Source organism: Pistacia vera, unplaced genomic scaffold, assembly GCF_008641045.1.
Source record: "Pistacia vera cultivar Batoury unplaced genomic scaffold, PisVer_v2 Contig171, whole genome shotgun sequence".
Lineage (NCBI taxonomy): Eukaryota > Viridiplantae > Streptophyta > Magnoliopsida > Sapindales > Anacardiaceae > Pistacia > Pistacia vera.
In genome coordinates this window covers 604,019-659,578 of record NW_022195801.1, presented here as the reverse complement: position 1 = coordinate 659,578, position 55,560 = coordinate 604,019, and the positions used below count along the sequence as shown (strand labels likewise).

Here is a 55,560-nt window from a genome sequence, read left to right as displayed (position 1 = left end):
GTAAATAAAAAACACACACAAAATGGACAAACCGAGTACAATGCGGGCCGGATCTGAATCCAAATGCCAGAGTTTCTTTATCTTTAACGGCGATGCAACCGCCGTCAAGCTTCCGCAACACGGACAACCAGTGTCACAGAAGACAGTTTTCTGTGATTGGATTCTTTTTTGAAAGTGGTGAAGTGATAGGAGAGGAGTTTTGGCCTTTGGGAGAGGTGAGGAAAAGTGATTCGATGTTTATAGCAGTATCAGAGGTGGGGGGATCTGGACCGTTGATTTTAAATGGAATAAGAGAATCAGGCCAGCAGATTTTCATGTTGGATTCTAACGGTTGCCAGTCTGGCACTTTTGAGAGACAGCTAGGCATCGATTTTATTTTGGGAAAAACAGGACAGGGTGAATGCAAGGTAGAGGTATTAGTGAGTTTTGAGGCTGACGTGGCGGGAATTTATTGGAAGCAAGGGGTTGTGTTTCCTGTGTGTTGAGGACTACGATGTCTACTGTGTAGACGATTCCTTGTAACGAACAGTCAGCAGTCAACGCTACGCCTTTTTCTCTTAGAAGTTAGAAGTAGTTATAACCTAACGTGCCAGTACGGTATATTGGGTCTCTAAGTTTGGATACAACTGTTATTTTAGTCCAGTAAATTCTGAAAGTGAATTTCCATTACTTTTTTTTTTTTTTTTTTTTTTTAGTAATACTACACCCACAGCCCATTCTTACAATCTCAATATGACAGTTAAGTTGGTAATTATCACGTCAACTCTCACCATAACCAAACACTAAATAACTTTGACTAGACACGAATGGTCTTTTCTTGGGGACGGATGATCGTTCTTTCATAAGAAATTGATGTTTCTTATGAAGGAATGATCGTTCATTAATAAGGAATAGAATGAATGATTTTTCTTTCATTAGGAACATTCATTCCTTCAAGGAATAGTTGTCCTTTCATAAGGAATTTCCTTATGAATGAACGAATCAATTCTTTATGAATGAATGATCATCCCTTCATAAGGAATATTTGAACCTTGTAAATGAAATAGCTATTTTAAAAATGATCGTTCATCTATAAGGAATAGCCGTTCATGTTTAATCAAAGTTGTCAGTTGATGTGATAGTGTCAACTCTGTTGCTATGTTAAGGTTGTAAGAAAATATTGTGGAATTAGGTTGTAAACGTGGTATTATTTTTGTTGTTGTATTGTTAGAATTTAATATATTAGTGATGGTGAAGGTTTGAAACAAAGGCTTTTCAATGTAAAGTTTATTTTGTCCTCTTGGTCTTAACCAAATTGATAAAAATAAAATTAAACTTATTCAAAATATAAAAGTTCAAAGACCTTAGAAAATAATAATAATTTATTTTAACATTAAAAAATGTGATGATATTTTTTTATATTTTATAAATATATAAAAACAGAAAAATTTATTTCCTCTTCTTTTATCTTCATCACCAAATTTTTTAAAATTATAATCCTCTTCACATTGGTAATGAAACATGAATATATTCATACTCTTTTGATTAATATATATTAGCAACCTATCACAGCTCGGCACTACCAACAATTGTGAGAGTCAATGGAGAAATAAGGATACACGAGATTCTTGGAGAAAAAAGGGTGAAGACTCTCACAATCTAGCCTCAATTAGTGGAGAGAAGTTGAGTGATCTTGGAGCTCTAACAGTAACATGTTCAGACCAAGATGGCAATCCAATCGAGCCTATAAATTCAGAAAGTTCAAATTCATGGTAGTTCAGCAAACTCCCAAATAAAGAGGGATTCTCTGTTGTCAAATTCCACTGTTATCAAGCTATCAACGTAACAACTTCCCCTGTTATCAAGCTGTCATCGCAACAAATGGAAGGCACACTAGATTGTCAAATGTCTCAAACCAGAACCAGATTTCATGGGATTTCTCTTTTATTTGATTTACAACTGGATCATTGTAATTTTATTTAAATACTTCACTTGTATTGCCTAAGTGTTCATGTTGCCATTGAATAAAATTTGAGTTTCATTTTCTTTCAGAACAAATACTCAACTGGCTTAGTTTTTTCTTTATGATATCAGAGCCATTGTGATCACTAGGTGCAACCTATCACAGCTCCTGCATTTTTTCTCTTCAACTTCCATCTTACCTTCCGCTCATTTCTTTCACCATGACTACCTTGTCACTCAATGTTTGCAACTTTATCACCTTCCGACTCATCCCAAACAATTACCCCTTGTGGTGTGAGCAAGCACTGGCTCTTTCTGAGAGTCAAGAAATGGTCGAGCATCTCACAAATGAAGATCCTGCTCCAACCAAATACACAAATGCATAAAATTCAACACCACAATTAACATTTGCTTTTATAGCATGGCAAAAGTCAGATCGTCTCCTTGGAGGGTGGATCATTGGAACACTCTCTGAGGAAACTCTCAGACTCGTTTTTGGTCTCGACACAGCTCATGCTATTTGGGAGGGTCTCAAAAATGCATATGCACAAGACTCACAAGAACATGAGTTCACACTATGACAAAAAGTGACCTATCTTTGAAAGGAAGACAACACAACAATCACAAAACATATTCACACCTTCAAAGGTTTCTGTGACAATTTATTAGCCATTGGAAAGCCCGTACCAAACTAAGAAAAAGTCTTCTGCCTTCTCATCAGCCTTGGTCCTTATAATGAAACATTCACAACAACCATGTTGAAGCCCCCCAGGCCATCATACTCTGAGTTGGTCTCTCAACTCCAAAACTTTTATCAAAGGCGCAACTGGTTCTCTAACCACACAGACATCCCAGCTTTTTCCCTCACTCATCAAATGGCTTTTTAATGGACAGTAGCAGCAATGCCCATAGCCAAACTCTTTAGGCTATCGTGCACCTTCACAAAAATTCACCTCCAATGGTCATGGATTCCAGGCTCAACAGCAAAGGGACTCTTCTTCAGCAAAGTAACAACGTTGACCTCCACCACCTGGTGAGCGTCGCATGACACCTGTAGAGAGGGACGAATATCGTGAACAATAATGCCAATATTGTGGGATGATGGGCCATGTTGCTAAGATATGCTGGTGTGTGCCAAAGAAACTCGTTCAACAAGATGAGATTCCACAAGCACTTGCAGCACTCACTTTGGACACCACCATTGCTAAAATTGAATGGACAACAAACACTGGGGCTTCCAACCATATGACAGGTATGCCAGGTATGTTAACTAACCTTCGTAAATACTCTGGTGCTGACTCTGTGCTAATTGGAGATGGGTCTTCCATGCCAATTCTTGCAATTTGGCGATTCTTATATAAAACAAAAGGCATCTACCTTACCTCTCTATGATGTTCTATTGGTTCCAAACTCAACAAAAAATTTACTTTCAGTAAGCCAGTTAACTGAACAATTTCCTATTAATTGTGAATTTTCTAATGTTGATTTTTGTTTTAAGGAACGGGAAACAAGACAGGCAATGATAATAGGGAAATGCAAGGGTGATCTCTATGTCCTACCCACTTCACCAGAATTGTATTTCTCCCATCAGTTCAAATCATGTACTACAGAAGTTTGGCATCAACGCCTAGGCCACCCATAGTCTCCAGCTTTACAAATGCTAAAAAATAAAGGCCTTATTGATGTCGTAGGGACAACAAACTTTCACCTTCTTTGTGATAGTTGTCAACTAGGGAAACTTAGTCATTTACCTTTTTCTTGTTCGAAACATTCAAGTACTAGTGTCTTTGAAAAAATTCATTGTGATTTGTGGGGACCTGCACCCGTTTTATCAATTGCAAAATTTAAATATTATGCTTGTTTGGTTGATGATTTTTCTAAGTATATGTGGATTATTCCCTTGCGCAACAAATCTGATTTTTTTAATGCATACTTAGCTTTTGAGAAATATGTTGCAAGGCCGTTTAACAAGCAAATTAAAAGTTTTCATTCAGATGGAGGTGGTGAGTTCATCAATTCAAAACTGTCGACTCATTTTCTTTCTACAGGCATTGTTCATCAGGTATCATCCCCATATACCCCTAAGCAAACTGGTATAGTTGAGAGGCACCATAGGACTATAAGAGAATAAGGAATGACTATGTTATTTCACTGTGGTGCACCCTTATTCTTATGGATAGAGGCCTTCACCACAGTTGTGTATCTTATGAATCGCTTACCTTAATCTGCTCTCAACTTTGAAACACCATATTTTGCACTTCATGGGACACATCCAGATTATTCTTCACTCCGAGCATTTGGGTCTAAGTGTTTTCCCGACACTTAGGATATACGAAAACACAAATTTGATCCAAAAACACTTCCGTGTATTTTTGTAGGCTACAGTGAAAAACATAAGGCTTATAAGTGTTATCATCCATCAAGTAAAAAATTTTCATCTCTCGTCATATTGTCTTTGATGAGTTAATTTTTCCATAGAAGCCTATCAATAAATCCTACATGACAGCAAATCAACCACAGGTAATTAGTAGTTTTGATTCTTGGTTACCACATTCTAACATTTCTTCTTCTACAGGTACAATATCGGACTCTCCCTCATCCTCATGTCAAAGTCCCTTGCTGCCAATTGACACTTGTACTCCACTAAGTTTTTCCCAAAATTCTAGTCCCATTGAGTCATCACGGCAATCCCTCTCTATCGAGTCACAGACCAGTGTAGAAATTAATGAATTTCATGAGTCCTCCCATCATAGTCTTGGTCCTTCAGCACCATTTGTCCACTCCATGGTCACTAGGTCTAAAGTAGGTGTGGTAAAACCAAATCCTAAGTATGTCTTAACCACCATCACCTCAACTAATATACCTCGTGAGCCTCACAATATTAAGATTGCATTGGCACAACCTGGTTGGAAAGTAGACATGGACGAGGAGTTGGCTGTACTACATCAGAATGAGACCTGGAAACTGGTTCCTCGAACACCAAGCATGCATGTCATTGGTTCAAAATGGGTGTTTAAATCAAAACTTAAACCCGATGGTTCTTTAGATCAATTCAAAGCACGTTTAGTTGCAAAAGGGTATCATCAAATTGATGGAGTAGACTACATAGAAACTTTTTCTTCAGTTATCAAACCAGGGACAATACGCATGATAATTACAATAGCTCTTGTTCAAAAGTGGTCCATTAATTCGTCAATTGGATGTAAAAAATGCCTTCTGGTACGGTTTAATTTCTAAAGGTCTATACATGCAACAACCACTAGGAATGGGAGACTCTCAACATCCAACACACGTTTGCAAACTACAAAGAGCTCTTTATGGCCTAAAACAAGCAGCACGTGCTTGGTTTGATCGTTTTAGTGCATTTCTTCTTAAATATGGTTTCTTTTGTAGTCTAGCTGACCCTTCATTGTTTGTTTTCCATTCGGACTATGGCTCATTGATTTTACTTCTTTATGTAGATGACATGCTACTCACAGGATCAACTCCAACACTTGTTTCATATTTTATTATGTTGCTAAGCAGTGAGTTCTCAATGAAAGACTTAGGACCTATTCACCACTTTCTTGGGATGGAAATAACGTCAACAACAAGTGGCCTTCATCTATCTTAGTCACATTATGGATTGACGATACTTGAACGCTCAAATATGGTTGACTGTAAGCCAATGAGTACACCTCTTGAAGCTCAAACAAAAATATCTGCCAATGATATTCTCATGGAAGACCCAAGTTACTATCGAGGACTTGCTGGATCCCTACAGTACCTTACACTCACTCGTCTGGATCTTTCATTTAGTGTTAATTATATATCTTAATTCATGCATGCTCCCACAATGACACATTTAAAAATGGTTCGATGTATTTTACGATATGTCAAAGGAACAATTGAAATGGGACTAAATTTTTCTTCACACACTGCACTTGATCTATTTGCTTTCTCATATGCAGATTGGGCGGGGTGCACTATAACGAGACAATCCACTACTGGCTATTGTACATTCCTTGGAGGAAACCTTATCTCTTGGTGTGCAAAGAAACAACATACAATTTCCCAGTCAAGCACAGAAGCAGGATATCGCGCAATGACTAACACAGCGGCTGAACTCACTTGGATGACCTTCATTCTCAAAGATCTTCGCATTACATTGTCATCTCCTCCCATACTTTATTGCGACAACCTTAGTGCACTTCATATGACAGTAAATCTGGTATTCCACGCCCGAACATGTTGTCCATGAACTGCTTGTCACACAACATATCTCCTCTGATAATCAAGTTGCCGACCTCTTCACCAAACCAATGTCGAAAATAACTCTTCAATATTTCTGCAACAAACTTTGCCTCCAACCCTGACAAAGTTTGCGAGAGGGTATTAGCAACCTATCACAGCTCGACACTACCAACAATTGTGAGAGTCAATGGAGAAATAAGGATACATGAGATTCTTGGAGAAAAAAGGGTGAAGACTCTCACAATCTAGCCTCAATTAGTGAAAAGAAGTTGTGTGATATTGGCGCTCTAACGGTAAAATGTTCAGACTAAGATGACAATCCAATCGAGCCTATAAATTCGGAAAGTTCAAATTTGCATTTAAATCAGCTTGGTAGTTCAGCAAACTCCCAAATAAAGAGGGATTCTCTATTGTCAAATTCCCGTGTTATCAAGCTATCAACGTAACAACTTTCCCTGTTATCAAGCTGTCATTGCAATAAATGGAGGGCACACCAGATTGTCAAACGGCTCAAACTAGAACCAGATTTCATGGAATTTCTCTTTTATTTGATTTGCAATTGGATCATTGTAATTTTATTTAAATACTTCACTTGTATTGCTTAAGTGTTCACGTTGCCATTGAATAAAATTTGAGTTTCATTTTCTTTTGGAAAAAATACTCAATCGCCCTAGTTTTTTCTTTAATAAATACAAAATAGTCTAGGGTATGTCCATTTTATGAATTTGCTTTGTATTTTAGAAAAGAATAAAAAGAGGTAACAGTGAATTTAAATTTATATGTTTTCAAAGTTTGAAAACAAGTTAGGCACGTTTATCTAGAAACAGTATTTGAAATTTAAAAAAGGTTAAACCCGTTTTGTTCATTTGTCTAGATAACATTCTAAAAGTGAAAACAGTAGATATATGTTTCAACCTCGTATTACTGAAAATAATTGTTTGACAATTTAAAAAAAAAAACCAAAAAAAGTAGAGTTTGAATTTATAGCCATCATAAGTTGGATCAAGAAATAAAGTAGATTAGACATGAAAATTCAATGAGAAAACGGTTTTGGATTTTTCTTTTGATGTATTATTTCTTTTAGAAAAAAAGAAAAAGAAAAGAATAAAGGCAGAATAAAATTTATTAGAAAAGACAATTATATATATATATATACCCATTTCCTGGCTTTCTCTCCCTTCTTGAACAAAAACAAAATTTTAATCTTAAATTGGTATTTCTCTCATAGTATTAAGTTTGAGAATTAAATAATGATACGGCCAAGATAAGCTCTTTAAGATGAACAATTTAAGTACTAATTACATATATGTTTATAGCTGTATCAATACAAAAAAGATTAAAAAAAAAAAAAAAAAACATTACTCAAAAAATTATTTTTAGAAAAATATGATGAACACGTTTAAATTTTTCGCATTTTCTAGTCATTTTTAATATTTTCAAAAATCAAACATGACTTCCCAAAAATATAAAACATTTGTTGATTTATGTACAAAAATGTTACTTTTATATTGTAGTGGATCGAAGTGTTGTTTCTCTAAAATTCAAGACCCAAATGGATTTTTCTCTATTTTAGTTCACTCTAATAATATTTAATTTAGGGGGAGACATAAATAAATACGAGTATTTTATGGAGTCACATGATATAAATAAATAAACAAATAAATTTTTAAATTTTATATATAGAAAATAACAATTTGGCAATATCTTTAACCATGATTCCTTTTAGACTACTTTATACGTTGTAGTTGTCTAACACTCTACACGTAAAAATCTAACGCCATATTAACATGTGTCTATGTGTCCTTAAAATAAACCCTTAAATTATTGAGCGAATTTAGCATATATTAATGGTGATTTGGCGGTTTTACATAAATAAATTCTAAAAATAAAATCTTTTTTATGGTCTTTTTTTCTATGGTCTCACTCTATTTCTACTTATAAAAAAAGACAAATAGAAAACATTTATTTATCTTTTTATAATTTGTATACATATTTTAACAAAATGAGACGGCGAGAAACATAGTGTAGCAAAGATTTTTTTTTTTTTTTTTTTCTGACAAATATTTGTATGGTTTAACCAATCACCTCCCTTCTAGTTTTTGAAATTGACAATTAGTCCCTTGGTTATGTGATTATCCAATCACCTCTCTTGCTATTAGTTTTTGCATTAAATATAACTGTTGACCCATCCACAACTGATACAATAACCCTTAATATATATATATTATATATATTTTTTTTTTTTTAAATTAAAGAAAAGCCTAAATAAAAAAATTCTTAAAATACCAAAAAATCTTAAAATTAATTTTTAAATTAATGAAAATTAAACTGTAATTTTTTTTTGGAAAAATAATGAAAAGACTTCCAAGCTAAATTTTTTTCTTAAAATTTATATTAATATTTTTATGTTTTTCAATTGTTTAAAAAAAAAAATTATATTTTAGGTAATTTTAATGAATTTTCAATGTTAAATTAATTTTTTTGGAAAAGAACTTTCGATATTTTTCTTAATTTTGTAAAAAATATTTTTAGATTTAATTTGGTCAATAGTTAGATTTAACCACAGAAATTGACGGCAAGGAGGTGGTTTGATAATTCGCATAATCAAGGGACCACTCATTTGAAAACTACAAGGGTGGTAATAGTTAAACCCATATCTTTTATACAAGATATCTCACATTTAGAGTAATACTACAGTCACCGGGAGTAATGCATCAAATTTGTGCATTCAATAATGTGATGAAATCCTGACTGTCGATTAATATTAATTTATAATTAATTGACGGTCAAGATTATGCTACGTTATTCGGTGCACAACTTTCTGTGCTCTATTATTTTCCCTCACATTTTAGTTCAACATCAACTCATTCAAATGGAAGTATCGTGGTGAAAGTGAAATATCCACCACAAATCCACGACTAGCTTCAGTCATTGGAGGAATACCGTAACTACTCATGAAAACACCACTAACCAAGTCTTGAAGCTTCACAATGAGCGTCCTAAGGACGTGAAGCGAGAACAAGTACGGAAAAGCTAAATAAAGGAGGACTTGGAAAGGTTGATGGAAGATTTGCAGGAGGACATTGATTGAATCGAAAAATCACCAAGGAAAGAATGCTATCTAGGACTAGTAGATAAAACTCAAAACTCCTTTTGCCAAGGAAATCATGCAAGCCCATTCCTATCGAAGTTCCAGATTCGTAAACCAACAGTCAGCTGAAACTTCTCGAAGGTAGGAGCTAAGATTCCAAGTAACCACCGAAGTGAATGATAACCTTCACATCCAGGAGTTTCATTGTTTTAAGGAAACTCAAACCGAGCAAATACTGTATAAAATATTCTATGAAAAGACACTAAGGATGTGATGTTAGTAACAAGCCAAGAAACTTTACTAGAAACCTCATCATGAGATGCCAACAATTTATAAGATAAACCTAACCAACAAGTTGGAACTGAAGAATACATGAGAGCATCTCTATAAATATCATAGTAATGTCTTAAGCCTAGATGAAGCCCAACCTGAAAGCAAGTTCATATATTTCTTTGTACTAACTATAGTTTTGAGTTAGTTTAATTTATTATTATGAGATTTGCTAGCTTCTACTTACGAGAATAACATCAACTCTTATACATGAGAATTAAAATCTCGACATGAGCTCTTATTTGATCCTTACGTGAGGTATAGTGCAACATATAACACAAGAGGCGAATTCACCTAAATTGGATGGTTGTTAAAGTTAGAACCTAAAATAAAGAGGGAAGCCAAAAACAAACAAACTTAACAAAAGTCACCTCTTATATACATCAAGCTTAGATCTACAAGACGTAAAAAGAGTATGTGAAGCAAAAAAATTTTAAGAAGAAATACGCAAAGCTGATGGTGACAAAAAATAGATAAGATGCTGAAACCTCAAAATAACAAAGAAGCAAAGACCTGATCCAAGATAAGTATGAACCTGATCAACATCTCATATATGTAGGAATCTCAACATCCAGACAAGCAGAAACCTTAGCTTCTTAGGGAGCAGGAACCTTACATCCCAGACAAGCTAATTAGTTGAACAACCTTTCCCTTTTGTAAATTTTTGATAAAACATAAAATAATACCAACACAATCAAGCTAACATAGCAAAAGAGGGAGACGAACTTTGCGTCCACGTTATTTCTTCTCACCAATAAACTAATAAATAACAAATCTTTATATAGAAATTATAAAACTTTAATTCATCAATTCAATCAAACCTAATCTAATAGATAACGCACTAACAAAACTTTTAGTAAAACTGATATGTTTGATTTATTTTCCAACACAGTTTCCATTTTCTTCTTCATTCAATGCAACCATTAATATACCTCTCTGTCTTTCTATATGAACTCCTCACAGAATTCTCTTTTCATCATTCAGTCTCTCTTCTTCTTCAAAAATATCAGCCATGGCTTTGGGATATTCACTAGGAAAAATGTGTTTGGGTTTTTTCGAATTTGTTTTTTCAACTTATCCTGACGGTTAAAAATTGTCAAGAATTGAGACTACGATGCCAAGAAAAAAATAATACAATTTATTTTTTACCAAATCTTGACGTTAATAACTATTGAATCATCCAAAATAGTTAAGATTATTTCAAATCTTGATAGTTCTAAACTGTCAAATTACAATTCTTGACATGTTTCTAGAACGGTCAAGAAATCTTTTAACTCATTCTGTCAAGAAAGAAGATTTTTTAGTAGTAGATTCCACGTGGCAAGTGGACATATCTCTCATACAAAAAGTAAACAATTATAAATCTTGTTTGTTGTGTGGTTATTTGTTTGCCTTTTTTCACATTATTTTCGTTTTCATAGGATTTAGGATTTGCTAGCATCTAATTAATCCCCATAACAGATTGAAACTAACACTCATGTCCTTAGTGAGAGTTAGACACTTCTTTATGTGATCACAATGACCTTTCACATGTAACATCGCATTGATGGACAAATGTAAAAATTTTGTAGTCTCAAAGGAACCCAAGGACGTTATTTTAACATAATATGTAGATTATATCACATATACCATTCTCGAAACAATTAGGTCACACACTTATAAATGCCTCCCCATATCAGATGATATCTGCAAAACATGAATTATTACGAAGATACCTCGGTGATCTTCATAATGTTAATATAACACAATACAGTTCAAATCCTTAATTTTTGCATTTCATGACATGATCACACTTATTCTCCTTGCAACAAGAACATTCGGAAAAAAACATGTTATTTAATTTTTGGCAATGGATGGGTTGAAAGAGTGATGAAAACATAACATCCTTAATCTCTTGACCTCCACCACCATGCCCATCTCCGCGACATAAATGTAATGGGAAGTTCTCACAAGATTTATGATCATTTAACAATAGGTTGAGGTAAGGGACAATTCGTTGCAGCTCTGTATACATTTATCTTCTTCCATATCTTCCTTGTTAGATCCTTAATGTATTCACGGGCAACTTCCTCGGAACAACCAGTCATTCATGTAACATTATTGCTTTAGTACATCACCTCTTTTCATCTCATCCTGATTTATTATTGAAAGAAACACAACCAATTAATTCATAGAGAATTCAAATTAAAGTATATAAAGACAATTGTAATAAATTAATGCTAGATTTTATACGGTGAAGTTCCAAATCATCTTGAAGTCGGAAAGCCGTGGATGACCATTTTATAATATCGGATTGCTTTCTAGAAATTCTAAGTCCTTCTCTAATTCGGATTTGCGACGATATATATAGAGTTGCTATAATAGGACCTGTAATTGATTATAGCATTATTCAAATATTCATCGCGTTGGCTTAACTGATAGTGGTACCACTTGCCTCTGTTATTTGGGCTTGCGCCACTTTTCCACTGATGTAAATGACATAGCGACGAGTAGTGAGATATTTAAACAACAAAACATTATAAAATAGAGGAAGAAACGAATATATAATATTACCATTTTGATTAGAGTCATTGAACATCTGAATTCTTTTCTTTGAGAATGTGATAAGCCACTTCTTACAAAGTTGAACAGCGAGAGAAAACTTGTTTTCATGTAACTGGGAAGCTGTTTCATTGCTTTAATGTCCCATCTGAATACATGTGTAATATAAAGCATCATATAATTTTTTCTTAGAACTGCTAGGTTTGTATAACAAGAAATTTTTCCCAACAATTACCTCGAATAGCATCAGTCAAGAGCTCTAGTTCAGGCAAGGTACCATAAACATCATAAATATCGTCAATTACTGTAATTAGAGCAATGGCCTTTGCAACGAACTTTCGGCAGTAGAGTACCGAGTGTGAAAAGCTATACCCAAACCCCATAAATGCTGTTATCAAGCTGTTCCTAGCAAAAGTTAACTCTCAGACCAGTATTCTCCCACCACCTTCACAAGCAAAAGAGAAACATATCAACTTGACTCCCTTAAAATAATTACAAGTTGTTGACATAGAATCTAAACAATATAGAGATTAAATTTTTTGTTCAACTTGTTGTCAAATCTCGTTACTCTTATTTACAAATAGCAACATTACTCATACAAAATTGGAATCCCAATTTATATGTTAACTTATGTATTGTTTACGTGTCACCACCATTTATTATAATTATAAGTTAGTTACTCACTTATTTGAGTTATTTTATAATCATGTGTAATGAAACATAAACAATTGCATTAGTTAGGATGCAAAAGGTAACTTCAATAAGTATTTCATTAATAAAGGCTATGCATCACGAGACAAAGTTGAGGAAGGGTTACTGACCTCAGTGTTGTCTTAAGATCTTCCTGGTGATCCCTGTAATATTAAAGTCCACCTTTGCAAGCTCGAGTAAAAGGCGATTCTTGTCTTCCCTTCTCTCATATGACTATGAACCATTTGGTCTCTATCGTGGCGCCCACCAATGAAGAGGAAGCTCCAGGCATGCTCAACAACGGTACAAGATTCTGGTCGACATCCTTATCGTCAAGATCTTTAGATGTTTAGAACTGAATTCCCTGCTTCCTGCATCATACTTTCTCCTTCTAACCCATAAGATGAGCTTCATAAAACTCAGTATTGCCTTCACATCATCACAGACCACCCGAGAAACGCCCGTCTTGTCCCTGAAACTCTCAAAAACTTCTGCACTCAACAAGAAAGTAGAACAAACATATTAGTTTTATCTAATGATGACTACTTTTTTCGAACTTTAATTCTTCAGTACCTTCAGTAACATAATAGCCGTGTTGCTCAGGAGTCTAAACTCTAGAAGGTTGCATATAGATTTCTTTTCTTCCATTTATGATCGCTGATATTGTGACACGGTCCAATATGTTCTTTATTTCACGTTCAAAATGGTAAGCCACTCCAAGTCTTTGTAAGTTGTCAATCAGCTCAAGCTGATCCAATGGGTTGTCCATCTATTGATTATCATCCTCACTTCTTCTGTCAGCTTTTCTGCTTTTTTTCTGTTGCTTCTCCCTGAAGAAAATTAAGTTTTTGGTAAGTTCCTGAACCGAACTAATGAAATTCAGCAAAGAACAAATTAAGACCATAAAAAGGAAAAAAACACCATGACTACCGTGTACTCATTAGTCAATTTTGGCAGATAATCTTCGTTAAAATGCAAGGTTTGAGTTTCCTGATCGCCTACAACAGTTGAAGTACTAGGTTCTGGGTTAGCGATGCACTGGAGTTGCTTCTTCACACTGATTCTGCTGGTTGGTGTTTTAGAAACAGTAGTTGACGGTGTTGAAAAATACCACCAGAAGGAATATTACAGGTTGATGCAATACAAAAACCATTAGTAATTGTGTAGTTCACTCTGTCAAACTTAGAGATGCAAGCTGATATTTAAGACTAGTTAAGAGGTCACCAGGAGTTTTTTCGCGCAAAAATTTTATAAAATTGCAATTTTAGCCCAAAAACTTTATACAATTGCAATTTGTGAAACTCTCAAAAAGGAGTTGATACTGCTCAATAATTTTTGAAAATTCTCCCCATAATTGCTTCTTATAAAAACATTTATCAGTCTTCTCATTTCAGTCTTCTCTGTCTAATAGTTTTTTTTTTTTTCTAAAGGACTTTCAATCACATACACAGTTATATTGTGTTTAACTACAAACATGTTGATTGTGTTATAATACAAACTTGTTATTGGTTATAACTACAAACATAAAGCAAACAAAATGTTTAGGCCCCAAAATGATCACATTTTGTTCTCTTCCCAAATGTTCAACACGTTTTGTTCTCTTTCAACAAACTACAAGTGGATTAAAGACCATTATGCAAGTTGACAAGTTGCAGATAGGTTGTTATGCAAGTTGACAAGTTGCAATGCAACTACATTAGGAAAACAAATCAAATGCAAATAGTCCTGAGGAAAATACAATAATTCAGCTCAATTTTTTTTTGCTTTTCTTTACTCTTTGTTCTGTTCAGAGTTGCCATAAACTTTTCATGGTATCAAAGCTTGTTTGACAAATGTCAAATGCTTATCCTAAGTCTTCTGCTTCACTTACATCAATACTAATGGGAAGTTTTCAAGCTCAGTCTCATCTTTTCCTCTGGCCAATTCACTTCCAAATGTTACCGTAAATTGGGAAGAAGAACTATGCTTTGGAAATCACAAGTGCTTCCGTGTTAAAAGCCTATGAACTTGAAGGCTTTGTTATAGGTGATAAACCGTGTCCTCTAGCTCTTATATCTCTTCGGAGATGATTCTAGGAAATCATAAATGCATAACATACCTGTGGAAGAAATTAGATCAATTTTTGTTTGGTTGTAGCTAATATCTTATATTTCAAAGCAATGTTTGACATTTGCTAATAGTGAACACACTTTTGATATTTGAAAACCTTAGAGATGCATTTTCTCATTGATTCAAAGCAAAATTGTTGCATCTACGAACCCTCCTACAAACCACTAAAAAGACAATCTAAGCAGTAATGACATGTACTAAAATGAAAGAAGTTGCTAGATCTTTGATGCTAGTGGAGTGGTTGTAAATGATAAGAACTGCTCATGTATCTCTTGATGGCCTGAGAACAGAATATGACGCAGTAGTAGCCAATTTAACCTCTTGAAGTGGAGAAGTTTCACTACAAGAAGCACAATTCTTGTTGCACAAACATGAGATGAGATTGGAAAAACAACATTCAACTTATATAGGATTCCATGTTGTAACCCTTCCTGCAACACAGCCTGTTAATCCTCAACCACAACGACCAAATTTCAACACACCAGTCCAACAATCCAATCATCCCAGCACTATCCCAAGGACAAACTGAGTCATGAAACTTCTATACAAATAGTTAGGACTTACACTTGATCAATATAGGTTTTGAAAGAGGTGCAGTAAAGGTCAAAATTTCTACAACCAAGAATGATGTCAACTGTGTGGGAAAACATGACACATGACACTTCAATGCTATCATGAATTTGACCCAAATTTTCAAGGAGCTCAAAATCATAGATACAAACCTGCACCAAACTACAATAATTGTCCATCAAACATAAATTTTGCACAAGCTTACCTTGCAAATACACACTCTGCATATCCACCTTTCCATGCAAACCAGTCCCTTGTGGTTCCCACAAGCATGATAAGTGATCAAACTTCACTAATAAAGTACTAGTCAAGCACAACAAATTCAAAGCAGCAGTACTCTCCAAGACCAGTCACATATGGTTTTGAAAGAACTTTTGAGAATCACCAAAAAGAAAATTCTACAACAACTCATCCTTCACAAATAGCTTCACCTCTCATTGTCACGGATCCAAATTGTTCATTGACTTTGGAGCAACTCATCACATCACTCTGACAACAAAATTTGTCCTTGAAAAATTAATAATAATGTCCATAAACTTTACAAGTTGGAAATGGACAGTGCCTTGGTATCTCTCATACAGGTTTGACACTTTTCCCTCAAATTGTCTCAATAGATCTCTTTACCTTCAAAATATACGTTGTGTTCCTCATGTAACAAAGAATTTGCTTAGTATTTCAAAAATTACAAAAGATATAATGTTGTTGTGGATTCTCTACTGATGGTATTATTAAGGACAAGATCTCTCAGAAGTTCTGCTTCAAGGATTTCTAATAATGGACTGTACCAGCTTGCCTAACCTATCGCTGGATGTGTTACAACCAAACAAGATAAAATATCTCTAAAAATTCTCTTGGAACAATCCTTTCAGCCTATAACTTATGAAGGTTATGAACAGTAGGAGAAATAACTAAAAAATACTTGGATGTTCTCTCTGCCATCTTTGCATGTTACCTCTAGTACTTTAGCTATGAATAACTCTGAAAATAATGCCACTAAGCTAGCAAACAGCTTTCCAACTACAATGGTTGATGTTTTTTTTTTACTTTTGTATAGAAGATTAGGACACCCTCACTTTTATGTTCTTAAATCAGTTGTGAAAGACATGAATGTAAAACATCATGCCGAAATCAATAAAGTCCATTTCTGTGAAGCTTGTTAATATGGGAAACTTCATATTAACATTCAACCATCTTCTTCTTCTCAATCTCTTAAACCTTTTGAGTTGGTGTTTGCTGATGTTTGGGGACTAGCTCCCATTGCATATGCCTTTGGTTTTAGATATTACTTGCTGTTTGTGGATGATTACACCAGATATACTTGGATCCACCCTCTCAAATTCAAATCTGAAGTCAGTTCCACTGTCATTCATTTTACCAAATTAGTAGACCAACAATTTGACAGGAAAATTTGATCCTTTCAATCAGACTGGGGTGGTGAGTTCAGACCCGTGGCAGCTTACTTTACACAACAAGGTATCCATTTCCGGCATCCATGTCCTCATATTCATCATCAAAATGGCAAGGTAGAATGCAAGCATCGACATGTTAATGAAATTGGACTTACACTGTTGGCTCAAGCCTCTTCGTTACTGGTGGTTTGCCTTCCATACAACCGTATACCTGATAAATCAACTTCTTTCATCCATTTTGATGCCTAATGAGAAGTTCTTGAAAATACACTTATACTTAGTGGTTTATTGGTATCATTTGTTGGAAATTAGGATTAATTGGTATGAATTAAGTTAATTGTTTCATAAACGCACTTTTCAGGATCACAAGTATTTTTGTTGTGTTTTCAGGGAATAAGGCTCAAAAATAATATTCGGATGAGAGATGATGTTGGTGAGAGAATTTGTGATGACTGAAAACAAACGGATCGAGAATCGGAGTTGAATTGAAGAAGTCATGGAAGTTGAAGTAAAGAGAAAATTCTAGATTACATTCCAGCTTGAGCATACCTCAGTATTTTGAGAATATCTTGAGCTGTAGAACTTGTGTTAAGACAATTCTTGAATGTTTGGAAATATGATTCGAAGGGCTACATTTCATATGTTTACCACTTTTCCAAATTTCATCGTTATCGAGTTCAAAAATCACCATCTCTGAAGAACAGTGGAATGGTGCGGGAAGAAGGCCAGTAGCTACTGTGCCGCGACATACTTTTTCTAGTAGCTATTGTGCTACAGCACAGTGCTGAGGCACAGTCATGATAGCTGGGAACTTTTCTTTCGTTTTTGACTAAGAAAATAGGGTTTAGGAGTCCTAAACTAAGTAGAATTGAGGAAAACAAAACTCTAACCCTTGTGGGATGTAAATATAAGTCTTTTAGCATTATTTTAAGAATTCTTTTGGAGATAAAGAAAGAGAGAACAAAGATTATTCAAGAACTGAAGAAAAAGGGAGATTAAAGAAGGCTTGGAGAAGAAGAATTGGAGGAGTGCAACAAGAACATGTCGGAAAAAAAAACATGTTATTTAATTTTTGGCAATGGAATGGGTTGAAAGAGTGATGAAACATAACATCCTTAATCTCTTGACCTCCACCACCATGCCCATCTCGCGACGATAAATGTAATGGGAAGTTTCACAAGATTTATGATCATTCAACAATAGGTTGAGGTAAGGCAATTCGTTGCAGCTCTGTATACATTTATCTTCTTCCATATCTTCCTTGTTAGATCCTTAATGTATTCACGGGCAACTTCCTCGGAACAACCAGTATCATTCATGTAACATTGGATTGCTTTAGGTACATCACCTCTTTCATCTCATCCTGATTTATTATTGAAAGAAACACAACCAATTAATTCATAGAGAATTCAAATTAAAGTATATAAGACAATTGTAAATAAATAACTAGATTTTATACCGGTGAAGTTCCCAAATCATCTTGAAGTCGGAAAGCCGTGGATGGACCATTTTATAATATCCGGATTGCTTTCTAGAAATTCTAAGTCCTTCTCTAATATCGGATTTGCTGACGATATATATGATAGAGTTGCATAATAGGAAGTAATTGATATATAAGCATTATTCAAATATTCATCGAGCGTTGGCTTATACTGATAGTGGTACCATCTTGCCTCTGTTATTTGGGCTTGCGCCATACTTTTCCACTGATGTAAATGAATAGCGACGAGTAGTGAGATATTAAACAACAAAACATTATAAAAATAGAGGAAGAAACGATATAATATTACCATTTTGATTAGTCATTGAGCATCTTAATCTTTTTTGAGAATGTGATAAGCCACTTCATTAACAAAGTTGAACAGCGAGAGAAAACTGTTTTCATGTATGGGAAGCTGTTTCATTGCTTTAATGTCCCATCTGAAATACATGTGTAATATAAAAGCATCATATAATTTTTTCTTAGAACTGCTAGGTTTGTATAACAAGAAAATTTTCCAACAATTACCTCGTAATAGCATCAGTCAGAGCTCTAGTTCAGGCAAGTACCATAAACATCATAAATATGTCAATTACTGTAATTAGAGCAAGGCCTTTGCAACGAACTTCGGCAGTAAGAGTACCGAGGTTGAAAAGCTATACCCAAACCCCATAATATGCTGTTATCAAGCTGTTCCTAGCAAAAGTAACTCTCGAAGACCAGTTTCCCCACCACCTTCACAAGCAAAAGAGAAACATATCAATTGACTCCCTTAAAATAGATTACAAGTGTTGACATAGAGATCTAAAAAAATAAGAGATTAAATTTTTTGTTCAACTTGTTTGTCAAATCTCGTTATCTTATTTACAATAGCAACATTACTCATACAAAAATGGAATCCAATTTATATGTTAACTTATGTAATTGTTTACGTGTCAACCATTATAATTAATTATAAGTTAGTTACTACTATGAGTTATTTATAATCAATGTTGTAATGAAACATAAACAATTGCATTAGTTAGGATGCAAAAGGTACAATTTCAATAAGTATTTCATTAATAAAGGCATTGCAATCACGAGGACAAAGTTGAGGAAGGGTTACTGCATCAGTGTGTCTTTAAGATCTCCTGGTGAATTCCCTGAAAATATTAAGTCCACCTTTGCAAGCTCGAGTAAAAGGCGATTCTTGTCTTCCTCTTTTCATATGAATCTATGAACCATTTGGTCTCTAATCGTGGCGCCCCATGAAGAGGAAGCTCCAAGGCATGCTCAACAAGCGGTACAAGATTCTGGTCGACATCCTTATCGTCAAGATCTTAAGATGTTAGAACTGAATCCCATGCTTCCTGCATCATACTCTCCTTAACCCATAGAATGAGGCTTCATAAAAGCTCAGTATTGCCTTCACATCATCACAGACACACGCCGAGAAACTGCCCGTCTTGTCCTGAAACTCTCAAAAAATCTGCACTCAACAAGGAAAGTAGAAAAAACATATTAGTTATCTAATGATGACTACTTTTTTCGAACTTAATTCTTCAGTATTCAGTAACATAATAGCCGTGTTGTCTCAGGAGTCTAAACCTAGAGAGGTTGCATATAGATTTCTTTTCTTCCATTTATGATCGGAGTATTGTGGACACGGTCCAATATGTTCTTTATTTCACGTTCAAAATGGTAAGCCACTCCAAGTCTTTGTAAGTTGTCAATCAGCTCAAGCTGATCCAATGGGTTGTCCATACTATTGATTATCATCCTCACTTCTCTGTCAGTTTTCTGCTTTTTTTCTGTATGCTTCTCCCTGAAGAAATTAAGTTTTTGGTAATTAGTTCCTGAACCTGAACTAATGAAATTCAGCAAAGAACAAATTAAGACCATAAAAAGAAAAAAAAAAAAAACCCATGACTACCGTGTACTCATAGTCAATTTTGGCAGATAATCTTCGTTAAAAATGCAAGGTTTGTAGTTTCCTGATCGCCTTACAACAGTTGAAGTACTAGGTTCTGGGTTAGCGATGCACTGGAGTTGCTTCTTCACACTGATTCTGCTGGTTGGTGTTTAGAAACAAGTAGTTGCGGTGTTGAAAAAAAAGCACCAGAAGGAATATTACAGGTGATGCAATCAAAAAAGCCATTAGTAATTGTGAAGTTCACTCTGTTATAAACTTTAGAGATGCAAGCTGATATTATAGACTAGTTAAGAGGTCACCAGGAGTTTTTCGCGCGAAAGAATTTTAAAATTGCAATTTTAGCCCAAAAACTTATACAATTGCAATTTGTGAAACTCTCAAAAAGGAGTTGATACTGCTCAATAATTTTTGAAAATTCCCTCATAATTGCTTCTTATAAAAATCATTATCAGTCTTCTCATTTTCAGTCTTCTCTGTCTAATAGTTTTTTTTTTTTTTCTAGAAGGACGTTTGCAATCACATACACAGTTATATTGGTTATAACTACAAACATGTTGATTGTGTATAACTACAAACATTGTTGATTGTGTTATAAATACAAACATAAAGCAAAACAAAATGATTTAGGCCCCAAATGTATCAACACGTTTTTGTTCTCTTTCCCAAAATGTATCAACACTTTGTTCTCTTTCAACAAACTACAAGTGGATTAAAGACCATTATGCAAGTTGACCAGTTGCAGAGTAGGTTGTTATGCAAGTTGCAAGTTGCAATGCACTACATTAGGAAAACAAACAAATGCAAATAGTCCTGAGAAAAATACAATAATTTCAGCTCAATTTTTTTTTTGCTTTTCTTTACTCTTTGTTTCTGTTCAGAGTTGCCATAAACTTTTCAGGTATCAAAGCTTGTTTGACAAATGTCAAATGGTATCCTAAGTCTTCTGCTTCAACTTACATCAATACTAATGGGAAGTTTTCAAGCTCAGTCTCATCTTTTCCTCTGGCCAATTCACTTCCAAATGTTACCGTAAAGTTGGGAGGAGAGAACTATGCTTACTGGAAATCACAAGTGCTTCCTGTGTAAAAGCCTATGAACTTGAAGGCTTTGTTATAGGTGATAAACGTGTCCTCTAGCTCTTATAATCTCTTCGGATGATGATTCTGGAAAATCATAAATGCATAACATACTCTGTGGAAGAAATTAGATCAATTTTTGTTTGGTTAGCTAAATTCTTATATTTTCAAAGCAAGTTTAGACATGTTGCTAATAGTGAAACAACTTTTGATATTTGGAAAACCTTAGAGATGCATTTTCTCATTGATTCAAAAGCAAAATTGTTGCATCTACGAAACCTCCTACAAACCACTAGAAAAGACAATCTAAGCAGTAATGACTATGTACTAAAAATGAAAGAAGTTGCTAGATCTTTGACTGCTAGTGGAGTGGTTGTAAATGATGAAGAACTGCTCATGTATCCTTGATGGCCTGAGAACAGAATATGACGCAGTAGTAGCCAATTTAACCTCTTGAAGTGGAGAAGTTTCACACAAGAAGCACATTCTTGTTGCACAAACATGAGATGAGATTGGAAAAACAACATTCAACTAATATGGATTCCATGTTGTAACCGCTTTCCTTGCAACAAACGCCTGTTAATCCTCAAACACAACGACCAAATTTCAAAACACCAGTCAACAATCCAATCACCCATGCACACCCAGGAACAAGAGTCATGAAACTTCTATACAAATAGTTAGGACTTACACTTGATCAATATAGGTTTTGAAAGAGGTTGCAGTAAAGGTCAAAATTTCTACAAGCCAAGAATGATATGTCAACTGTGTGGGAAAACATGACACATGACACTCAATGCTATCATGAATTGACCCAAATTTTCAAGGAGCTCAAAATCATAGATACAAACCTGCACCAAACTACAATAATTGTCCATCAAACATAAATTTTGCACAAGCTTACCTTGCAAATACACACTCTGCATATCCACTTTCCATGCAAACCAGTCTCTGTGGTTCCCACAAGATGATAAGTGATCAAACTTCACTAATAAAGTATAGTCAAGCACAACAAATTCAAAGCAGCAGTATCTCCAAGACCAGTCACATATGGTTTTGAAAGAACTTTTGAGAATCACCAAAAAGAAAATTCTACAACAACTCATCCTCACAAATAGCTTACTCTCATTGTCAGGATCCAAATTGGTTCATTGACTTTGGAGCAACTATCACATCACTCTTGACATACAAAATTGTCCTTGAAAAATTAATATAATGGTCCATAAACTTACAAGTTGGAAATGGACAGTGCCTTGGTATCTCTCATACAGGTTGACTACTTTTCCCTCAAATTGTTCAATAGATCTTTACCTTCAAAATATACGTGTGTTCCTCATGTAACAAAGAATTTGCTTAGTATTTCAAAAATACAAAAGATAATAATGTGTTGTGGAGTTCTCTATGATGGGTGTATTATTAAGGACAAGATCTCTCAAGAATTCTGCTTCAAGGATTTCTAAATAATGGAAGTACCAGCTTGCCATACCTATCGTGGATGTGTACAACCAAACGAAAAAATCTCTAAAAATTCTCTTAGGATCCACAATAACTTTCTGTGTCTCTATTATTTTCCCTCACATTTTAGTTCAACATCAACTCATTCAAAATGGAGAAGTATCGTGGTGAAAGTGAAATATCCACCACAAATCCACGACTAGCTTCAGTCATTGGAGGAATAACCGTAACTACTCATGAAAACACCACTAACCAAGTCTTGAAGCTTCACAATGAGCGTCCTAAGGACGTGAAGCTAGAAACAAGTACAGGAAAAGCTAAATAAAAGGAGGAACTTGGAAAGGTTGATGGAAGATTTGAAGGAGGACATTGATTGAATCGAAAAATACACCAAGGGAAAGAATGCTATCTAGGATCTAGTAGATAAAACTCAAAACTCCTTTTGCCAAGGAAATCATGCAAGCCCTATTCCTATCGAAGTTCCAAATATCGTAAACCAACAGTCAGCTGAAACTTCTCGAAGATAGGAGCTAAGATTCCAAGTATACCACCGAAGGTGGAATGATAACCTTCACTACCAGGAGGTTCTATTGTTTTAAGGAAACTCAAACCGAGCAAATACTGTAATAAAAATATTCTATGAAAAGACAACTAAGGACGTGATGTTAGTAACAAGCCAAGAAACTTTACTAGAAACCTCATCATGAGATGCCAACAATTTATAAGATAAACCTAACCAACAAGTTGGAACCTGAAGAATACATGAGAGCATCTCTTATAAATATCATAGTAATGTCTTAAGCCTAGATGAAGCCCAACCTGAAAGCAAGTTCATATATTTCTTTGTACTAACTATAGTTTTGAGTTAGTTTAATTTATTATTATGAGATTTGCTAAGCTTCTATCTTACGAGAATAACATCAACTCTTATACATGAGAATTAAAATCTTGACCTGAGCTCTTATTTGATCCTTACGTGAGGTATAGTGCAACATATAACACAAGAGGCGAATTCACCTAAATTGGATGGTTGTTAAAGTTAGAACCTAAAATAAAAGAGGGAAGCCAAAAACAAACAAACTTAACAAAAGTCACCTCTTATATACATCAAGCTTAGATCTACAAGACGTAAAAAGAGTATGTGAAGCAAAAAAGAATTTTAAGAAGAAATACGCAAAGCTGATGGTGACAAAAAAATAGATAAGATGCTGAAACCTCAAAATAACAAAGAAGCAAGAACCTGATCCAAGATAAGTATCAACCTGATCAACATCTCATATATGTAGGAATCTCAACATCCAAGACAAGCAGGAACCTTAGCATCTTAGAGGAGCAGGAACCTTAGCATCCCAGACAAGCTAATTAAGTTGAACAAGACTTTTCCCTTTTGTAAGTAATTTTTGATAAAACATAAAATAATACCAACACAATCAAGCTGACATAGCAAAAGAGGGACGACGAACCTTGTCGCCACGTTATTTCTTCTCACCAATAAACTAATAAATAACAAATCTTTATATAGAAATTATAAAACTCTTAATTCATCAATTAAATCAAACACTAATCTAATAGATAACGCACTATCGAAACTTTTAGTAAAACTGATATGTTTGATTTATTTTCCAACACAGTTTCCATTTTTCTTCTTCATTCAATGCAACCATTAATATTACCTCTCTCTCTTTCTATATGAACTCCTCAACAGAATTCTCTTTTCATGCATTCAGTCTCTGTTCTTCTTCAAAAATATCAGCCATGGCTTTGGGAATGTTCACTAGGGAAAAATGTGTTTGGGTTTTTTCGAATTTGTTTTTTCAACTTAATCCTTGACGGTTAAAAATTGTCAAGAATTGAGACTACGACTGCCAAGAAAAAAATAATACAATTTATTTTTTACCAAATCTTGATAGTTAATAACTATTAAGAATCATCCAAAATAGTTAAGAATTATTTCAAATTCTTGATAGTTCATAAACTGTCAAGAATTACAATTCTTGACATGTTTCTAGAACGGTCAAGAAAATCTGTTAACTCATTCTGTCAAGAAAGAAGATTTTTTAGTAGTGGGAATTCCATAGTGGCAAAGTGGACATAGCTCTCATACAAAGAGTAAACAATTATAAATCTTGTGTTTGTGTGTGTGGTTATTTGTTTGCCCTTTGTTCACATTATTTTCGTTTTCATAGGGATTTAGGATTTGCTAGCATCTAATTAAATCCCCGCAACAGATTGAAACTAACACTCATGTCCTTCGGTGAGAGTTAGACACTTCTTTATGCGATCATCAATGACCTTTCCGCATGTAACATCGCATTGATGGACAAATGTAAAAATTTTGTAGTCTCAAAGGAACCCAAGGACGTTTAGTTTTAAACATACAATATGTAGATTATATCACATATACCATTCTCGAAACAATCAGGTCACACACTTATAAATGCCTCCACATATCAAATGATATCTACAAAACATGAATTATTAATGAAGATATCTCGGGTGAATCATTCATAATGTTAATAATAATACAATACAGTTCAAATCCTTAAATTTTGCATTTCATGACATGATCACACTTATTCTCCTTGCAACAAGAACATATCGGAAAAAAACATGTTATTTAATTTTTGGCAATGGAATGGGTTGAAAGAGTGATGGAAACATAACATCCTTAATCTCTTGACCTCCACCACCATGCCCATCTCCGCGGCGATAAATGTAATGGGAAGTTCTCACAAGATTTATGATCACTTCAACAATAGGTTGAGGTAAGGGACAATTCGTTGCAGCTCTGTATACATTTATCTTCTTCCATATCTTCCTTGTTAGATCCTTAATGTATTCACGGGCAACTTCCTCGGAACAAACAGTATCATTCATGTAACATTGGATTGCTTTAGGTACATCACCTCTTTTCATCTCATCCTGATTTATTTATTGAAAGAAACACAACCAATTAATTCATAGAGAATTCAAATTAAAGTATATAAAGACAATTGTAAATAAATTAATGCTAGATTATACCGGTGAAGTTCCCAAATCATCTTGAAGTCGGAAAGCCGTGGATGACCATTTTATAATATCTGGATTGCTTTCTAGAAATTCTAAGTCCTTCTCTAATATCGGATTTGCTGACGATATATATGATAGAGTTGCTATAATAGGACCTGTAATTGATATATAAGCATTATTCAAATATTCATCGAGCGTTGGCTTATACTGATAGTGGTACCATCTTGCCTCTGTTATTTGGGCTTGCGCCATACTTTTCCACTGATGTAAATGACATAGCGACGAGTAGTGAGATATTTAAACAACAAAACATTATAAAAATAGAGGAAGAAACGAATTATATAATATTACCATTTTGATTAGAGTCATTGAGACATCTGAATTCTTTTCTTTGAGAATGTGATAAGCCACTTCATTAACAAAGTTGAACAGCGAGAGAAAACTTGTTTTCATGTAACTGGGAAGCTGTTTCATTGCTTTAATGTCCCATCTGAAATACATGTGTAATATAAAAGCATCATATAATTTTTTCTTAGAACTGCTAGGTTTGTATAACAAGAAAATTTTTCCCAACAATTACCTCGTAATAGCATCAGTCAAGAGCTCTAGTTCAGGCAAGGTACCATAAACATCATAAATATCGTCAATTACTGTAATTAGAGCAATGGCCTTTGCAACGAACTTTCGGCAGTAAGAGTACCGAGGTTGAAAAGCTATACCCAAACCCCATAAATATGCTGTTATCAAGCTGTTCCTAGCAAAAGTTAACTCTCGAAGACCAGTATTCTCCCACCACCTTCACAAGCAAAAGAGAAACATATCAACTTGACTCCCTTAAAAATAGATTACAAGTGTTGACATAGAGATCTAAACAATATAAGAGATTAAATTTTTTGTTCAACTTGTTTGTCAAATCTCGTTACTCTTATTTTACAAATAGCAACATTACTCATACAAAATTGGAATCCCAATTTTATATGTTAACTTATGTAATTGTTTACGTGTCAACACCATTTATTAATTAATTATAAGTTAGTTACTCACTTATTTGAGTTATTTTATAATCAATGTTGTAATGAAACATAAACAATTGCATTAGTTAGGATGCAAAAGGTACAATTTCAATAAGTATTTCATTAATAAAGGCTATGCAATCACGAGGACAAAGTTGAGGAAGGGTTACTGACCTCAGTGTGTCTTTAAGATCTTCCTGGTGAATTCCCTGTAAAATATTAAAGTCCACCTTTGCAAGCTCGAGTAAAAGGCGATTCTTGTCTTCCCTTCTCTCATATGAATCTATGAACCATTTGGTCTCTAATCGTGGCGCCCACCAATGAAGAGGAAGCTCCAAGGCATGCTCAACAAGCGGTACAAGATTCTGGTCGACATCCTTATCGTCAAGATCTTTAAGATGTTTAGAACTGAATTCCCATGCTTCCTGCATCATACTTTCTCCTTCTAACCCATAGAATGAGGCTTCATAAAAGCTCAGTATTGCCTTCACATCATCACAGACACACGCCGAGAAACTGCCCGTCTTGTCCCTGAAACTCTCAAAAACTTCTGCACTCAACAAGGAAAGTAGAACAAACATATTAGTTTATTCTAATGATGACTACTTTTTTCGAACTTTAATTCTTCAGTACCTTCAGTAACATAATAGCCGTGTTGTCTCAGGAGTCTAAACTCTAGAGAGGTTGCATATAGATTTCTTTTCTTCCATTTATGATCGCTGATATTGTGGACACGGTCCAATATGTTCTTTATTTCACGTTCAAAATGGTAAGCCACTCCAAGTCTTTGTAAGTTGTCAATCAGCTCAAGCTGATCCAATGGGTTGTCCATACTATTGATTATCATCCTCACTTCTTCTGTCAGCTTTTCTGCTTTTTTTCTGTATGCTTCTCCCTGAAGAAAATTAAGTTTTTGGTAATTAGTTCCTGAACCTGAACTAATGAAATTCAGCAAAGAACAAATTAAGACCATAAAAAGGAAAAAAACACCATGACTACCGTGTACTCATTAGTCAATTTTGGCAGATAATCTTCGTTAAAAATGCAAGGTTTGTAGTTTCCTGATCGCCTTACAACAGTTGAAGTACTAGGTTCTGGGTTAGCGATGCACTGGAGTTGCTTCTTCACACTGATTCTGCTGGTTGGTGTTTTAGAAACAAGTAGTTGACGGTGTTGAAAAATAGCACCAGAAGGAATATTACAGGTTGATGCAATACAAAAAGCCATTAGTAATTTGTGAAGTTCACTCTGTCATAAACTTTAGAGATGCAAGCTGATATTTATAGACTAGTTAAGAGGTCACCAGGAGTTTTTCGCGCGAAAGAATTTTATAAAATTGCAATTTTAGCCCAAAAACTTTATACAATTGCAATTTGTGAAACTCTCAAAAAGGAGTTGATACTGCTCAATAATTTTTGAAAATTCTCCCTCATAATTGCTTCTTATAAAAATCATTTATCAGTCTTCTCATTTTCAGTCTTCTCTGTCTAATAGTTTTTTTTTTTTTTCTAGAAGGACGTTTGCAATCACATACACAGTTATATTGTGTTATAACTACAAACATTGTTGATTGTGTTATAACTACAAACATTGTTGATTGTGTTATAACTACAAACATAAAGCAAAACAAAATGATTTAGGCCCCAAAATGTATCAACACGTTTTTGTTCTCTTTCCCAAAATGTATCAACACGTTTTTGTTCTCTTTCAACAAACTACAAGTGGATTAAAGACCATTATGCAAGTTGACAAGTTGCAGAGTAGGTTGTTATGCAAGTTGACAAGTTGCAATGCAACTTACATTAGGAAAACAAATCAAATGCAAATAGTCCTGAGGAAAAATACAATAATTTCAGCTCAATTTTTTTTTGCTTTTCTTTACTCTTTGTTTCTGTTCAGAGTTGCCATAAACTTTTCATGGTATCAAAGCTTGTTTGACAAATGTCAAATGGCTTATCCTAAGTCTTCTGCTTCAACTTACATCAATACTAATGGGAAGTTTTCAAGCTCAGTCTCATCTTTTCCTCTGGCCAATTCACTTCCAAATGTTACCGTAAAGTTGGGAGAGAAGAACTATGCTTACTGGAAATCACAAGTGCTTCCTGTGTTAAAAGCCTATGAACTTGAAGGCTTTGTTATAGGTGATAAACCGTGTCCTCTAGCTCTTATAATCTCTTCGGATGATGATTCTAGGAAAATCATAAATGCATAACATACTCTGTGGAAGAAATTAGATCAATTTTTGTTTGGTTAGCTAATATCTTATATTTCCAAAGCAATGTTTAGACATGTTGCTAATAGTGAAACAACTTTTGATATTTGGAAAACCTTAGAGATGCATTTTCTCATTGATTCAAAAGCAAAATTGTTGCATCTACGAAACCTCCTACAAACCACTAGAAAAGACAATCTAAGCAGTAATGACTATGTACTAAAAATGAAAGAAGTTGCTAGATCTTTGACTGCTAGTGGAGTGGTTGTAAATGATGAAGAACTGCTCATGTATATCCTTGATGGCCTGAGAACAGAATATGACGCAGTAGTAGCCAATTTAACCTCTTGAAGTGGAGAAGTTTCACTACAAGAAGCACAATTCTTGTTGCACAAACATGAGATGAGATTGGAAAAACAACATTCAACTTATATAGGATTCCATGTTGTAACCGCTTTCCTTGCAACAAACAGCCTGTTAATCCTCAAACACAACGACCAAATTTCAACACACCAGTCCAACAATCCAATCATCCCATGCACTATCCCAAGGACAAACTGAGTCATGAAACTTCTATACAAATAGTTAGGACTTACACTTGATCAATATAGGTTTTGAAAGAGGTTGCAGTAAAGGTCAAAATTTCTACAAGCCAAGAATGATATGTCAACTGTGTGGGAAAACATGACACATGACACTTCAATGCTATCATGAATTTGACCCAAATTTTCAAGGAGCTCAAAATCATAGATACAAACCTGCACCAAACTACAATAATTGTCCATCAAACATAAATTTTGCACAAGCTTACCTTGCAAATACACACTCTGCATATCCACCTTTCCATGCAAACCAGTCCTCTGTGGTTCCCACAAGCATGATAAGTGATCAAACTTCACTAATAAAGTACTAGTCAAGCACAACAAATTCAAAGCAGCAGTACTTTCCAAGACCAGTCACATATGGTTTTGAAAGAACTTTTGAGAATCACCAAAAAAAAATTCTACAACAACTCATCCTTCACAAATAGCTTCACCTCTCATTGTCACGGATCCAAATTGGTTCATTGACTTTGGAGCAACTCATCACATCACTCTTGACATACAAAATTTGTCCTTGAAAAATTAATATAATGGTCCATAAACTTTACAAGTTGGAAATGGACAGTGCCTTGGTATCTCTCATACAGGTTTGACTACTTTTCCCTCAAATTGTCTCAATAGATCTCTTTACCTTCAAAATATACGTTGTGTTCCTCATGTAACAAAGAATTTGCTTAGTATTTCAAAAATTACAAAAGATAATAATGTTGTTGTGGAGTTCTCTACTGATGGGTGTATTATTAAGGACAAGATCTCTCAAGAAGTTCTGCTTCAAGGATTTCTAAATAATGGACTGTACCAGCTTGCCATACCTATCGCTGGATGTGTTACAACCAAACAAGATAAAATATCTCTAAAAAATTCTCTTAGGAAACAATCCTTTCAGCCTACTGGAGTGTTCTCTCTGCCATCTTTGCATGTTACCTCTAGTACTTTAGCTATGAATAACTCTGAAAATAATGCCACTAAGCTAGCAAACAGCTTTCCAACTACAATGGTTGATGGTGTTGTTTTACTTTAGTATAGAAGATTAGGACACCCTCACTTTTATGTTCTTAAATCAGTTGTGAAAGACATGAATGTAAAACATCATGCCGAAATCAATAAAGTCCATTTCTGTGAAGCTTGTTAATATGGGAAACTTCATATTAACATTCAACCATCTTCTTCTTCTCAATCTCTTAAACCTTTTGAGTTGGTGTTTGCTGATGTTTGGGGACTAGCTCCCATTGCATCTGCCTTTGGTTTTAGATATTACTTGCTGTTTGTGGATGATTACACCAGATATACTTGGATCCACCCTCTCAAATTCAAATCTGAAGTCAGTTCCACTGTCATTCATTTTACCAAATTAGTAGACCAACAATTTGACAGGAAAATTCGATCCTTTCAATCAAACTGGGGTGGTGAGTTCAGACCTGTGGCAGCTTACTTTACACAACAAGGTATCCATTTTCGGCATCCATGTCCTCATATTCATCATCAAAATGGCAAGGTAGAATGCAAGCATCGACATGTTATTGAAATTGGACTTACACTGTTGGCTCAAGCCTCTTCGTTACTGGTGGTTTGCCTTCCACACAACCGTATACCTAATAAATCAACTTCTTTCATCCATTTTGATGCCTAATGAGAAGTTCTTGAAAATACACTTATACTTAGTGGTTTATAGGTATCATTTGTTGGAAATTAGGATTAATTCGTATGAATTAACTTAATTGTTTAATAAATGCACTTTTCAGGATCACGAGTATTTTTGTTGTGTTTTCAGGGAATAAGGCTCAAAAATAATATTCGGGTGAGAGATGATGTTGGCGAGAGAATTTGTGATGACTGGAAACAAACGGATCGAGAATCGGAGTTGAATTGAAGAAGTCATGGAAGTTGAAGTAAAGAGAAGATTCTAGATTACATTCCAGCTTGAGCATACCTCGGTATTTTGAGAATATCTTGAGTTGTAGAACTTGTATTAAGACGGTTCTTGAATGTTTGGAAATATGATTCGAAGGGCTACATTTCATATGTTTACCACGTTTCCAAATTTCATCGTTATCGAGTTCAAAAATCACCATCTCTGAAGAACAGTGGAATGATATGGGAAGAAGGCCAGTAGCTACTGTGCCGCGGCATACTTTTTCTAGTAGCTACTGTGCTACAGCACAGTGCTAAGGCACAGTCACGACAACTGGGAACTTTTCTTCCGTTTTTGACTAGGAAAATAGGGTTTAAGAGTCCTAAACTAACTAGAATTGAGGAAAACAAAACCCTAACCCTTGTGGGATATAAATATAAGTCTTTTAGCATTATTTTAAGAATTCTTTTGGAGATAAAGAAAGAGAGAACAAAGATTATTCAAGAACTGAAGAAAAAGGGAGATTAAAGAAGGCTTGGAGAAGAAGAATTGGAGGAGATCATCATCAATTCCATTAATCCATCCAAGTTTCACTAAGTTTTTCTTCTTCTTTGTTATTATTATTTGTTATGAATAATACAATGATGTTCTCATATTTATTCATGAAGAACTAATTCTTTTGCGATTGAGGGTGATTTCAAAACCCTAGACATGTCTTGTGTTCAATAAAATCTGCATCTTTTTATCTTTTGATTCCTCTTGGTTATGTGATTATTTATCTGAAAATAGGGTTTAACTAGATTCTTCTAATTGTTTAAGTGGCCAATTAAATCGTTAGGTTTAATCTATTAATGCCAATTTAGGTTGTTTAGTACGGAATCACTTTATTAACCTAAATAACTAGTGGTAAAGTGTATGCCTGCATACATGAGGGGTAATCACTCAAGATAACTAAACCGACCTTATGAGTTTAGCCTTGATTCAGTAGGTCTCTCGCAACTTAATGCTTTTATTACTTTGAATCTAGAGATTGTATCCTAGGTTATCTAATAAATAGGGAATTGGGTTATGACCGTGTCTAATCAAACGACTCAGTAAGGAGAGATAGACTTATCAACGTTTGATATTTTCTGAGCTGATGTGATCAAGAGGGTAGAAAGTTAAAGAGTGCTTTTATTATATGCGATCCATGTCTAGTGGTGGCGAATAAACCGTCAATCTCGTTTATCTCATTGATTTCTCTATTGTCTTAATTGCTTGATTTACATTGTTTCTTGAGTTCTTTTTAGTTTTTGTTGAGATTTTATAATTCTGACAAACCTTTCCCTATAATATAGGGATGTAAATGAGCCGAGTTGAGCTTTGGGTTAATCGATCTCGACTCATTTGCCATAGTGTCGAGCTCGACCTTGGCGAGCTTGAAAATTTGAGCTCGAGCTCGATGTTATAAATTCGAGTTTGAACTCGAGCTCACCAAAAAACTTTCCAATTCTCCCTTTTTTCCCTTTCTCAATCGAGCTTTTCGAGCTCGTTGTCGACTAAAATCTGGCGAGCTCAAACTCGACTAGACATTATAACCGACGCGAGCCGAGCTTGAGCGCTCGCGAGCGGCTCAACTTGGCTGGCACTCGTGCCGTATATATAGAAGAGAAATTTCCTATACAATCATCTTCATTAATTTAATTAATTCCTAAATTATTGAGGTTTTGTTTAAAGGAGATTTAGTCGTAAAATCACTGTCACGCCCTACATTTAAAGATATTAAGGGAGTGATTTTAATGACGTGAACAACACAACTGAAATCATGGTTATTAAAAATCCATCAACATATATTAATTGGAATAATTGAAATCATAATTATCTTAGACAACTTGGAACCGTAGGACCCTTTATGCCAAATCCACTGTGTATTCATTCTTCAATAATAGTGAATGCTAACTTAGTATGGAAACCAGAGTTTTTCATAAATCTTTTATAAAACATTTTCTTTCAAAACATGTATGTATCACGATATCATTTCACAGAGTTTCTTTCACTTAACACAAACTTAGTTGATTTCCATAACAAAGAGGAAATTGAACATAATAAAACAAAATCTGATTATGGTTGGATCAGAACATATAAATGAAAATCTGACCCGTAAACAATAATCAGTTCCACAACAAAGCTATAATCATCGATTCACCAATCATATTTCAACAAACACTATACTTATATGATTTCTTTAATAAATGTCCGTTTACTTACCTCATAAAACAAAATAGTATTCATGTCTTTTCACCCAATATAAATAACCCTAAAGGTCCGTTTGGTTTGAGGTCACATAATATTACGAGGGTAATCTGGGTTTAATTTTCAAGATTCCCTTGTTTGGTTTGGAATATAAAATTTACGATATCTTTTATTGCAAATTGTGTTTATGGTTGGTTAAACAGGAGGTAATTAGATACCCTTCCCAGGAGATGTTATTAAAAGATTGCCAGGTAATCTAATTTTTATACCTTTTTGCCCTTAATCAAATACAACTTGGCACCAATTACCCTCAAATGTCTACCAAATAACCATTACTTAGACCCCCTACATTTGGGAATTTAGCTAAAATACTCCAATCACAAAAAATTTAAAAGTTAACAAAATACCTCCAGCCACCAAAGACCACCGCCAGCGACAGTTGCCATACAAGCGCACAACCGGTAGGATCTTGCTGGTTGTGCACTGGTAAGGCTGTTTCTATATGGCTATTTCACGACCCACCTTTGGCCATGAAACAACCATAGAAACAACCAGATTTGGCCATTTTCGGCCATAAATCAGAGATCCTGGCTGAAATGGCCTTACCTGCGCACGACTAGCAGCGACGACCAGATCCTCTAGTCGTGCACCATTACGGAGACTTTCGACAGTTGCCGCAGTGGCTTGGGGTGGTAGGGTGATTTTGCTATGAATTAAAGTTTTATATGCGGGGGTTTTATTAAAATTTCAAATATAGGTGGTAAAAGAGATGATACAAAAAATATTATATTAATATTTAAAAATGAGGGCAATTTAGTAATCTATATAACATACTCACCCATTTATCCTTCTAACAAAAATATTATGTAACATACTCACCAATTTATTCAAACCAACCAACACATTTTCTAAATATTTTCAATAATCTTAAAGTGATCTATCTTTCTATTATATAACTCCCCATATAAAACATTATAAAACCAAAAGTTCCCTAAAAAATAAAACTAAACCAAAGAATCATTCACCCAGATCGCTCATAATCCTCTAAAAAGGTAAAAACAATCAAGGAAAAAAAAAAAAAAAAAAAACAGTATCATTACTGAGAGGTGCAATGACCATTATCTTGGCTGAGTGTTCGTCGGCACAAGCAAGGCCAAATTGGTTGGTGTAATGTTGATTGTAGAACATTACCGCATAGTTGCTAGTTTCTATGCATCTAGAAAAATGTAATGTTAAAGGCTATAAAAGAGTTATACACACGATTTCACCCCACCAGTGGTGGTGGGCATATCTAAAGGTGTTATCTTGTGATGAATTGGATTCTTCAATATTATTCTCCCTCATTCTCTTGCCATTTTCTTTATTCTCTCTTCGTCCCCTCTCTCATTCTTTTCCATATCCTAAATTCGAGAAATTAGGACACAACAAAGAAGCAGGTGAGAGGCGACTTCTCTTAGTTATATTGGGCTTGATCAGCAGTGGATTGTGGGTGTGGCTTCAATACCCACTATTCAAATCAAGAGTGGGTGACTTCAATACCAATTGAATTAGTAGTGGTTATTGTAGGTGGTGGCTTCAACGTACACAAATTCAAGTTCAAATCATCAACTTTCTTCAAAACAATGTGCTATAGATATTAATTTTGGTGGAAGTTTTATTGAAGAATTTGATTTTGTGTAATGAAGAAATTGTTTTTTTTTTTTTTTTTTTTGTAATACTTTATTGATTTTGATTTTGCTGAAATTATTGATTTTGTGCTTGTACCGTGTTGATTATGTCAATAAGAGATTTGTGTTAATTCGGATTGTTTTCATGTCTAAAGATTGTACTTGGGAATTGTTTTGATATTTGAGATTGTGTTTGGGAATTAATTAGTTGGATAGTTTTTTTCTTTGGTGTTCAGCTTTGTACAGTTGATTTTGTCAATCTGTATTTATTTTAATTTGAATTGATTTGTTGTCTGGTTGGCCGGATCGTGGTTTTCTGGTGCTGGATAGGGCTAAGTTTGTGGTGGTTTGTGGCTTGAAGACTTCCCCACATTAAAGAAACCCAGATCACAGGGGCCTGCTTGTAGGTTTTCAAACCTGTAATGTTTTTTTAGAGGTCTATTTGTGAATTTGAAAACCTGTAGGGATGTTTTAGAATTTTGTCTGAAGTTTCTTTTTTGTCCTTCTATTTTTATTGAGCAGCTTTAATAAGGTTGATAAAGCTATTTAATACTTTTCATTTATCTTGAGCCAACGCGGTCTTAACAGTGGGGGCTTATTTAAGACTTTCTGAAAATAGTAGGGGCTTATAAACCCACTGAAAATTAATGTGTCGCTTAAACACAGAATTTACACGGGGTGCGCATAAAATTAACCCGTTGAAGATAATGATTAAATTTCTATTTCAATTTTCTTATATGAGGTTTGTTGTTAACTTTTAATCCAGTTTTTTTTTTTTTTGTTTACTTTTTGGTTGATTTTTATTAATTTGGACATTTATTATTAATGAATTTGTTCGATAAAGATGGAAGAGTGATTGTAGATTATTTGATATTTATTTTAATATTGTAATAATGATAACTAAGGGTAAAATTAACATTTGAATGGTCAAACTCAGCCAAAGGCCAATTACACCTTCCTTTCTTTACACCTTGCAGAGTACTCCTACATCCTATCTAATATTCCTTCTTAAGCTAGATTTTCTCACCTACACAAGAAAACATTCTCCTGCACTATATCTAATATTCCCTCTCAAACAAGACTTCTTCCTTTTGATTACAACTTCCTTTTACACCTGCATCAGGCAACTAACACATCCAGTTGCTGCATTGACCACATGCATCAAAACTAATATCTTATTCAGCTTTCTACACTTTCTGCTACACTTTCTACATCAGCTTTTTACACTTTCTACATCAGCTTTCTACCCTTTCTGCTACACTTTCTGCATCGCACTTCTTCAGTAGTCATTTTTCTTATTTTTTTTTTCAGTAGTCATTTTTCTGCATTTTCTACATTACACTTATTCAGTCTTCATTTTCTACATTGCACTTCAAACCTACATTCATCTCACAAACTCATTCAGTTCTCTACATTGTACAAACACATTCACCTGTTCTTCATTATCTATATTGCATTTTCTACATTACACTTCTTCAGTCTTCATTTTCTACATTGCACTTCAAACCTGCATTCATCTCACAAACTCATTCAGCTCACCTAATTCAATTTTCTACATGTTACAACCGCACTCATTTTTTTTTCTGCATTTGCAACCACACTCATTAACAGCAACCATGCATTTTTTTTTCCACATTTTCTGTTCTCCATTTGCAACCATACTCATTGAACAGCAACCATGCATATTTTCTGCATGTTACTACCACACTCATCTTTTCTGCATTTTTTTTTTCTTGCATTTGCAACATAGAACAGCAACCATGCATTCAGCTCACAAAATTCAATTTTCTGCAGTTTCAGCTATTCAGTCAGCACACAAATTTAATTTTTCTATAGTTTCAGCTATTCAGTCAGCACACAAATTCAAATTCAATTTTTCTGCAGTTTCAGCTATTCAGTCAGCGCATAAATTCAATTTTCTACAGTTTTTCAGTTTTCTCCTGTGCGTCAACTGCATTCTCGCTTAGGCAGTGCACTCAGGTAATTCTGTAGTGACATTTAACTTCTCTCGCAACAGTTGAAACCTAGCTCCAGATAAGGGTTTAGTCAAGATGACTGCTTTCTGATACTCAGATGCAACATACTGCACTGCTACAACCTTCCTTGCAACCAATTCCCGCACATAGTGAACCTCAATTTCTATGTGTTTAGTGCGAGCATGAAAAACTGGATTTGAGGAGAGAGCCCCTGCACTCATGTTGTCGCACCAGATCACATGAGCATGCTTGATATCAAAATTTAATTCTTGAAATAACTGTTGTATCCAGACAACTTCAATGGCAGCTTGACTGAGGGATTTGTACTCATCTTCTGTTGATAAAAGTGACATTACTTTCTGCTTTTTGGAACTCCATTGAACCAGATTTTTACCAAGGAAAATGGCATACCCACTAGTGGATCTGCGAAATCATTAATATCGCTTGCCCAATCAGCGTCGGCATACGCTTCAAGCTCCAGATGTGAGTGTTTTGTAAACAGCAGACCATGGTTCAGTGTTCCTTGAATATACCGTAACACCCTCTTGCATGCTACCCAATGTGCTATGGTCGAATGCTGAAGAAACTGACTTAACTTATTCACTGTGAAAGCTAAGTCAGGCCTGGACAGTGTTAGGTATTGTAAACCGCCAATTATGCTGTGATAAAATGTCGGTTGATCAAACAACTCTCCCTCTTCTTTACTGAGCTTAGTTCCAACAGCCATAGGAGTAGAACTAGGATTACACCCTGCCATATTTGCCTTTTCCAGTAAATCCTTTGCATACTTGGACTGTGTAAGCAACAGACCAGAAGTATTCCTTTTAACCTCAAATCCAAGGAAAAAATGGACTGGACCCATCACCTTTAATGCAAACTGACTGTTCAGGTCTTGAATCACCTTAGTTATAAGTTCAGGAGAATTTCCAGTTACCAAAATATCATCAACATACACCAACAAATAGACTACAACTGATCCAGCATTGTAGAAGAACAAAAATACATCCGAAGTGCTATTTTTAAAACCCCAAGACAGGAGGGCTGTTTTCAGTTTATCAAACCAGGCCTGGGGACTTGCTTCAACCCATATAAGGCTTTTCTCAGTTTGCAAACTTGTGCTGGAATAGTGGGTTGGGAAAAACCTTCAGGGGGCATCATGTACACGTGCTCCGTAAGATCCCCATTTAAAAATGCGTTGTTCACATCTAGCTGATGAATCTCCCAGCTATGATGGACTGCTCGAGTGAACATAATGCGAATTGTAGCAACCTTGACCACGGGTGAAAACGTATCAAAGTAATCTAGGCCAGGGGTTTGTTGAAACCCTTTAGCCACAAGCCTAGCTTTATACTTCTGCAAAGTTCCATCAGAGTTAAGTTTGGTTTTAAAAATCCATTTACAGCCAACAATGTGCATACCTTCCTCATATGGAACTAACTCCCATGTTTGATTCTCAAGAAGAGCTTGATATTCCTTCTCCATAGCAGCCTTCCATTCAGGGATAGACAATGCTTCTTTAACTTGCTGAGGTTCTTTGAGAATAACTTGAGTAGTGAGGAAAGCTTGAGCTGATGATTGTGCATGCTTGGCCTTAAGTCGTGTGACCATAGGATGTGTATTAGCAGAGGAAACTTCATGATCTGGTGTTGTTATAGGCAGAACAACTTCTAAATTAATGCCTTGATGAGTGGTGGGATTGATAACTGAAGCTATGTCATAGGCAGAGTATGAGGATTCAGCATGTACACATCCAGGAGAGACAGAAGATGTTCCAGCCTGTTCATGGTCTTGAAATGCCATAGGTAAAATACATTATGGTGAGACAGAGGATGTTACAATCTGTGCAGGTTCTTGAAATTCAGTGGGTAATTCTCCACTTATATCCTTTGCAGTAGTAGTCCTAGAACTCATAGTGTTTTTATTAACATTTCTACCAATACCGACTGTAAATTCAGCAGACAAACTTGCAGTTACAGTCGGGTCAATAGGTTTGCTAGGAGAAACTGCTGTACATTCAGGTATGAACCATGCAGAACCAGAGTTAGACTGTATGTTTGGTACAGAACCAGAAGACCCAATGTTTGCAGTATCATCAGAACCAGATTTGAAGGGAAACTCCTCTTCATTAAACTTCACCTGTTTGGCTACAAAAATTCTCCCAGATTTGATCATACATTTATAGCCTTTATGAGAAAGACTATAGCCTATAAATATACATTTTTCAGTATGAAATGAGAGCTTATGTTTGCTATACGGTCTAAGGTATGGAAAACAGCTGCATCTGAAGACTCTAAGATCAAGATAATTAGGTTCATGTTGCATCAACACAACGAGAGGAGACACGAGATTGAGAACAGTGGATGGCAATCTGTTAAGCAGATAGACTGCTGTGGAGAAGGACAGCCACAAAAAATTTAGAGGCATGCTGGCATGTGCTAGGAGAGATAGTCCAAATTCAGTAATAGATCGGTGTCGTCTTTCTATCCTTCCATTCTGCTGGTGTAAATAAGGGCAGGGATGTCTGAACATTATACCATGCAAGCTGAGATACTTGGAGAAAGACCTAAACTCCCCACGCCAATCAGTTTGTAGACTTTTAATCTTAGCATTGAATTGTTTTTCAACAAATACATGAAGCTGAGTAAAACCTTCAAATGCTTCAGACTTGACTTTGAGTGGATAAATCCATGTAAATCTACTGAAATCATCCAAGAAAATTATATAATACCGGTACCCTTCTTTGGACAATATTGGGGCAGGTCCCCATAAGTCAGAATGTATTAATTCCAATGGAGCCTTTGCTCTTGATAAAGACACAGGAAAACTGCACTGTTTTAACTTCCCAAACAAACATGCTTCATATATAGAATTTGCATTGTAATATGATGAATGTTTTACATTCAGTTTATTTAATACAACTTGTAATGACTTAGCACTAGGGTGCCCAAGTCTAGCATGCCACAGTAATGAAGAGGCAGATACATCATCAACACCCTTGCAGGCAGAAATCTTATTTGATACAAATGATGAAATGACAGCTTTATTAACTACTGGACTTAAAACATCTTCTGAATTATTCCTAAAGTTCACTTGAGAGCCAAACGAACACCAGAATTGGTAGCAGTAAATGGGACATCAGGACTGGCAGTAGCAACAGCAACAGCAATAGCAACTATAGGACATTGTGATGGAACATCTAACTGGTGCAGACCATCCTTAATCGTACCTTGAAGTAGTATCAATTGGCCGCTTCTATCCTTTATCACACAATAATCAGAATAAAAAAAATTAGATTGTAAGTGGAGAGTGAACGAAGAATGAACTAAGTTGCAATTGCATTTCAACCAGAGAGCTTTTATGTTAAGCCTTTTTGGATAGTTGTAAGAGTTCTTTGTTGGTTAGTGAAAGATCTTGTAGAAAACTAATGAAACTGAACGAAGGAAAGAAAAATCGCATAAAAAAAAAAAAAAAAACTGTACTGTAAATTGTTCTCTGATTTTTCTGTATAAGTGAAGAAGACGACCAACTGTTTAATAGTTGGTATCTGTAGCTAAACGCAGCGTTTTGGCAAGACAAATACTAAACGGTGCCTTGACTTATTTAGACACAGTTGCAAACACACCCTCCTTCTTTACAGTTTGTAGATTGCTCCTACATCCTATCTAATATTCCTCTTAACCTAGACTTTTTCACCTACACAAGAAACATTCTCCTGCACTATATCTAATTTCCTCTCAAACAAGACTTCTTCCTTTTGATTACACTTCCTTTTACACCTGCATCAGGCAACTAACACATCCAGTGCTGCATTGACCACATGCATCAAAACTAATATCTCTTCAGCTTTCTACACTTTCTGCTACACTTCTCATCAGCTTTTCTACACTTTCTGCATCAGCTTTCTACCCTTTCTGCTACCTTTCTGCGCACTTCTTAGTAGTCATTTTTCTTATTTTTTTTTCAGTAGTCATTTTTCTGCATTTTCTACATTACACTTCTTCAGTCTTCATTTTCTACATTGCACTTCAAACCTACATTCATCTCACAAACTCATTCAGTTCTCTACATTACAAACACATTCACCTGTTCTTCATTACTATATTGCATTTTCTACATTACCTTCTTCAGTCTTCATTTTCTACATTGCACTTCAAACCTGCATTCATCTCACAAACTCATTCAGCTCACCTAATTCAATTTCTGCATGTTACAACCACACTCATTTTTTTTTTTTCGCATTTGCAACCACCTCATTAACAGCAACCATGCATTTTTTTTTTCTACATTTTCTGTTCTCCATTTGCAACCATACTCATTGAACAACAACCATGCATATTTTCTGCATGTTACTACCACACTCATCTTTTCTGCTTTTTTTTTCTTGCATTTGCAACATAGAACAGCAACCATGCATTTAGCTCACAAAATTCAATTTTCTGCAGTTTCAGCTATTCGTCAGCACACAAATTTAATTTTTCTACAATTTCAGCATCAGTAGCACACAATTCAAATTCATTTTTTTGCAGTTTCAGCTATTCAGTCAGCACACAATTTAATTTTCTGCAGTTTCAGCTATTCAGTCAGCGCACAATTCAATTTTCTGCAGTTTTTCAGTTTTCTCGTGTGCATCAACTGCATTCTCACTTAGGCAGTGCACTCAGTAATTCTGTAGTGACATTTACTTCTCTCGCAACAGTTGAAACCTAGCTCCAGATAAGGGTTTAGTCAAGACGTCTGCTTTATGATACTCAGATGCACAACTGCACTGCTACAACCTTCCTTGCAACCAGTTCCCGCACAGTGAACCTCAATTTCTATGTGTTTAGTGCGAGTATGAAAAACGATTCGAGAGAGAGCCCCTGACCTCTTATTGTCGCACACCAGATCACAGGAGCATGCTTGATATCAACATTTAATTCTTGAAATACTGCTGTATCTAGACAACTTCAGTGGCAGCTTGACTAGGGGATTTGTCCTCATCTTCTGTTGATGAAAGTGACACTACTTTCTGCTTTTTGGAACTCCATTGAACTAGATTTTTACCAAGGAAAATGGCATACCACTAGTGGATCTGCGATCATTATATCGCTTGCCCAATCAGCGTCGGCATATGCTTCAAGCTCCATGTGAGTGTTTTGTAAACAGCAGACCATGGTTCAGTGTTCCTTGAATATATCGTAACACCCTCTTGCATGCTACCTAATGTGCTATGGTCGATGCTGAAGAAACTGACTTAACTTATTCACTGTGAAAGCTAGTCAGGCCTGGACAGTGTTAGGTATTGTAAACCGCCAATTATGCTCCGATAAAATGTCGGTTGATCAACAACTCTCCCTCTTCTTTACTGAGCTTAGTTCCAAACGCCATAGGAGTAGAACTAGGATTACACCTTGCCATATTTGCCTTTTCCAGTAATCCTTTACATACCTGGCCCTGTTTGTTTTTTTTTGTCATACCTAGGATGTAAAAATATAATCGGCCTCTTTATTATTTCATTAAAGGTGTAATTGATAAAACAAAACATTTTAACCAAAACCTTCAAATTTTGGGATTAGTCACGAGATTTTACACCTAGATTGTTTTTTAGACAAAACCTTCACATTTTGAGAAATTAATATTATTGGGTTGATTATATATGTCTAAACCTTCACTATTTTTTATATGATACAATTCAATTTAATTTGTTTGAAGATTTTATTAATATTACTCTCAAGACTTAACATTAATGCAATTTAATTGTCATCATGATTATTATTATTTTCCTAAAACAATATTCCTAAGGTTATAATATGAAGTTATTGAATTGCATTGGGTTATATGCTACCAACAAAATGGAGCGCTAACTCTCATTTCTTATTGAATTAGCTTATCAACTTGCAATCGAAGATTTTCTTTTGGAATCAAAATATTTTTTTATTAGGACCTTATCACTTATATCATTGATGCAATACTAGATGTTGCCATTCCTAATCAAGATGTCTAATGTATGGGCCAAAAATCGTCTTGGGCCCTGATAAGGTCCAAGCATGAAACATCGACTACATGATTCAAGGCCATGACCTAATTCCAGTTGGGTCTACATCAAGGTTTATGTCACGGGCCAAACCCATGACACCAACCTAGCCTCTCTAGATTGGATTATCTAGATTGGGCCTTATCATTAGCCCACCTAAGGCCAGATCCATTGGTCCATGATATCCTTTAAGGGTCCAAATCCCTCTAAAACTCTAATACATCTACTTTCTATTTGATTTTTATCTTAATTCACTCAAGATCCTGTATCTTGTGGATTAGGACTTTCATTCCTACAAAGGCAAGCAAATCGAGTTCTTCCTATTTACTAGAACTTTGCCATTATGGACATAAAGTCCTACTAAATTCAAAGATATGACCATTATATAAAGAGAGGTCCTGCCTCTCATTAAGTATCCATTATTCAATACCACCTACTAGCTCCTAAAGTTCTTGCTCCTGAGAACTAACACCTTCACCGTAGCTCTATTCTCCAATTAGACTTCGGTAAACCCTTCCTTCCCTTAGCCTTCACTAAATAGCTTCTTTCTGCTTGCTGACTTAGGCGTCGGAGTGCTTACGGCAGACACTACGCCGGTGTTTTATGTAAACTTCACACTTATTTTCTTTGTGTGTAGGTTTAGTGGATTATCAGTGGCTTCAACCTCACAGGATCAGTCCTCCTTCCGTAACCATAGATTTTATTGTCTACACCTAATAATATTTACAATGCCCTAATAATTAAGGATCTAGATACTGTTAGTCAACCAATTAGTGTGACTTGCGGGGAATGCAGCTGAAAATGGCACTCGATCATTTCGATCCTCCTTCTACCGGCATTGCATTTAGTAAACTGAATTGACCCTGCAATTTTTGCTCTTTCAATTGCACGAAATCAAGACATATTACCTTTCTCTCCCTCTCTCTTTCTCTTTCAATGTAAACTCCCCAACAGAATTCTCTTCTTCATGTATTCAGTCTCTCTTTTTCTTCAACCTCATCAGCTCAACGTCATCTTGTTGTTCACCTTGATTTTGGTTTTCAAATACCCACTTCAAGTTGCAGATTCTCACCCGCTTGTTCATGCTCAGAAACCAAACGAATCAGAAAAGAAGATGAAGATATGGAAGACTCGCCATCTTTTCACATTATTCATGACATCCAATTTTTACAGGATTAAATGATAATAAAATCAATAACAAAGCTTTTTCAGCGTGATCAAGGGTCGTGCAACAAAGCTTTGGTGAGGAGGATAGATTGAGTATTACAACGCTATTTCGTGAGGATTTTGCATTGGATTGATNTGAGGTTTTGTTTAAAGGAGATTTAGTCGTAAAATCACTGTCACGCCCTACATTTAAAAGATATTAAGGGAGTGATTTTAATGACGTGAACAAATCACAACTGAAATCATGGTTATTAAAAATCCATCAACTATATATTAATTGGAATAATTGAAATCATAATTATCTTAGACAACTTGGAACCGTAGGACCCTTTATGCCAAATCCACTGTGTATTCATTCTTCAATAATATGTGAATGCTAACTTAGTATGGAAACCAGAGTTTTTCATAAATCCTTTTATAAAACATTTTCTTTCAAAACATGTATGTATCACGATATCATTTCACAGAGTTTCTTTCACTTAACACATAACTTAGTTGACTTTCCATAACAAAGAGGAAATTGAACATAATATAAACAAAAATCTGATTATGGTTGGATCAGAACATATAAATGAAAATCTGACCCGTAAACAATAATCAATTCCACAAGCAAAGCTATAATCATCGATTCACCAATCATATTTCAAAACAAAACACATATACTTATTATGATTTCTTTAAAACAAATGTCAGTTTACTTACCTCGTAAAACAAAATAGTATTCATGTCTTTTCACCCAATATAAATAACCCTAAAGGTTCGTTTGGTTCGAGGTCACATAATATTATGGGGGTAATCTGCGTTTAATTTTTAAGATTCCCTTGTTTGGTTTGGAAGTAATAAAATATTACAGATATCTTTTATTGCAAATCGTGTTTATGGTTGGTTAAACAGGAGGTAATTAGATACCCTTCCCAGGAGATATTATTAAAAGATTGCCAGGTAATCTGATTTTTATACCTATTTTGCCCTTAATCAAATACAACTTGGGACACAATTGCCCTCAAATGTCTACCAAATAACCATTACTCAAACCCCTTACATTTGGGAATTTAGCTAAAATACTCCCGTCACAAAAAAGTTTAAAAGTTAACAAAATACCTCCAGCCACCAAAGACCACCGCCAGCGACAGTCGCCATAACAACGCACAACTGGTAGGATCTTGCTGGTTGTGCACTGGTAAGGCTGTTTCTATATGGCTATTTCACGACCACACCTTTGGCCATGAAACAACCATAGAAACAACCAGATTTGGCCATTTTCGGCCATAAATCAGAGATCCATGGCTGAAAATGGCCTTACCTGCGCCAGACCAGCTAGATCCCGCTAATCGTGCACCATTCGGAGACTTTCGACAGTTGCCGGCAGTGGCTTGGGGTGGGTAAGGTGATTTTTCTATGAATTAAAGTTTATAGGGTGGGGTGTTTTAGTAAAATTTCAAATATAGGGGGTTAAAAGAGATGATACAAAAAAATATTATATTAATATTTAAAAAGGAGGGCAATTTAGTAATCTATATAACATACTCACCCATTTATCCTTCTAACAAAAATATTATGTACACACTCACCAATTTATTCAAACCAACCAAACACATTTTCTAAATATTTTCAATAACTTTAAAGTGATTATCTTTCATTAATATAACACCCATAATAAAACATTATAAAAACCAAAAGTTCCCTAAAAAATAAAACTAACCAAAGAATATTCACCCAGATCGCCATAACCTCTAAAATAGGTAAAAACAATCAAGGAAAAAAAAAAAAAAAAAAACAGTATCATTACTGAGAGGTGCAAGACCATTATCTTGGCTGAGTGTTCGTCGGCACAAGCAAGGCCAAATAGGTTGGTGTAATGTTGATTGTAGAACATTACCGCATAAGTTGCTAGTTTCTATGCATCTAGAAAAATGTAATGTTAAAGGCTATTAAAGAGTTATACACACGATTTTCACCACACTGTGTGGTGGGCATATCTAAAGGTGTTATCTGTGATGAATTGGATTCTTCAATATTATTCTTCCTCATCTTGCCATTTTCTTTATTCTCTCTTCGTCTCCTTCTCATTTTTCCATATCCTAAATTCGAGAAATTAGGACACAACAAAGAAGCAGGTGAGAGGCGACTTCTCTCAGTTAATGTGGGCTTGAATCAGCAGTGGATTGTGGTGGTGGCTTCAATACCATATGTTCAAATCATAGAGTGGGTGACTTCAATACCAATTGAATTAGTAGTGGTATTGTAGGTGGTGGCTTCAACACTACACAAATTCAAGTTCAAATCATCAACTTTCTTCAAAACAATGTGCTATAGATATTAATTTTTGGTGGAATTTTATTGAAGAATTGATTTTGTGTAATGAAGAAATTGATTTTTTTTTTATACTGTATTGAATTTGTGTCCGAAGTTATTGATTTTGTGCTTGTACCGTGTTGATTATGTCAATAAGAGATTGGTTAATTCGGATTGTTTTCATGTCTAAAGATTGTACTTGAAATTGTTTTGATATTTAAGATTTGTGTTGGGAATTAATTCGTTGGATAGTTTTTTTCTTGGTGTTCAGCTTTGTAAGTTGGTTTGTCAATCTGTATCTTTTAATTTGAATTGATTTGTTTGGTTGGCCAGTGGTGTTTCTAGTGCTGGACGGGCTAAGTTTGTGGTGGTTTGTGGCTTGAAGACTTCCCCACATTAAAGAAACCCAGAGCACAGGGGCCGTTTGTAGGTTTCAAACCTATAATGTTTTTTTAGAGGTCATTTGTGAATTTGAAAACTGTAGGGATGTTTTAGAATTTTGTCTGAAGTTCTTTTTTGTCCTTCTATTTTTATTGAGCAGCTTAATAAGGTTGATAAAGCTACTTAATACTTTATTTGTCTTGAGCCAACGCGGTCTTAACAGTGGGGGCTTATTTAAGACTTTCTGAAAATAGTAGGGGCTTACAAACTGACTGAAAATTAATGTGTCGCTTAAAATAGATTTACACGGGGGGGCTTCTAAAATTAACCCGTTGGAGATAATGATTAATTTCTATTTCAATTTTCTTATATGAGGTTGTTTTAACTTTTAATCCAGTTTTTTTTTTTTGTTTACTTTTGGTTGATTTTATTAATTTGGACATTTATATTAATGAATTTGTTCGATAAAGATGGAAGAGTGATTGTAGATTATTTGATATTTATTTTAATATTTAATAATGATAACTAAGGGTAAAATTGACATTTGAATGGTCAAACTCAGCCAAAGGCCAATTGGATGGAAGGAAACTAATGTTGGGTATAAAGTTGATAGATTTTTTGAAACTTGGGGTGCGGATATTTGTTTTTTTTTGTCATACCTAGGATGTAAAAATTAATCGGCCTCTTTATTATTTCATTAAAGGTGGATTGATAAAACAAAACATTTAACCAAAACCTTCAAATTTTGGGATTAGTCACGAGATTTTACACCTAGATTGTTTTTAGACAAAACCTTCACATTTTGGAAATTAATATTATTGGGTTGATTTATATGTCTAAACCTTCACTATTTTTTATATACAATTCAATTTAATTTGTTTGAAGATTTATTAATATTACTCTCAAGACTTAACATTAATGCAATTAATTGTCTCATGATTATTATTATTTTCCTAAAACAATATTCCTAAGGTTATAATATGAAGTTATTGAATTGCATTGGGTTATTGCTACCAACAAATGGAGCGCTAACTCTCATTTCTTATTGAAATAGCTTATCAACTTGCAATCGAAGATTTTCTTTGGAATCAAAAATTTTTTTAGGAACTTATCACTTATATCATTGATGCAATAATAGATGTTGCCTTCCTAATCAAGATGTCTAATGTATGGGCCAAAAATCGTTGGGCCCTGATAAGGTCCAAGCAGAAACATCGAATACATGATCAAGGCCATGACCTAATTCCAGTTGGGTCTACATCAAGGTTTATGTCACGGGCCAAACCCATGACACCAACCTAGCCTCTCTAGATTGGTATCTAGATTGGGCCTTATCATTAGCCCACCTAAGGCCGATCCATTGGTCCATGGATCTTTAAGGGTCCAAATCCCTCTAAAACTCTAATACATCTACTTTCTATTTGATTTTTATCTAATTCACTCAAGATCCTGTATCTGTGGATTAGGACTTTCATTCCTACAAAGGAAGCAAATCGAGTTCTTCCTATTTACTAGAACTTGCCATTATGGACATAAAGTCCTACTAAATTCAAAGATATGACCATTAAAAAGAGAGGTCCTGCTCTCATTAAGTATCCATTATCAATACCACCTACTAGCTCCTAAGTTCTTGCTCCTGAGAACAACACCTTCACCGTAGCTCATTCTCCAATTAGACTTCGGTAAACCCTTCCTTCCCTTAGCCTTCACTAAATAGCTTCTTTCTGGTTGCGACTTAGCGTCGGAGTGGCTTACGGCAGACACTACGCCGGTGTTAGTAAAATTCACATTATTTTCTTTGTGTGTAGGTTTAGTGGATTATCAGTGGCTTCAACCTCACAGGATCAGTCCTCCTTCCGGAACCATAGATTTATGTCTACACCTAATAATATTTACAATGCCCTAATAATTAAGGATTAGATACTGTTAGTCAACCAATTAGTGTGACTTGCGGGGAATGCAGCTGAAAATGGCACTCGATCATTTCGATCCTCCTTCTACCGGCATTGCATTTAGAAACTGAATGACCCTGCAATTTTTGCCTTTCAATTGCACGAAATCCAGACATATTACCTTTCTCTCCCTCTCCTTTTCTTTCAATGTAAAATCCCAACAGAATTCTCTTCTTCATGTATTCAGTCTCTCTTTTCTTCAAATCATCAGCTCAACGTCTCTTTTTGTTCACCTGATTTGGTTTTCAAATACCCACTTCAAGTGCAGATTCTCACACGCTTGTTCATGCTCAGAAACCAAACGAATCAGAAAAGAAGATGAAGATATGGAAGACTCGCCATCTTTTCACTTATTCATGACATCCAATTTTACAGGATTAAATGATAATAAATCAATAACAAAGCTTTCAGCGTGATCAAGGGTCGTGCAACAAAGCTTTGGTGAGGAGGATAGATTGAGTATTACAACGCTATTTCGTGAGGATTTTGCATTGGATTGATAAAAAAATTAGATTGTAAGTGGAGAGTGAACGAAGAATGAACTAAGTTGCAATTGCATTTCAAACAGAGAGCTTTTATGTTTTAAGCCTTTTTGGATAGTTGTAACGAGTTCTTTGTGGTTAGTGAAAGATCTTGTAGAAAACTAATGAAACTGAACGAAGGAAAGAAGAAAATCGCATAAAAAAAAAAAAAAAAACTGTACTGTAAATTGTTCTCTGATTTTCTGTATAGAAGTGAAGAAGACGACCAACTGTTAATAGTTGGTATCTGTAGCTAAACGCAGCGTTTTGGCAAGACAAATACTAAACGGTGCTTTGACTTATTTAGACACAGTTGCACAAACACCCCTCTTCTTTACAGTTTGTAGATTGCTCCTACATCCTATCTAATATTCCCTCTTAACCTAGACTTTTCACCTACACAAGAAAACATTCTCCTGCACTATATCTAATATTCCCTCTAACAAGACTTCTTCCTTTGATTACAACTTCCTTTTACACCTGCATCAGGCAACTAACACATCCAGTTGCTGCATTGACCATGCATCAAAACTAATATCTCATTCAGCTTTCTACACTTTCTGCTACACTTTCTGCATCAGCTTTTACACTTTCTGCATCAGCTTTCTACCCTTTCTGCTACACTTCTGCGCACTCTTTAGTAGTCTTTCTATTTTTTCAGTAGTCATTTTTCTGCATTTTCTACATTACACTTCTTCAGTCTTCATTTTCTACATTGCACTTCAAACCTACATTCATCACAAACTCATTCAGTTCTCTACATTGTACAAACACATTCACCTGTTCTTCATTATCTATATTGCATTTCTACATTACACTTCTTCAGTCTTCATTTTCTACATGCACTTCAAAACTGCATTCATCTCACAAACTCATTCAGCTCACCTAATTCAATTTCTGCATGTTACAACCACATCATATTTTTTTTTTTCTGCATTTGCAACCACGCTCATTAACAGCAACCATGCATTTTTTTTCTACATTTTCTGTCTCCATTTGCAACCATACTCATTGAACAACAACCATGTATTTTCTGCATGTTACTACCACACTCATCTTTTCTGCATTTTTTCTTGCTTTGCAACATAGAACAGCAACCATGCATTTAGCTCACAAAATTCAATTTTCTGCAGTTTCAGCTATTCAGTCAGCACACAAATTTAATTTTTCTACAATTTCAGCTATTCAGTAGCACACAAATTCAAATTCAATTTTTTTGCAGTTTCAGCTATTCAGTCAGCACACAAATTTAATTTTTCTGCAGTTTCAGCTATTCAGTCAGCGCACAAATTCAATTTTCTGCAGTTTTTCAGTTTTCTCGTGTGCATCAACTGCATTCTCACTTAGGCAGTGCACTCAGGTAATTCTGTAGTGACATTTAACTTCTCTCGCAACAGTTGAAACCTAGCTCCAGATAAGGGTTTAGTCAAGACGTCTGCTTTATGATACTCAGATGCAACATACTGCACTGCTACAACCTTCCTTGCAACCAGTTCCCGCACATAGTGAACCTCAATTTCTATGTGTTTAGTGCGAGTATGAAAAACCAGATTCGAGGAGAGAGCCCCTGCACTCGTATTGTCGCACCAGATCACAGGAGCATGCTTGATATCAACATTTAATTCTTGAAATCACTGCTGTATCTAGACAACTTCAGTGGCAGCTTGACTAAGGGATTTGTACTCAGCTTCTGTTGATGAAAGTGACACTACTTTCTGCTTTTTGGAACTCCATTGAACTAGATTTTTACCAAGGAAAATGGCATACCCACTAGTGGATCTGCGATCATTAATATCGCTTGCCCAATCAGCGTCGGCATATGCTTCAAGCTCCAGATGTGAGTGTTTTGTAAACAGCAGACCATGGTTCAGTGTTCCTTGAATATATCGTAACACCCTCTTGCATGCTACCTAATGTGCTATGGTCGGATGCTGAAGAAACTGACTTAACTTATTCACTGTGAAAGCTAAGTCAGGCCTGGACAGTGTTAGGTATTGTAAACCGCCAATTATGCTCCGATAAAATGTCGGTTGATCAAACAACTCTCCCTCTTCTTTACTGAGCTTAGTTCCAACAGCCATAGGAGTAGAACTAGGATTACACCTTGCCATATTTGCCTTTTCCAGTAAATCCTTTACATACCTGGACTGTGTAAGCAATAGACCAGAAGTATTCCTTTTAACCTCAAATCCAAGGAAAAAATGGACTGGACCCATCACCTTTAATGCAAATTGACTGTTCAGGTCTTGAATCACCTTAGTTATAAGTTCAGGAGAATTTCCAGTTACCAAAATATCATCAACATACACCAACAAATAGACTACAACTGATCCAGCATTGTAGAAGAACAAACATACATTTGAAGTGCTGTTTTTAAAACCCCAAGACAGGAGGGCTGTTTTCAGTTTATCAAACCAGGCCCTAGGGGCTTGCTTCAACCCATATAAGGCTTTTCTCAGTTTGCAAACTTGTGCTGGAACAGTGGGTTGGGAAAAACCTTCAGGGGGCATCATGTACATGTGCTCCGTAAGATCCCCATTTAAAAATGCGTTGTTCACATCCAGCTGATGAATCTCCCAGCTATGATGGACTGCTAGAGTGAACATAATGCGAATTGTAGCAACCTTGACCATGGGTGAAAACGTATCAAAGTAATCTAGGCCAGGGGTTTGTTGAAACCCTTTAGCCACAAGCCTAGCTTTATACTTCTGCAAAGTTCCATCAGAGTTAAGTTTGGTTTTAAAAATCCATTTACAGCCAACAAAGTGCATACCTTCCTTATATGGAACTAACTCCCATGTTTGATTCTCAAGAAGAGCTTGATATTCCTTCTCCATAGCAACCTTCCTAGGGATAGACAGTGCTTCTTTAACTTGCTGAGGTTCTTTGAGAATAACTTGAGTAGTGAGGAAAGCTTGAGCTGATGATTGTGCATGCTTGGCCTTAAGTCGTGTGACCATAGGATGTGTATTAGCAGAGGAAACTTCATGATCTGGTGTTGTTATAGGCAGAACAGCTTCTAAATTAATGCCTTGATGAGTAGTGGGATTGATAACTGAAGCTATGTCATCAGCAGAGTATAAGGATTCAGCATGTACACATCCAGGAGAGATAGAAGATGTTCCAGCCTGTTCATGGTCTTGAAATGCAGTAGGTAAAACACATTCTGGTCAAACAGAGGATGTTACAATCTGTGCAGGTTCTTGAAATTCAGTGGGTAATTCTCCACTTATATCATTTGCAGTAGTAGTCCTAGAACTCACAGTGTTTTTATTAACATTTCTACTAGTACCGATTGTAAATTTAGCAGACAAACTTACAGTTATAGCCAGGTCAATGGGTTTGCTAGGAGAAACTGCTGTACATTCAGGTATGAACCATGCAGAACCAGAGTTGGACTGTATGTTTGGTACAGAACCAGAAGACCCAATGTTTGCAGTATCATCAAAACCAGATTTGAAGGGAAACTCCTCTTCATTAAACTTCACCTGTTTGGCTGCAAAAATTCTCCCAGATTTGGTCATACATTTATAGCCTTTATGAGAAAGACTATAGCCTATAAATATACATTTTTCGGTATGAAATGAGAGCTTATGTTTGCTATACCGTCTAAGGTATGGAAAACAGCTGCATCCGAAGACTCTAAGATCAAGATAATTAGGTTCATGTTGCATCAACACAGTGAGAGGAGACACGAGATTGAGAATAGTGGATGGCAATCTGTTAAGCAGATAGACTGCTGTGGAGAAGGACAGCCACAAAAAATTTAGAGGCGTGCTGGCATGTGCTAAGAGAGATAGTCTAAATTCAGTAATAGATTGGTGTTGTCTTTCTATCCTTCCATTCTACTGGTGTAAATAAGGGCAGGGATGTCTGAACATTATACCATGCAAGCTGAGATACTTGGAGAAAGACCTAAACTCCCCACCCTAATCAGTTTGTAGACTTTTAATCTTAGCATTGAATTGTTTTTCAACAAATACATGAAGCTGAGTAAAAACTTCAAATGCTTCAGACTTGACTTTGAGTGGATAAATCCATGTAAATCTACTGAAATCATCCAAGAAAATTATATAATACCGGTACCCTTCTCTGGACAATATTGGGACAGGTCCCCATAAGTCAGAATGTATTAATTCCAATGGAGCCTTTGCTCTTGATAAAGACACAGGAAAACTGCACTGTTTTAACTTCCCAAACAAACATGCTTCATAAATAGAATTTGCACTGTAATCTGATGAATGTCTTACATTCAGTTTATTTAATACAACTTGTAATGACTTAGCACTAGGGTGCCCAAGTCTAGCATGCCACAGTAATGAAGAGGCAGATACATCATCAACACTCTTACAGGCAGAAATCTTATTTGATACAAATGATGAAATGACAGCTTTATTAACTACTGGACTTAAAACATCTTCTGAATTATTCCTAAAGTTCACTTGAGAGCCAAATCGAACACCAAAATTGGTAGCAGTAAATAGGACATTAGGACTGGCAGTAGCAACAACAATAGCAACAGCAGTAGCAACTATAGGACATTGTGATGGAACATCTAACTGGTACAGACCATCGTTAACCGTACCTTGAAGTAGTATCAATTTGCTGCTTCTATCCTTTATCACACAATAATCAGAATAGAACTCTACTATCACATTATTGTCCCATGTTATTTGTGATACACTCAATAAATTCTTGGCAATGTTTGGAACACATAAAATGTTTTGAAGATGCACAACTCTATTTGAATTAAGTGATGGAATTAACAATGTACCTGTATGAGTAATCTACAGAGACTCTCCATTCCCAACCTGAACCTTGGAACCACCTAATAGTTGGTCCTGTTCACTATTTGAGATGGATCAGCAACCGTGTGATTGGATGCTCCTGAGTCCATGTACCAGGACTGATCCTTCACAGTTTGTGGTGTTTTCATCTGAGAACCTGAAGCTAAATTCACATTAGGATTTGCAACAGGATGAGAAAAAACTGGAGAACCAGTAGAATGTGACTGATGTTGATGCAATCTTTGAGAAAGATAATTGCCATTAATAGTTCCAGGTGCACACTAATTTCTCAGGGGTCTTCCATAATCAGTATAATAATGATGAGCTCCAGCATCATTATAAAAGGACCTATCCTGAAAATTTGTTCCAGCAAAAAAAGCTTGTGCATGTGTAGGGTCATTGGATGCTGATGGAAATGGGGAATGAGCTGAACCAGGGGCAAAATATGATTGATTATGCCCTGCATTAGGAAGTCCAGTTGTAGAAAAGCTTGATAGTCCTGATCAAATCTGTGGTAGCAATGAAGAGCTGAATGGCTAGGTTTCCCACACACTTGACACATTAATCTTGGCTTACTATAGCCTCTTCCTTTTCCTCGGCCTCTAGGAAAAGGCATAAAACCTCCAGAGGAACCTTGAGGTGCACTGTTATAAACCATACGATCATACTCTGTTTTGTAGTGACCCAGTTTATTCAGTCCTGGAACTGCATTGTAGTGTTGAGAATATCCTGGTCCGAAATTAACATTATGAGGAAGCTGTGATTGTTGAACTGTCATACCACCTTGAGGATAGGCATTCGCTGCTGAAGTTATCATACCAGGAGACTAATTTACCACATTTACTGAACTATTATGAGCACTAGAAGTAGGTCCTTCAACTACACTACTTTTAGGGGCCATTAACGCTGATGACATTTGTTCATGAAAATGCAGCAATGCACTGTTCTGTTTCTCCAAACGCATTTCATGCTTATGGAGCAGAAATTGTGCTTCTTGAAAACTTGTATGACTGACATTAGATACAAGATTGGCTACTACTGCAT

The 55,560-nt window shown here is 35.4% G+C and overlaps 2 protein-coding genes and 1 pseudogene across 2 annotated transcripts in view; all 3 read right to left on the bottom strand.

The window, feature by feature from the left end:
* Nucleotides 1–253, bottom strand: part of LOC116125778 (dihydroceramide fatty acyl 2-hydroxylase FAH1-like) — a 4,582-nt gene extending 4,329 nt beyond the window's left edge. Inside the window, exon 1 of the mRNA XM_031411494.1 lies at nt 33–253. The gene's annotated coding sequence lies outside the window, so the exon portion shown is untranslated. The remainder of the gene's footprint in view (nt 1–32) is intronic.
* A 17,854-nt stretch (nt 254–18,107) lies between these two features.
* Nucleotides 18,108–22,321, bottom strand: LOC116125801 (annotated as a pseudogene).
* Nucleotides 22,322–25,450: 3,129 nt separating this feature from the next.
* On the bottom strand, nt 25,451–28,086 carry LOC116125800 ((R)-limonene synthase 1, chloroplastic-like). The gene is made up of 7 exons (XM_031411512.1): nt 27,859–28,086; nt 27,493–27,754; nt 27,034–27,409; nt 26,427–26,642; nt 26,198–26,336; nt 25,859–26,107; nt 25,451–25,759 (listed from the first exon to the last, which is right to left on the bottom strand). The coding sequence occupies exons 1-7, from the start codon at nt 28,084–28,086 to the stop codon at nt 25,451–25,453; spliced, it is 1,779 nt and encodes a 592-aa protein (XP_031267372.1).
* Between the last annotated feature and the right edge of the window lie 27,474 nt (nt 28,087–55,560).

Bases quoted from the DNA above. Each gene is read 5' to 3' on its own strand.
- LOC116125800 (XM_031411512.1), bottom strand. From the start codon at position 28,086: ATGGCTTTTTGTATTGCATCAACCTGTAATATTCCTTCTGGTGCTATT. The intron at 27,755-27,858 runs GTAGTCATGGTG...AATTTTCTTCAG, and splicing joins AATTGACTAATGAGTACACG to GGAGAAGCATACAGAAAAAA. The intron at 25,760-25,858 runs GTATAATCTAGC...TAAATAAATCAG, and splicing joins ATGATTTGGGAACTTCACCG to GATGAGATGAAAAGAGGTGA.